This window comes from Lampris incognitus, chromosome 18 (genome assembly GCF_029633865.1).
Source record: "Lampris incognitus isolate fLamInc1 chromosome 18, fLamInc1.hap2, whole genome shotgun sequence".
Classification (NCBI taxonomy): domain Eukaryota; kingdom Metazoa; phylum Chordata; class Actinopteri; order Lampriformes; family Lampridae; genus Lampris; species Lampris incognitus.
The window spans coordinates 37,299,933-37,372,021 of NC_079228.1; the positions used below are offsets into that span (position 1 = coordinate 37,299,933).

The following is a 72,089-nucleotide window of genomic DNA, read 5'->3' on the forward strand; positions in this document are numbered from 1 at the left end:
CCTGGCTAAAGTGTTGCGCTAATTAGAATCAGCTGGTTTAGTGCATGGGTGGAGCAAATACATGGCTTGGACTTTTACTTTCTGGACCGGGTTTTTACACCTCTGTTCGGGGGGTTACCCAGGTTCTACACTGGCCTCTGAGCGGCGGTGGAAAACCCGGCTTCAGAAAGTAGAAGCACTAACCGCGTATTTGCTCCACCCATAGACGAAACTAGCCGATTTCACTAATTAGTTCTCCTACCTGGCTAAAGTGTTGTGCTAATTAGAATCAGCTGGTTTAGTGCATGGGTGGAGCAAATACATGGCTTGGACTTTTACTTTCTGGACCTGGTTTTTACACCTCTGTTCGGGGGGTTACCCAGGTTCTACACTGGCCTCTGAGCGGCGGTGGAAAAACCGGCTTCAGAAAGTAGAAGTACTAACCGCGTATTTGCTCCACCCATAGACTAAACTAGCCGATTTCCCTAATTAGTTCTCCTACCTGGCTAAAGTGTTGTGCTAATTAGAATCGGCTGGTTTAGTGCATGGGTGGAGCAAATACATGGCTTGGACTTTTACTTTCTGGACCTGGTTTTTACACCTCTGTTCGGGGGTTACCCAGGTTCTACACTGGCCTCTGAGCGGAGGTGGAAAACCCGGCTTCAGAAAGTAGAAGTACTAACCGCGTATTTGCTCCACCCATAGACTAAACTAGCCGATTTCACTAATTAGCTCTCCTACCTGGCTAAAGTGTTGTGCTAATTAGAATCGGCTGGTTTAGTGCATGGGTGGAGCAAATACATGGCTTGGACTTTTACTTTCTGGACCTGGTTTTTACACCTCTGTTCGGGGGGTTACCCAGGTTCTACACTGGCCTCTGAGCGGCGGTGGAAAACCCGGCTTCAGAAAGTAGAGGTACTAACCGCGTATTTGCTCCACCCATAGACTAAACTAGCCGATTTCACTAATTAGTTCTCCTAAGTGTTGTGCTAATTAGAATCAGCTGGTTCAGAGCATGGGTGGAGCAAATACACGGTTAGTACTTCTACCTCCCGAAGCGGAGTTTTTCACCTCCGCCTGTGAGGCAAAGTCCAGGGCTAAAACATCCCACGGGTGTGTAAGAACAAATCTGCACACAGTAACGACTGACACACGAGGCCCCCGGTGTCCCGGCGGTTCTCAACCGGGGTCCTCGGGGACCCCGATTGAGAACCGCCGGAGCCGTTCGGCCCTCGAGCAACGCGGGTTTCGCCGCTTGTATGCCAAACCAGGGGAAGGAAAGTACTTGAGGCTAAACCGTTGTGTACAACTTCCACTCTGGGAGGATTTGGTGTTGTGCTACGTCACCAGGTGACCGAGGTGTGTCTCATCCGAAGGAGTCGGCCTGTGGAACTGGCGCCTTTGAAATTGAATGGACCCAAACCCCCTGCAAACAGAAAAAATGCTCACCCATGTAGAGAAATGATAGCATGGCGTTACACTGGACTCACTCCCCCGCGCTAGTTTGTCACTGGAAAACATAAAAAAAGTAGAAACATCGAAGCAGAATTTACTCCAGCACTGAATTTGTCTTTTTCTCATTTAAAACAAAAACAAAAAAAAAAAATATGTGAAAAACAGAATGGCACTGATTTTATTAGTCTATTCACAAAAAAAAAAAAAAAAAAAACTTCAGTTTTAAAAACCTTTTCTTCCGAGAGGATCCACAACGTGGACTAGCAGAGTGGAGGCGGGGCTGCCGCTGTTGAAAAGTTAGCCTTTAGATGCGAGGTCTGACCCCTTTACAAACTGTCCTTATACAAACTAACAAGATTAACCGTAAAATATCACCTTTTTTTTTTCTCTATTTTTTTTTTGTTTTTTTGTCCGATAATAAAAAGAACACCAGAGGGCCAAAAATAAAAGCCCCGTTATTTTCACAAAATAAAAGCCTGGTCATTTTTTTCACCAAACAATCGCAGAGCTGAACGTGACTCTGGTGCGCTCTACCTTTGCCGATGGTGTTTGGCGCAAAGTGTTTGTCGTCGTTATGGGGTGTGTGTGTGTGTGTGTTATGGGGTGTGTGTGTGTTATGGGGTGTGTGTGTGTGTGTGTTATGGGGTGTGTGTGTGTGTGTGTGTGTGTGTGTGTGTGCGAGACAGAATTAACTCAGAAGTCGCTGTAAGTGTAAATGTGTGTGTGTGTGTGTGTGTGTGTGTGTCTATCTATGTGTGTGTGTGTGTGGTTGACAATCTCCTGCACACACAAGTAGAAGAGCCACTGGCAGGCTGATTATGAGCGTCGCTTGTTTTGTCTGGCTGCTTTTGTCCTCCTGCAGCCTCCCTACTGCATCAGCACGTCAGCACATGTGCATGCGTTGTCTCTTATCATACATTTGATGTGTATAGATGTGTGTGTGGGGGGGGTTGTGATGCGTTCATGCATGTGCCGATGTGTGTGTTTCTGTGTGTGTGTGTGTGTGTGTGTGTTTGTGTATACATATATGCACACAGTGACCTAAATAGCCGCTGCTGATGGCGGTGATGGCAGCGCTCAGCCACATGTGAGGACCGCTGTAAGGATGAAGCTTCGCCGGCCTGCATGCCGCGGCTCGGTCGGGGGGCTTTCAGAGAGTGTGTGTGTGTGTGTGTGTGTGTGTGTGTGTTTGTGTTTGTGTGTGTGTGTGTGTGTGTTCGTCGTGTCCCGTTGGTCCCCCGGAGTTCGACAGCCCCGAAAACAATCCCGACACTCCCGCCTCGTCCTCCCGTCTTGGCTTTCCACATGGCGGCGGTTCTCAACTCCCTCCCGCGTCGGGGACCCTGATATCACTCTGCCGTGAAGGAAACGACGCCAAAAACGCACCTTAAAAAAAAAAAAAAAAAATCTTATAGTTTTACCCCCAAAGTTGTCCTCTTTTTTTGCTCGTGACCCCCGTCCGAGTTTCCCCACGGCCCACCTCCGGGTCCAACTCGCCCTTTTAAGAAAACCGGACATATCCTGTCATGTCCTCGCCGCGGCGGGGCGGGGCGGGGCGGGGGGGGGGGGAAGACGCGTCGTTTCTGTGGACGAAGAGGTTGGAATCAGTCATCACATCGCCAAACTGCCCGAGAGCACATCTGACGCCCATTTTCACTCCTTTACTCGTGTTTTCACCCCTTGATCTTTGACCCTGCTCTACTTTTCTTTTCATACTCTCTATTCTCTCCTTTGCGGCTGGTGCCGTGGTTGAAGCGGGGGACATACACTACCGTTCAAAAGTTTGGGATCACCCAAACAATTTTGTGTTTTCCATGAAAAGTCACACTTATTCACCACCATATGTTGTGAAATGAATAGAAAATAGAGTCAAGACATTGACAAGGTTAGAAATAATGATTTGTATTTGAAATAAGATTTTTTTTACATCAAACTTTGCTTTCGTCAAAGAATCCTCCATTTGCAGCAATTACAGCATTGCAGACCTTTGGCATTCTAGCTGTTAATTTGTTGAGGTAATCTGGAGAAATTGCACCCCACGCTTCCAGAAGCAGCTCCCACAAGTTGGATTGGTTGGATGGGCACTTCTTTGAGCAGATTGAGTTTCTGGAGCATCACATTTGTGGGGTCAATTAAACGCTCAAAATGGCCAGAAAAAGAGAACTTTCATCTGAAACTCGACAGTCTATTCTTGTTCTTAGAAATGAAGGCTATTCCATGCGAGAAATTGCTAAGAAATTGAAGATTTCCTACACCGGTGTGTACTACTCCCTTCAGAGGACAGCACAAACAGGCTCTAACAGGTACTATTTAATGAAGATGCCAGTTGGGGACCTGTGAGGCGTCTGTTTCTCAAACTAGAGACTCTAATGTACTTATCTTCTTGCTCAGTTGTGCAACGCGGCCTCCCACTTCTTTTTCTACTCTGGTTAGAGCCTGTTTGTGCTGTCCTCTGAAGGGAGTAGTACACACCGGTGTAGGAAATCTTCAATTTCTTAGCAATTTCTCGCATGGAATAGCCTTCATTTCTAAGAACAAGAATAGACTGTCGAGTTTCAGATGAAAGTTCTCTTTTTCTGGCCATTTTGAGCGTTTAATTGACCCCACAAATGTGATGCTCCAGAAACTCAATCTGCTCAAAGAAGTGCCCATCCAACCAATCCAACTTGTGGGAGCTGCTTCTGGAAGCGTGGGGTGCAATTTCTCCAGATTACCTCAACAAATTAACAGCTAGAATGCCAAAGGTCTGCAATGCTGTAATTGCTGCAAATGGAGGATTCTTTGACGAAAGCAAAGTTTGATGTAAAAAAAATCTTATTTCAAATACAAATCATTATTTCTAACCTTGTCAATGTCTTGACTCTATTTTCTATTCATTTCACAACATATGGTGGTGAATAAGTGTGACTTTTCATGGAAAACACAAAATTGTTTGGGTGATCCCAAACTTTTGAACGGTAGTGTAAATAAAGTTTGTCTCCTCGTGTAAAAAGCAGCAGACGTTCAGAGAGCCGCTCGAGGCAGGTGGACGGTTAATTAAAGACCCCACGAAGTGACAAATGTATTTTCGCTCTTCTTCCCTCCTTTACATCTACTCAACGCTGTTCTAGAACCTCAAGTAAGAGTTATATTGTTGTTAATCAGAACGTTTTTTCTCTTCCTAACAAACACAACATGTTTTAGTGACGTCACTCTGGACCTGTTTCCTACGCTAACACAATTCTATGTCCATGTTCTTCTCAAGAGGCCCGGCTGGAGGGCGTCTGGGTGGCCTGGGGGTATTCTGTTGCCTAGCAACACGGGGATCGCCGGTTCAAATCCCCGTATTACCTCTGGGCATCCCTACAGGCACAACTGGCCGTGTCTGCAGGCGGGGAGCCGGATGTGGGTATGTGTCCTGATCGATGCATTAGCGCCCCCTCTGGTCGGTCGGGGCGCCGGTTGGTTTAGTTTAAATCGTGTAAGTATTTAGATAAGAAATACTAGAAATACTGGATCAAACCGGTCACCCCCCCCCCCCCGTAATAAGGGAATTAGTTTGCATGCTAACATCTCCCTCCCGGTCCTCCCTCCTAACTATTAACAACCAGTTTAGCGGGTTATAAAAGTCTCTACTGAACCACACCTACCTACTCACGTCTGCTCCTCCCCCTCAGGCTCCGATTGGCTGACTCCTTGCAGCTCTTCTTTTTCTTCTTCTACCACTCCACCGTCCTTCCGCTCCTCTTCCTCGTCCCTCTCCTGTTCCTCCTCCTCTTCGTTGTGGTCATCATCTGTGGCCTCCTCCCCTTGCTCCTTCACCTCCATCTCTCCCTCACTGTCGGCAGGCACCTCCTCCTCGCCCTCCTCGTCCTCCTCTTCCTCTCCCACCTCCCCCTCCTCCTCCTCCTCGCTGAAGGGCTCCTTGCCCTCATCCGCTCTCCGGGCCGTCTCAGCAAACCAGTCCCTGACCTGCTGGTAGCTCATGCTGGACTTGCTCACCAGCTCGTCCAGGTCCTTCTCCTGCAAGGCCCTGTGTTTGAGGTAGTGCTCCTTTAGAAAGGCCTTGCCCGTCTTGACCTTCAGAAGAAAAAGAAGGGAAAGAAGTACAAGAGAATGAGAAAAGAGACCGATAGAGGACTTCTCTGACAAGAACACGTAAGGGGCCATTCACATGTTGCGTCTCAAAATGTGTGGAAAACGCCAGCCGGGCCGCTTTCATTCTTTTACCCAAGGTGCTTGGGAGATCGTGCTACCGTCGCGCCTGACGTTGCTAAGCAACCAAAAGCTGCGTGCTGCGATGACGCAAGTGATCGCGACACAGAATGCGCCAATTGCTCCAAATTATAAGCAGTTTGTGGCAGTCCGTTGATTTGGCCATTTCATGTGGAAAAGTTGTGGTAATTTAACAGGAAGTCTCACCGACTAAAGTAACTTAACGAAGAAATAAGTCAAAACAAAAGATTTAATGTATTTCCAGCACCATAAATCCCTCGCAGTAGCTCTACTGTGGTTGGCGCTAGATCCAGCGGGGTGTGGGCACGGAAGCAGACGTGATTGGTTGTTGGTCAGGGTTAGGGTTTAAACTCTTTTTGAATTTCCATTGTTAGCAAGCGTTAACGTTAGCTAGCGTTACAGTACCATGTGGCAACGTTAAGGTCAGTTGTAAGCTAGCTAGCTAAATGTTTCAGTGCGCATCGTTTGTTTCAAGTCAGTGCGCTTCGAGGTTCCGCGCTGTCTTATTGGCCGACGCAACAGCCAATCACGGCTACTTCCGTGCCTGCACCCCGTTGGCTCTAGCGTCAACCCTTTACTGCTAGAGTTGTCCTCGGACGGAAAGGGGTGAAGCAAGTCCTTTGGGAGCCAATTGGTTCGTTCTTGTCACATGACCTGCGGTGCGCTTGCCGCATTCAAAAAAAGTGGAAATTTTTCCACCTCGGTGCGCCGCGCAAACGGCCGAAAAACTAGCGCAGGGCAGCGAACGCGCGCCGTGATGGCGTCGCTTCCAGTTTTGAGCGCGCTTGTCACGCGTCTTCATTGGAAACAATAAAACTGTGCATGCAAAAGATGCAACATTTGAACCAGTGGCGCCTGGTGCTAAAACATTTTGGGGGGGGGGGGGGCGCACTTTACCTTGGCGCAGCACACCTGACAGTTGCTTTAATGTCCACACAGTCACAGTTATTAAGAAGGACAATGTAGCCTATAGATTTTGTCAGGATTCGTAGACGGTGGATGATTGACAGCCGAGACGAGGCATCGTGGTGGGTGTGAACATGATTGACAGCCACGAGAACTGTCCAATCACAGTCCGTCAACCCTCCCGAGTCCGTGTCACCTCCTCCAAATGACGCACATCGCATGTTGAGGCGAAACACTTCAAATGCAGACAGAGTTCGTGGTGATAAGAGACAGACAGGATGGGAAGAGCTTAAAGAAGGACTGTTAATGAGCAACGCAGCTGAGAGATGAGCCACATCCCAGCCATCAGACACACGGCAAACTCCATTTCAGCATGATCAAGACCGGACTAGGATCAAATCCTGACACCGTCAACCGGTTCCCTACCATCTCTCAAACAGTCCATCCCCCTCTCAGCCTTCCTATTGTCTGGATGTACAACAACACATCTTTGTAACTTGGGTGGAGCGTGGTTGCCACAATGTGAGACATTCTGTGGTGGGTTGGGAAAGAGTCAAAGATTCAGACCTTGATGGCAGTGACGCCCCCCTGTGGGGAGCGTTTGCAGGGGTACGGTCGGCGCGTCCTCCTGGACCAGCCCCGGAAGCGCTTCCTCGACTTCCGCTGGTTCTTGGCTGCTCCGCCGTTCAATGCCTCGTCCACCTTCAATCAATCAATCAAATTCTTATTTGTGTTGCACGTTTTCCATCATAAAAGCCAGTCAAGGTGTTTAAAATTAAAAATACACATTTTACTGCTGTCATAACAACTGCCACGCCTGCTGTGCTCACACTGATATAACCTTCTGGGTAACACTTTCTATGAAGCTTGCATCTATAACGCCCTATAAGCATCTATAACACCCAATAAGTGTAGCTATAAGTCATTGTAAGAGTCATTATAACCATGTATATGCCCTCACAACACCTCATAACCACCTTTATAATACATTATGTCGATTTAAAACGGATTATGCATTATAAATATGTCATCATTAGCCTGTTTATCTGTCAAATCTCATAATACATCATAGCCAACTTGTTTTGCTGAAGTTTTGTAGAGGCGCATAATGAGACTTCAGTGCTATTTCACAGTCTTCACACATAGCTGTTAGTCATTGTAATACACAATATAGGAGAGTATGGGCATTATAGATGCAATAGATGCTTATAGGGCGTTATAGACACAAGCTTCATAGAAAGTGTTACCACTTTCTGTTGTATTAGCATTTTTGTTCTTTTTAAAGATAGTTACAAAGATTTAAAGATTTGCCCACTTTTTCTCCCCAATTGTATCTGGCCAATTACCCCACTCTTCCGAGCCGCCCTGGTCGCTGCTCCACCCCCTCTACTGATCCGGGGAGGGCTGCAGACTTCCACATGCCTCCTCCGACAAATGTGGAGTCACCAGCCGCTTCTTTTTACCTGACAGTGAGGAGTTTCACCAGGGGGATGTAGCGTGCGGGAGGATCACACTATTCCCCCCGACCCGACTACCCCCCCCCCCCCAACAGGCGGCCTGACCGACCAGAGGAGGCGCTAGTGCAGAGACCAGGACACAAACCCACATCCGGCTTCCCACCCACAGACATGGCCAATTGTGTCTATAGGAACGCCCAACCAAGCCAGAGGTAACACAGGGATTTGAACCAGCGATCCTCGTGTTGGTAGGCAACGGAATAGACCGCTACACTACCCGGACGACCTTAAAAAGGCATTTTTGATCCATTAAAAGAGATATGTTATCAATTGCAGCAAATTTACCTTACTCCAATTTAGTTTCATTACCACCAAAACAGACTTAACATAATTTAGGAAGTGATATACACCTAGTGGTAAACGGAGGTTAATACAGTCTCCCAACATATTTACAGTGATTTAAAAAAAAATGCAAAGGCTAAAATATTTTCAGGGGAAAGGTATTTTTCGGTGTAATGTCCAGCAGTCCTGTGACTTGGATCAATCTGACGGCGGAAGAACCAACAGATTGTAGAAATTTGAATCTAGCACATTTGAGTGCACAGGACGTAGGTCATTCCTGATGGGATGAGAAACTGCCCTGCTCGTATAAAATTGGACATTGCTGTGTTGCATGTGGTGTGATTGGATAAAACCAAGTTGCAACAGAAACCCAGGTGGAGCGGGTGTTACCGCCATGGGAATACAAATAATTCAAATGCAAGATTTTATTCTGTGGCTCTTAACCTACATGCTAACACCAAAAAACTGCTGGCCACTTTGACATCTGTGACATTTTTGTTATGAGCGCAGCACAAAATTGCCATAGCAGTGGAGAAACTTTCAAGTCCTATATTAATTAATAATTTATTTTGTGTCACCGCATCACTTTCCCGTAAATAAAATAAACCCCCACTGTCTACCAACAACTGATGTGAGTAAGGACGAGCCGGTCAAGCTAAGAGTAAGCTAACCCCACCTTTCCACTCTGGTAGAGGTAGTACCACTTCAGGTTGCTGTTCTTGCAGGCGTAGCGCGTGTCCCCGAACCAGTTGACGATGTAAGTCCGTGGAAGGCCGCTTTCCTTCGCCATCTTGTCATATTCCTCCGGTGTTGGCCACTGTGTGCGGACGAAGGCCTTCTTTAGGATGTGGAGCTGCTCTGGGGTCTTCTTCATCATCTTCTTGGCTGAGGGGGGAGTGGTCTGACGCTCAGGAGTGCCCAAGGAAGAGGAAGAAAAGGGGGAGGAGAAGCTGGTTGTAGTGACCGATTTGGCTTTGTCTGTGTCCCCATCTGCTGATTTGACCTCTCCATCTCTGGGCTCTGTGGCAGGGGGCATTTTCCGTCTCTCGGTGAACCAAGCGTCCACCTCACGGCGCGTCAGCTTGGTCTCCGCCCGTAGCCGGCTGAGCTCCTCATCCGAAGGGGTGTCCAATTTTTGAAAACTGGCCTCCAGGATGAGCAGCTGCTCCGGAGTCTTCTCCTTGAACTTCTGGGGCGTGAAGTCTGGAAAGGCGTGGCGGAACTTGACCCGCGGGTCGCTGGAGGAGGAAGAGGAAGAGCCTGGGGCATTGGCCGTGGTCGGGGAGGAGTCGCTGGCATCGTCACTCGAATCGATGACAATGGTGGTGTTGTTGTTACCATTACTGCTAGTGTTAGCACTGGCGCTGCTGCTCTTAGCGCCGCCCCTTCCTCCGCCTACCCCAACTTCTGTTCCTGTCACTGTGGCAACAGCTGCCGAGACCTCGCACAGCGTGGCCCCGTGGTGGTCCTTAGAGTTCCTCTGGTTATAGCGCGTGTCACTGAACCACTTCTTGATGGCCCGCTTGGTGAGGTTGGTGACCCGCATCAGCCGCGAGATCTCTGCCTCTGTGGCGAACTGCCTCCGGCTGTAGCTCGCCTTCAGCTCTGCCAGCTGCTCCTTGGACTTCTTGGGTTTGGCCCCAAGTGGATCTGGGGTGAGTGGCATGTTAGACGCCGACGAGGTGGAAACCTGGGCTTTTGATTCGGACCCGGCCGGTTCTGCTGCCTTTGCTTGGTTACCGGGGACGCCGGCGACTGTCAGGGTGATGGGGGAGGCTACTGGGACAGCGTTCCCGTTACCCGCGACCTGGGTGAGGACAAGGCCCGGCTGGCCAACGATCTGGCAGGTCTGGAAGATAGACTGGAGACCGTTGGTTGCCGTGGCAATGTTGGCAGGGATGACAGTGATGGTCTGGGGCACAGCCTGCACGGTGCCATTAAACTTCTTCCTCCTGGCCTCCTCCACCTGGAGAAGAGAAAAAGAGAAAGGGGGGCATCAGAAACTGGGTTGGTGCCAGCTAACTGGTTTAACACATGGAACTGTGTGTGTGTGTGTGTGTGTGGAGGCTAAAGAACTAAAACAGGGGTGTCCGGGTAGTGTAGCAGTCTATTCTGTTGCCTACCAACACGGGGATCGCTGGTTCGAATCCCCGTGTTGCCTCCGGCTTGGTCAGGCGTCCCTACAGACACAATTGGCCGTGTCTGCGGGAAGCAGAATGTGGGTACGTGTCCTGGTCACTGCATTAGCGCCTCCTCTGGTCAGTTGGGGCACCTGTTCGGGGGGGAGGGGGGAATAGCGTGATACTCCAATGTTCTACATCTCCCAGGTGAAACTCCTCACTGTCAGGTGAAAAGAAGCGGCTGGCGACTCCACATGTATCGGGAGGAGGCATGTGGTAGTCTGCAGCCCTCCCTGGATCGGCAGAGGGGGTGGAGCAGTGACTGTGCCAGCTTGGAAGAATGGGGTAATTGGGGAAAGGGGGGGGGGGGCACTAAAACAGGACTTGGTCAAATCCTAGTATGTGGCTGGACCGTGTGTGCGGGCAATGTTCAACGTTGTGGCCAGGGATGGTCAGTGGTGGTGTCTGTAATGTCAATTCCTGGACATTAAATGTTCGTCTGCAACTCCCTGAAGTGGTCTCAGTCATATTAGTTGTTAAAGTGTACTGAAGTAGAACATCACATCACATGGTTAAGGTTATAGATAGAAAAGGTTATAGATGCAGTAGGAAGAACAGTACTTCCCGCTCATATCTTGGGATGTCTGACTTGAAAGAGAACTTAATTTAACTGTGAGTGCACCAATTCTTATCTGCTGACTCGACCTCCTCGTTCGTCCGTTTCTATCCGCGAACGTCTCTCGTTTTTCCAAGACTTCCTCTGCATTGACGGGAGAAGTCACAAAGAATGGACTGCGGCCACTGACAGCGCTATGAATTGCGCATCACTGTCAACAGCTATCTGCCCTGTCTCAAGGTCCGAGTCAAAAAAGATGTCGCGCAAATGATGTCAAGGCGCGAACACACCCATAAAGGTTTGCGTCTGATTGCAATTTATCCATGTGGCAAAGTATAAATGGTGGCTTTGCGCCAAAGAACATAGTGGCCAGGTTCAATGTCATCCTTTACGTCGTCAAGTTTAGCAAGAATTGTTAGACCTGACAACTTGTACCTGAAAAGGATTCTGGTCTCGGTTATATCTTCGTTCTTTCTACGTCTTTTGGCCGCTCCCATTAGGGGGCGCCACAGTGGATCATCCGTTTCCAGCTCTTCCTCGCCTCTGCATCTTCCTCTGTCACGCCAACCACCTGGATGTCCTCCCTGACCAAAATCCATAAACCTCCTCTTTGGCCTTCCTCTTGCCCAGCAGCTCCATCTTCAGCATCCTTCGCCCAATACACCCAGCATCTCTCCTCCACACATGTCCAAACCGTCTCTATCTCACCTCTCTTTCTGTCGCCAAACCGTCCAACCTGGGCTGTCCCTCTAATATACTCGTTCCTTATCTTGTCCATCTTCGTCACTCCCAACCGAAAATTTTAGCATCTTCGACTCTGCCACCTCCAGCTCCGCCTCCTCTTTTCGTCAGTGCCACCATCTCCAAACCATACAACATAGCCGGTCTCACAACCATCTTGTAAACCTTCCCTTTCACTCTTGCCGGTACCCTTCTGTCACAAATCACTCCTGACACTCTTCTCCACGCTGCCTGCACTCTTCTTCACCTCTCTTCCGCACTTCCTGCTACTTTGAACAACTGACCCCAAGTATTTAAACTCATCCACCTTCCCCACCTCTGCTCCTTGCATCCTCATCATTCCGCCGTCCTTCCTCTCGTTCACACATTCATGTATTCCGTCTTGCTCCTACTGACTTTCATTCCTCCTCTCTCCAGTGCATACCTCCACCTCTCTTCAGCCTGCTCCCTACTCTCACTACCGATCACAATGTCATCCGTGAACATCATAGTCCATGAAGACTCCTGCCTGATCTCGTCCATCAACCTGTCTGTCATCACTGCAATCAAGAAAGGGCTCAGAGGGCGTCCAGGTGGCTTGGCAGTCTATTCCGTTGCCTACCAACACGGGGATCACCAGTTCGATCCCCATGTTACGTCTGGCTTGGTCGGGCATCCCTAAAGACTCAATTGGCCGTGTCTGCGGGTGGAAAAGCAGATGTGAGTATGTGTCCTGGTCGCTGCCCTAGCGCCTCCTCTGGTCGGTCGGGGTGCCTGTTCAGGGGGGAGGGGGAACTGAAGGGAATAGTGTGATCTTCCCATGCACTACGCCCCCCTGGCAAAACTCCTCACTGTCAGGTGAAAAGAAGTGGCTGGCGAGTCCACATGTAACGGAGGAGGCATACGGTAGTCTGCAGCCCTCTCCGGATCGGCAGAGGGGGTGGAGCAGAGACTGGGACGGCTCGAAAGAGTGGGGTAATTGGCTGGATACAGTTGGGGAGGAAAAAGGGGGGAAAATCTCCCCCCCCCCCCGAAAAAGGGCTCAGAGCCGATCCTTGATGTAATCCCACCTCCTCCTCGAATCCATCCGTCATTCCTACCGCACACCTCACCACTGTCACACCGCCCTCATACATATCCTGCACCACCCCTACATACTTCTCTGCCACTCCCGACGTCCTCATACAATACCACACCTCTCTCGGCACCCTGTCGTATGCTTTCTCTAAATCCACAAAGACACAATGTACCTCCTTCTGGCCTCCTCTATACTTCTCTCAAAGCAAAACATCACATCTGTGGTGCTCTTTCCTGGCATGAAACCATACTGCTGCTCGCTAATCATCACCTCGCTTCTTAACCTAGCTTCTATCACTCTTTCCCATATCTTCATGCTGTGGGTGATTTTTATACCTCTGTAGTTGTTACAGCTCTGCACATCACTCTTATTCTTGAAAATCAGTACCAGAATACTTCTCCACCCCTCAGGCATCCTCTCACTTTCCAAGATTGTGTTAAACAATCTAGTTAAAAACTCCACTGCCATCTCTCCTAAGCATCTCCATGCCTCCACAGGTGTGTCATCTGGACCAACTGCCTTTCCACTCTTCATCCTCTTCATAGCTGCCCTCACTTCCTCCTTGCTAAACTTTTTATATCTGGTTGTTTTGGCGTAGAGTGCTCTGTAGCGCCTACCAAAAGGGAGGAGTTGGAACAGGTTGTGACAAGGGTGTGATGGGTCTGCAGTCATGTTGCCTGCCCATTTCCTGCCTCTGGAGACGTATTAGTCCTGAATGGAGGGCAGGCTGGCACCAATTATTTTCTCTGCAGACTTAACTGTCCGTTGTAGTCTGTTCCTGTCGTGTTAGGTGGCCGATCCAAATCAGACAGTGATGGATGTGCAGAGGACAGACTGGCAGTGTAAAACTGAATCAGCAGTTCCTGAGGCAGGTTGAACTTCCTGAGCTGGCGAAGAAAGTACATCCTCTGCTGGGCCTTTTTGATGATTGTGTCTATGTTAGATGCCCACCTTAGGTGCTGAGAAATTGTGTAACCCAGAAATCTGTAAGCTTTCGTGCTGTGGCTGATCAACTTTATACCTCTGTAGTCGCTACAGTTCTGCACGTCACCGTTATTCTTGAAAATCGGTACTTCTTCTCCACTCCTCAGGCATCCTCTCACTTTCCAAGATTGCGTTAAACCATTTCGTTAAAAAATCCACTACCATCTCTTCCACTCTTCATCCTCTGCATAGCTGCCCTCACTTCATCCTTGCTAACCCACCGCAATTCCTGATTCACTATCCTCACATCATCCAACCTTCACTATCCCCACATCATCCAACCTTCTCTCTCTCTCATTTTCTTCATTCATCAGCCCCTCAAAGTACTCCTTCCATCTTCTCAACACATTCTCCTCGCTTGTCAGCACATTTCCATCTCTATCCGTCATCCCTCTAACCTCCTGCACATCTTTCCCAGCTCAGACCCTCTGTCTAGCCAATCGGTACAAGTCCTTTTCTCCTTCCTTAGCATCTAACCTCTCATACAACTCGCCATACGCCTTTGCCATCTCTGTCTTCACCTTACGCCACATCTCCTTTTACTACCGTCTACTTTCTTCATCTCTCTGACTATCCCGCATCTTCTTCGCCAACCTCTTCCTTCGTATACTTTCTGCACTTCCTCACTCCACCACCAAGTCTCCTTGTCTTCCTTCCTCTCTCCAGTGGTACACCAAGTACCTTTCTAGCTGTCTCCCTCACCATTTCTGCAGTAGTTACCCAGCAGTCCAGCAACTCTTCGCTACCACCCATTGCTTGTCTGAGCCCCTCCCTGAACGCCACATGACAGTCACAACCAAGCCACTGGGGATGCACAAGCCGGTGCATTCTTAGTGCTGGTCCCAAGCCCCGGATAAATGGGAAGGGTTGCATTGGGAAGGGCATCCGGCGTAAAACCTTTGCAAAATCAAATACGCAGATCATAAATCAAATTTCGGTTTCAGTTAGAGAAAATAGTGATCTTTTCCTGCAAAATATCCTCATGCGCACACCCGCATGATGATGCCTTCGCCTGGCTACAATCACTGCTGCCATGATCACTGGAAAGTCTGGGTGGGATACCCCTTATAAATGTGCTTCAGTTACTGCCAACTCTCTGAAGATGCTAGTAATTTTCACTCTGTGTGTGGCTTTTAGCACTGGTGTTTGTGAATTAGACTTTTTTTTGCAATGCGGCTTCTTTGCATAGAAAGGGGCCAATTTTGGAGAAAAAAAAACTTATATTTATTGGAATTTTGCATTTTACAAATCACAGAATCAACATATGAAATAAATCCAGTATTATCCTCATCCCTCCCCCTGCTCCCTACACTGTCTCCACCCCCCCCACAACATCCCCTGAAATGACTTCAAGTACGAATAAATATATGACAGACATACAGCGACTTCATTTACATAAACACAGAAAAAGGGGGGGGGGCTACACTAATTTTTATCTTTTTAAACTGGCTCTTAATTAGACTACTACAGTTCTGCTCCAATCAAGAAAGAATTGGGTTATGAACTATCCCAGTCTATTATTTGGGTTAGGTTATCATAGTAGATAAGAAAAGGCCTCCACACTCTTTTCAAATTTATCTGCATTCCCCTTCAATGTAAATTTGATTTTTTCAAGCTTCAGGTAAAACAATCTCTTTAAGCCATCTTATATGGGGATGGTGGCACCACTCTCTTCCAATCGAGGGGGATGAGATGTCGAGCTAACAGACTAGTAAAGGCAACCGCATTGCACATTTCAGTCAACCACACTGCATCCTCTGGCCTCAGTTCAAACAGGGCGACAGTAGGCTGAAGTACAATATTATACATGTCACTTATGGATTCAAAGACCTTTTCCCAAAAAGTCTAAAGGCTTGAACATAACCAAAACATGTGCAACCAATTTACAGTGGTAGTCTTACAATGATCACAGGTGGGATCAATGTTTGGGTATATCCTTGCCAGTTTCTCAATAGTGAGATAAGATGATGAACTATCTCGAATTGCATTAGACCGTGTCTAGCACAAGGAGAAGAGGAGTGTACTAGGTCGAGAACTGAAGCCCACTGGTCCTCTGCAAAAGACAAGCCTAGGTCTTGCTCCCAAATTGTCCTTAGGTTGTTTTAGAGATTGTGGGTTAGCAGTGTTAATTACATCATATTTCCAGGAGATGGCACCGTTGAGACTTGTATTGAATCCTAAAAGAGCATCTAACGGGGTACTTAAGGGTTGCTCTGGGAAAGGGTGGTAGCCTTTTTGTACAACGGACCTAATCTGAAGGCACCGGGGGAAAAAAAGGGAGCGTGGCAGGACATACTCTTCTGACAATTGTTCAAATGATGCAACTACCCCGTTTATATCTATCCATCCATTATCCAAACTGCTTATCCTGCTCAGGGTTTCGGGGATGCTGGAGCCTATCCCAGCAGTCACTGGGTGACAGGTGGGGAGACACCCTGGACAGGCTGCCAGGCCATCACACAGGGCACACACACACACACACAAACACACACACACACACACACACACACACACATTCACATCTAGGGACAATTTAGTATGTCCGATTAACCTGACCTACATGTCTTTGGACTGTGGGAGGAAACCGGAGCACCCGGAGGAAACCCACGCAGACACGGGGAGAACATGCAAACTCCACACAGAGGACGACCCGGGACGACCCCCAAGGTTGGACTACCCCGGGGCTCGAACCCAGGACCTTCTTGCTGTGAGGCAACTGCACTAACTACTGCGCCGCCACCCCCCCCCCCCATTTATATATAAATCTTGAACAACTCTAATGCCGTTCTAATGCCGTCTGACATAGAGGAAGTGAAAAGATGATCTGCAGAAATAGGAGCCTGAAGTGAAGCGTTTTGCAACCCAAAATGTTTGCAAAACTGTGCCCAGATCTTTAATGTATGGCAACTACAGGGTTTTCAAAACAGCCAGCGTTACGTGGGAAACGGGATTAAGCACAGGACTTTCCATTTAAAAGATCCCAATTTTACCCAAACTGGAGCTTCTGCGCCATCCCTGACCCATATTATAATGTTTTTGCGATTGCTAGCCCAATAATAGTGAAGAAAGTGAGGCATGGCCATACCTCCTAACTTTTTCAGCCTTTGTGGAAATGGTGGGGTTTTGCCGTCCCATATAAATCCACTGAGGACTTGGTCCAGTGATTAAAAAATGTTTTTTAGGAATAAAAATCAAATACTTTGGAACAAATAGAGAAATCTAGGAAAAATATTCATCTTAATTAGGTTAATCTGGCCTGCTAGGGACAGAGGTATGGGACACCAGCGGTGTATGTCCTGCTTGCACTGCTCAATTAGAGGTGTGAAATTTCATTTAAATAGCATATGAAAGGAGCAAGGTACCACAGCCCCAAGATATTTAAACTGGGATGTCACTCTTTTGAATGGAAATGCTGTAGCCAGGATATGGAGGGCCACTGGGTTTACAGGACAAAGTCCACTTTTTTGTAAGTTCAACTTGTAACCCTGAGAACCTTCTAAATTGTTCCAACATAGACAGGGCATGTGGTAGTGAAGATGATGGGTTTGCAATGTATAAAAGGAGGTCATCAGCATAAAGCGATAATTTATGCGCGGCATCTTCTCGGGTTATCCCTTCTAAGAGTAGGGTATTCATAAGGCAACCCTGTGTGGTGGATCTATGTAACGGGAAATATCTTGAATGTAAGTCACTTGTATGGACAGACGCTAAGACGGATGTGTATAATAGTTTAACCCATGACATATAGTCATTACCAAATCCAAAATTCTCATAGTCGTAAATAAATGTTCCTACGCCACCCGATCAAAAGCCTTCCTGGTGTCTAAGGCTATCACAAACTCAGGAACATTCGACCGAGTGTGAGTGTAGATAATATCAAAGAGCCCACAAATATTAAAGTAGGAATGCTTGTCTCTAATAAACCTGGTTTGGGCAGGCAGTACGAGATCAGGAAGAACATTCTCAAGTCACCTAGCAAGGGACTTAGCAAGGACTTTATAAGCCACATTTAGAAGAGAAATTGGCCTATACGATTCACACAGCAGAGGGTCTTTGCCCTTGCCCTTGTCCTTGCCCATGCAGGGGACAAATACAGGCCGGATTCAGGGTTTTGGGGAGATTCCCATTTGAAAATGATTCAATAAACATAGACAATAATAACGGAGATAACTCCTTTGCAAATTTCTTAAATTCTACTGGGAATCCATCTGGTTCTGGGCATTTACCAAATTGCATACTTTTGATGACTTCTGAGACCTCTTCCAACATCAAGGGGCAATCAAGATCACCTTTCTGAGAGTCACTAAGGGTTGGTAAAATTAAATGCTCAAAAAAAGACCGATTTAGAAACATCATCATATTCAGATGCATATAAATTAGCATAGATCGCCGCAAAGGCATCATTAATCCCTTCGTGGTTTGTGGTCACAGAGTCTGAGGCGGTCTTAATTTGGGATATTTGGCGCGAAGCTGCCATTTGGCAGGCTTGGTGAGAAAGAAACCTGCCTGCTTTGTCACCGAATATGTAAAATGTTCCACGGTTGAGGTAGAGGCCAAATCAAATTCTGTCTGCAGATGAATTCGCCTTTCATATAATTCTGGGGAAGGAGTCAAAGCCTATTGGCTCTCTAGTTGCGAAATTTCAGCTGTGAGCCCTTTTAATTTGGCCACCTTTTTCTCTTTTTTTTTTTTTGTACTTGATGCATAGCCAATAATTTGTCCACGTAAGTATGCTTTTAGCGCCTCCCATCTGATGCTAAGAGATATTTCTGGAGACGTATTGCTCTCTATAAAAAGTGATATTTGTGTTTGGATGTATTTCACAAAAGTACCATCAGAAAGAAGGAGAGGGCTCAGGTGCCATGTTTTGTACGGGGCGGGTACATCAGGGAAGTCTAATTCAAAGGACAAAGGGCTGTGGTCAGAAATCACTGCGTTATGATAGGTGGGAGGACTAGAGGAAGGTATAAGTTTTGCAACTAAAATAAAGTAGTCAATTCTAGAGAAAGTATGGTGAACAGGCCTAAAGAAGGAAAAAGCCCAACCTGTAGGGAAATGTATACACCATGGCTCTACCATTCTATATTGTTCAATGAAATTATTAATAGCTGTATCCATTTTAGTTAAGGGTGCAGGTTTGGATGAAGACCTATCGAGTTTGGGGCAGAGGACAAAGTTGACATCATCCTCAATAACCAGGTGATGATTACTAATATCAGGAATAGAAGAAAAAAAAGGAATGAAAGTCAGTAGGAGCAAGACGGAATACCTATGCGTGAATGAGAGGGAGGACAGCGGAATGGTGAGGAAGCAAGGAGTGGAGGTGACAAAGGTATATGACTTTAAATACTTGGGGTCAACTGTCCAAAGTAACGGGGAGTGCAGAAGAGAGGTGAAGAAGAGAGTGCAGGCCGGGTGGAGTGGGTGGAGAAGAGTGTCAGGCGTGATTTGTGACAGAAGGGTACCAACAAGAGTTAAAGGGAAGGTTTATAAGATGGTTGTGAGATCAGCTATGTTATATGGTTTGGAGACAGTGGCACTGATGAGAAGACAGGAGGCGGAGCTGGAGGTGGCAGAGTTGAAGATGATAAGATTTTCACAGGGAGTGATGAAGAAGGACAGGATTAGGAACGAGTATATTAGAGGGACCGCTCAGGTTGGACGGTTTTGAGACAATGCAAGAGAGGCAAGATTGAGATGGCTTGGAGATGTGTGGAGGAGAGATGCTGGGTGTATTGGGAGAAGGCTGCTGAATATGGTGCTGCCATTTTTTCACCAAGGTCGGAAAAAATGAGTAAAAAGCTGAAAATTGCTGGACGCAATCCTTTAACCATCCTCGACAACATAAAGTTCCCTTGTATCCTCCTCGAGCTTTTCCTGTTATGACGTCGTGATGTCATGAGTGTCACTGATGTCAAAAAAGCATTTGAGCTAAGAAATACAGTCCACACGAGTTCATCATTTACTTCTTTGCAGTGCCATCTTCACTGTTTGAAATAAGAGATTGCCTCAAAATGAAACCTTAAATCATGATGTCAAATAGACGTAAGGACATCATGATGCCATGTTGTAAATATGTCCTAATTGAGCTTCACGTTGTTTTTTTCTTAATCTTTCACAGTGTCGGGACGTTTGTTTTCCCCCATGTTTTTCAGGGTATGTCAAGAAGTGAAGATTCAGAAGAGTAAACACTGTCGTCATGGATGAGGGCGGCATTTACATTCTGTGTGATAAAGAACTCTTAACAGAGGAGGCAGTTACTGTGACTAGAGGACTGGATACCATTCGACAAAGCGGCGTGCAGCGAGGTTGACTGGCCTTTCATCCATTGATGTGCACAAAATATGTCGTAAAAACTATACACGTCAATCTAGTATTGTGTCCGTGCTTCGTCCTTCTCCAAAAAAAACCCCCAAAACAAAACCCTCAGATCATCACTGCCACCATTTCACTTAAAACAACACTGCTAGTTTTGTGGTGATGACTGTGACGTATCAGTGGAAACAAAAAAGCCTTCGGGCAGGCGGAAAAGTATACACAAAGTGCGACCGACATCCTGTAAAGACACTATTGCCAAAGCAGCAGATGAACGCGATGATGAATGGGGACACAGTACTTTCGCGTGTTGATTCTGTGATCGAATTGGTGGCTGCTGAAGCCAAGTACCACGGCAAACGTTACGCAAATTTCTTCAAATTGTCATCAGAACGTAAGCCGGGCCGTCCACAAGACAACACTCTGGCCGAGGCACACGAAAAACTGCTCTCACGCCTGAGTGAAATGATGAACGCCAATCCTCAATTGATGAGTTACTTCAAAAACTTGCAGAATATCTTCCACAATCTGCAGAACTGTGTTCTGAGAAGACATCGTGTGGCCGTTCAGTCAAAAATAATCAAATAAAATATACTCGTGTATACTAAAATACATCTCCGATAAGGCCATTTCTCACGTAAATATAACGTATGATGTCATAACGGTGAAAGCTCAAGGAGGGTACATGGGGGCTTTTAGTATGTTATCAAGGCTACTGAGAGGAGTGCATACACCAATTTTCAGCTTTTTACTAATTTTTTCCGACCTTTTGCCCATTTTGACTGGACTAAAAGAGGAGGTTTATGGATGCGGTGAGGGAAGCCATGCAGGTGGCTGGTGTGACAGAGGAAGATGCAGAAGAGGAAGAAATGGAAACGGATGATCTGCTGTGGCGACCCCTAATGGGAGCAGCCAAAAGTAGTCGTAGTAATAGAAGAAAAAAAGGAATTAATAAAAGCACAGTCACCATAGTTGGGAGCGTATACACTGGCAAGGACAACCTGCTTATTGAAAAGCTGGCCTGTGACAATAATAAATCTGCCATTTGAGTCTGCAAGTATTGTGTCACTTTCAAAGGATATACTTTCGTGTAACAGAATAGCCGTAGAATTTTTTTTTGACTTTGATTTTGAGATACTTTATTAATCCCTGTAGGGAAATTCTTCTCTGCAATTTAACCCATCCTAGCTGTGTAGCTAGGAGCAGTGGGCAGCGGCCATGCAGCACCCGGGGACCAACTCCAGTTCGTCTTGCCATGCCTCGGGCAAGGCCACAGACAGGAGGAGTATAAACCCTAACTTGCATGTCTTTTTTTTAATATGACAGTCTACCCACCAACAGCCCTGGACCTCATACTCTATTTCTATTTGAAATGCACTTGAGTTTGATCCCTATCCAAAAAAAAAAACTTCTACTCTGGTAAAGAAACTGAAAGAAAAGGCTCTGAGACATACTGTATAGTTATGAAGTGGTATCAGACTGGTATAGGCTGATCTTGCTAAAAAAACAACAACAATAATATTAGGCGTGTTGTATTGGCTCAAAAAATCCCAAATCGGAGCATCTCCAATAAAATCCCACCGTTCCCCCCTAGAAGCAAACCTGGAATGAAATACTTTCCCTACCCAGCTCCCCTGAATTCTTAAAACAATTCTGCCCTACGTAAGTGTGTCTGTTGAAGGAAGGCTACTCCTGCCCCCAGTTGATCCAAATGTGCCAGCAACATATTCCTCCTCACAGACTGATTTAGAGATTTCACATTCCAAGAAATCAAATTGACCTTTCTACCACTATTCCTAACCACGCTCATGATTTCCTAGGTTGCACTGTAAAATACAAAGCATTATTATACTAGGGTACAGAATACTATGAAGTACAAGGAAAGTGTTACAGTAAAAAGGAGGAGTGTAATTGGCAGCGATAAAATGACAAAAGGGGAACTTGGAAGAAAGGAAATACAAACAATACAGAAAGAAACAAAAAAACAAAAACAACAAAAAAAACAACAAAAAAACAAAAACAAGCGATCGAGAGGGTTCGAGAGGATTCCACCTCCAGCAGAATCTTGGTCTTAAGAAAAGCAGCCGCCTCTATCGGACTTGCAGATGCGTGCTTTGCCCCATTGAAATCGAGCCGCAGTTTTTCTGGATGTAGAAGGAGTATTTCACTCCTGCCTCCCGAAGTCGTTTCTTCACCGGGAGGAATGCGGCTCTCTCCCGTAATAAATCAGCACTAAGGTCGGGGTAGAAACTGATCTTCTTTCCTCGATAAGTTAGCCGTCCTCTCTCCCGTGACATCCACAGGATCTCCTCCTTCGCTTGGTAATAACGCATACGAACCACCACAGCCCGTGGGGGACCCGTCGACAGCGGCGGTCTCAGGGTCCGGGTGAGCAAGGTCCACCACAGGCGATCGAGTAAAGCTGTCCTCCCTGAAAAACATCGGTGAGGAACTTTTCCATTTCAATTTTCTCCTCTAGTCCAGCCACCCTAATGCCGTTCCTCCTTGAGAAGCTTTCCAGAGTGTCCGGCCTGGACGGTAGATTGGCGTTCTCGGCCTTCAGAGCCGTATGTGACATTTCAAGCTCTGTGACTCTCCCGTCCACATCTGTCTGAGGTTTCAACGTCCCCGATGTTTTCGCCATGTGCAGAGACAGTAGTTTGGAGGACTGATAAAGAAGAATGCAACTCTGCTAATATTTCCTCCTTCACTACCGCCACGTCTGCTTTGACATCCTCTTCTCTCAATTCCTTCGGGATCTGTGCCAGATCTAAGCTAGCCGTGTCCGCCGTTAGCGCACTTGTGCACGGTTTAGGTGGTGAGGTCTGCTCGGGCTTGTTGGTGTTTTTAACTCCGCCGCTTTTGGTAGACATTATTACAGGTCAAACAATGATCATGACCATAATAATACTGTTAGTTATACAACGGCACAGGTTTAAGAAAAAAAATAAAAAGGCGCGTTTTAAAGGAATAAATTATACAGAAGACAAGGAGAGCCTTGCAAAGACGTCCTCACTCTGCCATGACCCGGAAGTCCAGAAAGGGGCCAATTTTGCTCCGAATGTATCCGTCCATCCACCCATCCATTATCCGAACCGCTTATCCTGCTCTCAGGTCGGGGGGATGGTGGAGCCTATTCCAGCAGTCGTTGGGCGGCAGGTGGGGAGACACCCTGGACAGGCCACCAGGCCATCACACAGGGACCACACACACACACACTTTCATACCTGTGGACAATTTAGTACGGCCGATTCACCTGACCTACATGTCTTTGGATACGGGGAGAACATGCAAACTCCACACACAGGACGACCTGGGACGACCCCCAAGGTTGGACGACCCCGGAGCTCGAACCCAGGACCTTCTTGCTGTGAGGCGACCATGCTAACCACTGCGCCACCGTGCCACCCCCCCCCCCGAATGTATCCATATTACCTAATTTAAATACATGCAAATAGCACCGGAGCACTGAGATGCTATTGACTTAGCAGTGTAGTGTAGGGGTGTATGTCCCCCTTTGCGGGTGCGTTGAAAATTCTATTTGTCTTATTTGCGCAGGTTTAGAGGCCGCAAAAGCCGCACAACCCTTTTCTAAATGCCCAGTGAGTGTTTTGTCAGGGTGATCGTTATTTGGCGAGCTTCAACTGCGTGCTCTCCCTCATGCCTCTTGGCATTCGGCAAACCAATCGTGTAACTTCGGTGACATTGTTGGACACCTGATCCAGCGGACCAATAGCGTCGAACATGATCTCTCACTCAGTCAGTCAGTCAGGGACATTCATTTCTGTAGGGCTGGCCCGCTGGCCGGTTCCACCAAAAAGGATAAAAGTATACCTTTATTAAATAATCAAAGTAAGTATGACTACAATTTTGTATTCTGATCATTTAGAAACTTAAACTGAAGAGTTTCAAGTCTCCGTGTTTGCAATAGGAATACCAACTTACATCATTAGGGAGGAACCACTTCAGATATGTTTCCCCAAAAATCAGCAATCTGAGTTGGAGGGGAAGGCAAGTGCAGTCTCATAACGTCACATTCCAAATGAATCCCTGGGTCTTTCAGGGTGGAAATCATTACAATACGACTGACTGTAAGATTGAAACTAGTAAGTAGGCACAGAAAAGACAACATGACCAAATTTAAAGATCTAAATATTGGACGGTACTAGTTAGATACAACAAAAGTCAAAACTTATCGGGAGTTTATATATTTCTTTTGTTAATAAAGTAAAAAAAATAAAATCCAAGTTATCTTAGTCCTACTTAGCACTCGGCAAATTACAGTAAGCTGTGTTGACATAGCAACAAAGTATTGAGTCTTGAGTCTTTGTTAGGGTGCTGATGTGCGCTCGACTCATGTTAATGGGTTTTCCCACAACACAACGCTCCACGGCAGAGGCAACGTGAAATTCAGCTGAGGAGAAAAGATGGCGGCGGGCGAAAGCGGCACCCACCTCTTCAGGCGTCCAGCTGACTCCGTGTTTCAGCCGCTGGGCAGAAAACCAGACTTTAATCTGCTCCTCGCTGAACTTGGTCTGCGACGAGAGGCCCATGATCTCTGAGACGGAGGGATAGGGGAACCTGCGACACGGTCCAACATTAGAAAAGTGCTTTTAAAGGGACTCTGTGTGTGTGTGTGTGTGTGTGTGTGTGTGTGTGAACCTAGTTGAATCCTGATCACTGGTGTTCTGAGATGTGAGGAACAACAACAAATCCCAGCAAGTGAAGTGAAATTCAAACGGAAAGGCGGCGGCTATGCGGAGCACTTGTTTACACGCTAGTGTTCATATACTTCACTGTATAGTTTACAAAAGACCGAGTGTGAGACGACTATTTCGGACTACTGGATGTCAAACAACATCAAAACCATTATATATATGTATTCAAACTGTGATGGCATCCCCGGTTTAATTCCCATTACTGTTAGGTGGGAATGGCAGGGAGAAACACTGCCGGGGTGCTGGGAAAAACACACCAAAAACACCGAACACGGCTGCAATCTCTCTGGAGGAAGAGAAATCTGTCATTTGATGAGACAGAAAGTGATAGTTCCTCTCCCGCAGGGCTTTACGGTAAGACAACAGTAAAAAGAAAGCAAAACATTACTAAACATTAGAAAATAATAATGATAACAGAATTAAACGGACAATATGCCTCTATCAGCTTATCGGTATTGGCCAATAATCGCTTCAAAATGTGTTATTGGTGGGGCGTCTGGGTAGCATAGCGGTCTATTCCATTGCCTACCAACACGGGGATCGCCGGTTCGAATCCCCGTGCTGCCTCCGGCTTGGTCGGGCGCCCCTACAGACACAATTGTCTGTGTCTGCGGGTGGGAAGTCGGATGTGGTTATGTGTCCTGGTCGGGGCGCCTGTTCAGGGGGGAGGGGGAACTGGGGGGAATAGCGTGATCCTCCCACGCGCTACGTCCCCCAGGGGAAACTCCTCACTGTCAGGTGAAAAGCAGCGGCTGGCGACTCCGCATGTATCGGAGGAGGCATGTGGTAGTCTGCAGCCCTCCCCGGATCAGCAGAGGGGGTGGATGGAGTAGCGATCAGGAAGGCTCAGAAGAGCGGGGTAATTGGCCGGATACAATTGTGGAGAAAATGGGGGGACAAAATCCAAACAAAGAAAAACAAAAGTGCCATCAGTATCGAGTCAGACGCCAAAATAACACCCGTGATGTCATACCGATATGATGACGCATTTACGTGCCAGTGGTAATGACAGGCGTTGATGGAAAGACCAGTGATGCCACAACCTGCAAAGAAATGTCTGCAGTGTGGTCTATGTCTGTTTCAATGTAACTATGCTATTTCGAATGGATAAATGTAATATGTCACTTTCTGTGCATTTCTATAAACCTTTTGTGATGAGTGAAGGCAGCAGGTATCACAATAAAATGAATCGGCGGGGATGACCATGTAAAATCAACTAATATCAGCAAAAATTTCAATTTTGTGCATCCTTGAATGAAAAGACTTTAAATGACCGAGTACATTTGGGGTTGTTTGGTGTTTCTCTACGTAAAACGTGCACATGGCGTTCTACAACACTTCTACAAAGCTCAGCTGTGTACCTGTTGTAGGCGCTGACCAGCAGGACATTGTTATCCATGGCGGTGTTGTAGGTCGGGATGCTGCTGACAGGGATGAGGAGCTGGGTTTGGGTCTGCGAACCACTCTGCTGGTTCTGAAGGGCCGACAGGACCTGGGCCAGCGTCCCCGGGGGGAGCACGGTGGCACCACCCGAGTTGGCAGCCGTCTTGATCTGCAGCACGTTGGGGCTGTTGACCACGATGCTCTGCTGGACGGGCTGCACCTGTATGGATGTCGGTGTGGAAACGGCCATGAGCCGTGGTGGGGGGGCATTGATGGCGGCCATTGGGGCGGGTGAGAGCGTGGGTGGCTCCTTGTCATCGTCCTCGTAGTCCTCATCGCTCTCCACTTTGATGATGTCATCAGTGTCTATGGCAATCATCTTGCTTGCAATGGAGGTGAACTTCTTGGGCTCTGTCCTGCACCTGGCCCTCATGATTGGCGTCTTGCTGAGAGCAATGCCCCGGCAGGAGGTTTCCTCGGCCTCCTCCTCCTCCTCCATTTTGACGAAGCTGCCGTCAAAGGTCAGGTCGTTGACTGTCTGCTGGAAGATGGTCTGGTTGTTGCGCTTGACCATCGTCCGTGTGAAGTTATCCTCGCCCGGGTGGTGGCGTGCGTTGTGCTCCAGCAGGGCATCGTATCTGAACGGGGGAGGAAAGAGAATGGCTCAAGAAAATATCAAAGAAGGTTGAATCACTTCATCTGGAAACATTTACTGACAAGATACGTTTCATCACTCAGTACATTACTTTTAACAACTTTTAAAGTTTACCTGTACTACTTTCTGGATTTGATCGGATCATTGATTGTTACACAGACTTGGTCGCACTGGAGTCGCCGACTCCGTAGTGCTTTCGCTGTATGTAGCGAAAACTGTATGGACTCAGCCCTCTGCTGTGGCCGTAATCAGCGATTTTATACTCCGTCGTTCAGCCTTTTGTTTGATTTCTGGAAATACAGCCATGTTCCCATTTTCAGTCTTCAGGCCTTGGGAAAAATGCCTCCTCTCTCTTCGCCCTCCACTGAATGCATCACTGTGCCATGCTCAGCCAGAAAATCACAGGGCTTGAAAAAAGAATCTCTTTGCTCTACCAAATACAAGAGGATGAAAAAGTTATTGACACTTTGACTGCTGCTTCCCAAGCCGATGTCCCCGAACTGCCTGACGATCAGAACCAGGGTCATGAAATGCGCTGCGAAGCAGCTTTCGGACATAATGAGCCCCACACCGATGACTATGCAGACACTATTCCCTGGTCCGGCCTGAACCCGCGTGAGACCGACACCACAGCGGCTCTGGATATGTGCTATTGGCTAAACCAGGAAGCAAGACCTAAGACCTGTTCTACCCTCGCAGTGTAAAATCCTGAGCTCTGGACAGACACTGTCCAGGGTAACAGAAGAGTCAGACACAACAAGCACAGTTCCACCAATGTCTCAACAGAGGTTTGGCTGGAGAACAGGTTTATTATACTGGATGAGCTGCTTGTCAGTGAGCACAATGGTAATGCCACAGTTAGCCATGGCTTGCTTTCTACTTGACACCTAACCACCAGTCGTCCTGGGCTGAAGGGGACAATGTTCCCCTTATTGAGGCTAGCCCCCCTGATTTTGCATATTTTCACATTCACAGGCCCTCTGGTAGAGGGGGTGGCCTAGCTATTTTTATAGGTTAGGTCTTAAGTGCCATCCTGTTACTTTTGGTAATTTTATCTCATTTGAGGTTTTATGTTTTTTAATCACCGTCCCTCCCCCCTTTACACTGCATCTTAATTTATTGGCCCCCTAATTCAGTTCATTTTACCTCTGAGTTTTCTGACCTTTTATCTCTTGTCATGCCAAAATATGACAGGGTGCTTATTCTTGGCAATTTTAATATTCATGTGTGTTGTCCTTCCCATTCTCTCACCTGACATTTTTTGGTTCTTATGGATTGTTTTAACCTCATTCAATCTATTAAAGGGGCCACACATTCCAAAGACCACATCGTAGACCTTGTACTCTCATATGGTTTGTCTCTCAAATGTCTCAATCTGGTGGATATGCCTGTATCTGACCATAAAGCTGTCATTTTCCAAGTCCCACTACAGCTCGCTACTCCTAGTCACTATCCTAAAACATGTTCTCGCTTTCTCAATGCTGGCTCTGCAGTTAAATTCTGTGATGCTTTTAATTCATCATCCTTTAATCCCTCCTCAATCCAGACACACTATTAAATTCATTCAATGATCAGTGCCTACCCATCCTCGACCCAACTGCACTGTTTAAAGCTGGGAAACAAAAATCAAATAAACCTCCCTTGGCTGAATGATTACACTTGTGCCCTTAGAAGACTCTGCAGAAAAACAGAACGACAATGGAAGGTCAACAAATCCGAATTAGCACATAACACCCTTAAAAAACAAAAGTTAATCTACCAGAAGGCAGTTTAAGGATGCGAGATCAGCACATTTCTCTGAACTAATCAAGAAATAACCACAATCCCCAAATTCTCTTCAGGGTAACTGATTCTGTTATTAATGGTCCCTCCACCTCTCTTTTTGAACCTGATGTTGAGTTGCCTGAAAAATTTCTCACTCATTTCATAAATAAGGTGGAGAATATTAGGTCCAAAATCCAGCCAGGCTTGCATTTGTTCCATTCCCCATGTTAATTCTGCCTCTTTCAACCATTTACAATTTCAGTGTTAGAGAGTACAGTCTCCAATATGAACTCCTCCTCCTGCATCCTAGACATCATTCCCACTAAGCTGCTCAAGGAGGTATTTTCTATTATCAGCCCCATTATTCTGCAAATTATTAATAATTCTCTGGCCTTTGGTTCTTTTCCAGACAGTTTTAAGCATGCCATCATTCACCCATTGCTGAAGAAACCTAATTTAGATCCCCTGTCCCTAAGTAACTACAGGCCAATCTCCAAATTGTTCTTTCAATCTAAGGTTCTGGAGAGAGTAATTTCTTCTCAGCTGATTTCTTTTATGAACACTGATATTGTTATTAATAGTTTCCAGTCTGGTTTTAGAGCACTTCATAGTACTGACACAGCTCCAGTTAAGGTTACTAATGACCTACTGCTGACTGCAGAAAGAGGTGAGTGCTCGATTTTAGTTCTTTTAGACTTAAGTGCTTCCTTTGACACGGTCGATCACAACATCCTCTTACATCGCTTAGAGACTAGGGTTGGCATCAAGGGCTCGGCTCTTAGCTCACCTCACCCACAGAACTTTTTCTGTTGTTCTGGGTAACTCTACCTCCTCTGTGGCTCAGTTGAGTTGTGGTGTCCCTTAAGGCTGAGTTCTTGGCTCCTTTCTCTTTTCTATGTACATGCTGCCCCTTGGTCAGGTCATTCAAAATCACGATGTGCTCTACCATTTTTATGCTGACGACACTCAGTTGTACGTGCCACTAAAACCCACAGATCCTAGTGCTCTAGCAAATCTCACAAATTGCCTCTCTGACATTAAATCCTGGATGTCTGAAATCTTTTTCAAATTTAATGATACGTCTGAGGTCATTTTGTTCGGTCCCGAAATTCCATCAGCCCTTTTGCTACCAATCTTGGTGGTTTGTCAGGTACTCTTAAGCAGGCTGCTAGGAATCTTGGGATAATATTCGATGCTAACCCCAGTTTTGATAATCAAATCAAACATGTTGTTCATTGTTCAGTCCTGCTTTTTCCAGCTCAAGCCAATCTCCAAAATTAGGTCATTTTTATCAATTGCTGATCTGCAAAAAGTTGTACATACTTTTATCCATTCTCAGCTTGACTATTGTAATGCACTTTATTCTGGTATCAGCAAGGGCTCCCTCCACCGTCTGCAGCTGGTACAAAATGCTGCTGCTTGGCTCATTACCGGGTCAAGGAGGCATGATCATATTACTCCTGTGCTTGCCTCCCTACACTGGTTCCCTGTTATATTTCGAATTGATTTTAAATTTTTACTGCTCACTTTTAAGGCTTTAAATGGTCTTGCTCCTTCATACATTTGTGATTTATTGACTTAGTATATCCCCCCTCGACCACTAAGATTCACGTGACCTCGATTGCTCGGTCGTGCCGATTTGCCCCTATACAACGTCGGGAAAATCAGACTCTACCTGTCTGAGCATGCAGCACAATTCCTGGTACAGGCTCTTGTAATATCGCGCATTGACTACTGCAACTCCTTACTGGCAGGTCTCCCTGGATGCCCTTTCAAACCTCTGCAAATGATTCAGAATGCGGCAGCACATCTGGTCTTCATCCAACCCAAAACAGCATGTCACTTCGCTGTTCATATCCCTCCACTGGCTCCCAGTTGCTGCCCGCATCAAATTCAAAACCTTAATGCTCGCTTATAAAACAGCAACTAAAACGGCTCCCGCCTACCTGAACTCCCTCATTCAAGTCTACACTCAGTCTCACTCACTACACTCTGCCAATGAAAGGCACCTGGCACTTTCGCCACAACGGGGCCCTAAGTCACTAGCCAGACTCTTCTCTTCTGTACTTCCCCGGTGGTGGAATGAGTTACCAAACTCCATTCGATCCACTGAGTCCCTCTCCATCTTTAAGAAGAAGCTAAACACCCAGCTCTTTCACGAACACCTCCACACCTGATGGTATTAATAAAAAAATAATAAAAATAAACATTTTAAAAAAAATAGCTTCTATGCACCCTATTCTTTGCCTTTGTGCACTGCATGTTGACACCTATGTCCTATTGGACTTGAACCTAGTTTTTTGGCACTTATGTTGTCGCCTCCTGAATAGATTCTTGCTTGTGTTGCATTAACTCTCAGATGTACGTCGCTTTGGATAAAAGCGTCTGCTAAATGAAATTGTAACACTGTAACACTGCAACTCCCTACATCAAAAGGCATCGTCTCATGTGGATATGAGAGAATTTTCTCTCTTCAGAGTTCCTCATTGCTAGCTGTCAAAACATCTTGGGAGCAGGATATAAGCGAAGAAATTAACACTGACCTATGGGATGATATTCTTCTCTGGGTCCACTCTTCATCTAAATTTAGCACAAAAAGTAAGGAAATGTGTGTTTGGTAGGTTATTTCTTTGTTGTAACAATGCTTCTTGGCAATAAATCTTATATCAGGCAGCTGATTGTCAGCACCTGGGGTACCAGACACTCAAAATAAAGAGTCAATAGCAACAGCAAAATAAGCTGTTTGGCATTGGCAGAGAAGATTTGGCAAATTTTTCATGGGCGTAACCCACATACTCAGCTCTGCTGCTCATCCCACAAATGCATGTTCCTTACACATGTGGCCCCATTTAAAAGGGAGATAAACAGGCTTTCCAACGCTATAAGATTTATTGCCAAGAAGCATTGTTACAACAAAGAAATAATCTACCAAACACACATTTCCTTACTTTTTGTGCTAAGTATATATGTGCCAAACATGGTGTAATCCAATGTAAAATTATACACCGCACTCACTGGACAAAGCTCAAGACTTTCTCAAATTTACCCTGATAGTAACCCTGTCTTTCACAGGTGTCACCAAGCTCCTGCTTCACTGATTCATAGGTTTTGGTCTTGCCCATCTCTTCATAACTATTGGTCCAATATTTCTGAAACGTTATTGGGGTACCTCAGGTGCACTTTGATCCAATTGCATTAAGTAATACAATTGCATTGGGGTAATACCAGATTACAGTGGTCCTGCCAAAAATTAAAGCAGACCTTGTGGCCTTCTTGACCCAATTGGTTAAAAGACTGACATTACTTAATTGGAAGTCATACTCTCCTCCATCCCATGAGGCTTGGATCGGAGACGTTCTTCATTTTAGTAAATTAGAAAAGAGCAAATACACACTACACGGGTCTACGGCTAAATTTTTCAAAATATGGCAACCCCTCTTTGACCATATAGAGACATTGCAGTTCCAGAGTGTACCTCAGTGAAGCTGGCTGTTGATTATTTTCCTTGTAATTTTGCTCCTTTGATTACTCAAGACTAACGTGTAGCTCTGACAGTACATATGCTTCAATTTACCACGAAGACTTGTTTTGTTCTGTTTTTGTTAAGCTTTGCGGGGGGGGGGGGTATATTTTTTTCTTTTACTACACAATTTTTTTTTTACATATGTATGTTTCTAACTACTGTTTTGCCATATACATAATGTTTATATGCCATTACTTTTTTGTGTATGTTTGAAAAAATGTTGAAACAATTGTAGAAACTATTGTTTACCATGTTAACGAACACTAATAAAAATAGTTTTGAAAAGAAAAAAAAAGAAGATGATATTTTTCGGGCCAGTCAGCTAGCCTGACAATTACTGCTCAGATTTATTCAGGAAAGCATTAAAGAAATTAAGTCACATACAAGCAGCATTTACCCTATCCAAGCCATTCCATCCGCTAACTGCATCACTCACCAACTAATCCCCCATCAGAGAACTGTGAGGATGAATATTTTAGCTTTCAGTGTACTGAAAACACATATGTGCAACAAAAGTTCATGTCACTTGACCATAGAATTACAGGTTTTCAAAAGAACAATCAGTAATTCTCTGATTATTCATCATTTTGTCTGTGAAATGTGAATTTGTCTCATAATAAAGCCATGCTGGAGATTTGCAGCACTGTTTGGTATTTTGGTGGCTGTCATAACACGGTGACTACATGACATGTTTCAAATTCTGAGTTCATTTTCCCTAAATAGTGATTTAAACCAACACAACTGACCGTTCCAATGAGGTGAAAGGTGACTCATCTCAGGACTACTCATATCTTTATACCACATTTGTATTAAGAACATAACTACCACAGTGAAACTGACTATAGCTTGGTGTTATGGAGGGCTGTGGAAAGTTTCCCGGTAGCGTTGTTATGACGACAAAATGAACCAAAGTAAGCAGACAGGCAAATTTTTTGACATACGTCGATAGTATACACCTCACCACCCCCACCATCTAATGGAAAATCTTTTGGGGAGTTTAACTGCAAGTGTGCAGGCATGCACATCAGTGTCAATGCATCACATGTACTCACAAACATACGTATGTTTCAGCATAAACCTAACTCCCAGTAAAACCAGCACTCTACTTCATCCTTCAGCACCTGGACTCTGTAGGAACCTACCCCAGGATCCTGTTTGTGGATTTAAGCTCTGCCTTCAACATCATCATCCCAGATCTGCTGCAGGACAAGCTCTCTCAGCTGCACATGCCTGTCTCCACCTGCAGGTGGCTCACCGATTTCCTTTCTGACAGGAAGCAGCATGTGAAACTGAGCAATCACGTCTTTGACTCCCGGACTATCAGCACAGCACCGGTTCCCCTCAAGGCTGTGTCCTTTCCCCTTTACTCTTCTTCCTGTATACGAACAGCTGCACCTCCAGTCACCAGTCAGTCAAGCTCCTGAAGTCTGCTGATAACCCCACCCTTATTGGGCTCATCTCTGGTAGGTATGAGTCCGCCTACAGGTGGCAGATTGACCATCTGGTGTCCTTGTGCGGCCAAAACAACTTGGGAGCTCAACGCTCTAAAGACAGCTGAGATGGTTGTGGACTTTCATAAAGTACCCAGCCCCACCCACTCCCATCACCCTGTGTGGCTCCCCAGTCGACACTGTGGAATCCTACCAGTTCCTGGGCACCATCATCGCCCAGGAACTCCAGTGGGAGCCGAACATCAGCTCCCTAACCGAGAGGGCACAGCAGGGGATGTACTTGCTGTGGCAGCTGAAAAAGTTCAACCTGCCAAAGCCAATGATCGTGCACTTTTGCACTGCCATCACTGAGTCCATCCTCACCTCCTCCATCACTATCTGGTACACCCTGCTGCCACTGTCAAGGTCTGCAGCTTACATTTCGCTCTGCTGAATAGGTGATTGGCTGCAACCTGCCATCCCTCAATGACCTGTATGCCTCCAGGACACTGAGCTGAGCAAGAAAGCTCATGGCCAACCCTTCCCACCTAGGCCATGGTCTTTTCAAAACACTCCCCTCTGCCAAGAGGCTAAGGTCTATAACATCCAGAACCTCGCGCCACAAAAACAGCTTCTTCCCTACAGCCGCAAGCCTTTCTAACAAGCCCCCAGACACCCACAGATCCTGACACTGCCGCCCACCCACCCTCCACCCCCCTTTTATCTGCCCTACTGTGCTCTCTGCATATGGACACCTTGCATAAAACCCGCACTACCCTTTACATAACTCTTATTCTGTAAATAACTTCTTAAAATTATCGTCTAACTTTTTGTAAGTACAGCTCCTGCACCCAGTGCCAGGCATCAGGGGCTGCCATGTGGTCTCATGTTCAATTCTGAACTACCGCTAGGCAATATATCGATACAATATCGATATAGCGATACGAGACTAGATATCGTCTGGGATTTTGGATACCGTAATGATATGGCACAAGTGAAGTCTTTTCCTCATTAAGGCTACATTAAAAGACTACATTACAGTAAAGTCATGTAACTTTCTGAACTTAGCAGACTTCTAGCCGTTCTATTATTTATTTGCCTTTGCCCTCTTAGTTATTATATAGGCATTACTGGTGATAATCTATCAAAAATCTGACCGTGGAAATGTTTTGTGAAAGCACCAATGGTCTTGTCCGTCATATCGTCACAATATCGATATCGAGGTATTTGGTCCAAAAATATTGTGATATTTGATTTTGTTCACATCGCCCAGCCCTACTCTGAACCGGCGTCGATTGCGCCTTATTGCACCTTCCTTTTAATTCAATTTCCTCTTATATATATTATTTTGAACTTTTATCTTTACTATTTACCTTTAATGTCTCCCCTCTTGCACCAATATACAAAGGCAAATTCCTTGTACGTTCCTGTACTTGGCAATAAATATGATTTAAATTCTGAATTTTTGGCCCACACGGACACCCTTAGTTCATACCTCTTGGTGTGGAAGTCACACTCCATGCAGACGTAGGAGGAGTTGAGAACTATGTCTGGATGCTCCGTGTCCACGTGCACGGTGAACAAGTTGAGCTCAGACGTCTGGAAGCTGCAGTATTTACACTCGTAGCCGCCTTCCGCCGAGTTTGAGTCCATGTAGTGATTGGAAACCTGCTTGCCATCCGCCTCCTCGTCCCTCTCCTCGAAGAAGCTGGAAATTTCCAACGCGGAGCCTACGCCCGCTCCGTTGCCGGAAACCTCCTCGGCGTTGTCCGCCATGTCCTCCATCTCCTGGTCGGAGTCGACGGTCTCCTGGGGAGGCACCATGCAAGGCGTGGTGGACTTCCTCCTACTTGCCATCGTGTGTGGGTATGTGTGTGTGTGTGTGTATCTCTGGGTAGGGTTGTTCTTAGTCGGCGTTTGCTTGGCGGATAATGATGTTTAAATCTCGCTGTGGCTCCATACAGCAGGAGAGGCTCGTGTGTTAATAGAGCTGCGTTTAATCGTCAGTCCCTGCAGAGAAGAAGAAACAAGAGAAGAGCAGAACATATTTATCGAATTTGGTTTATACTGAAGTTCTACTCAGGTTTTCTTAGCAGTCCGACATGCATCCTGCAAGTGCAATAATTAACATAGAGTCCCACAATATTACCTAGTCGTTGATCATCAGTTTTTACTTTCTTTTTTTTTGCAGTTTGTAGAAAAACATCAATCATTCCTAACTCCTTACTAACAAGCTAGATATTAAGATATCTTGTTTCTTAGATTTCTTAGGGATGTGGATATTTTTCATAAATGCCCGTGTACGGTTTAAATAAAAATGATAATTTATCACGGTATCGCGGTTGGTAGGAGCAGCACCAGTATGAGTAATGGTAGTTTTAGTTCCTTACTGACACAGACACTTGATATTTTGGCGTGTCTGTCTTCGCAATTTTTCCATACAAAAAAAAAAAAAAAATCCTCTTTAGGGCGTCCGGGTGGCGCAGCGTCTATTCCGTTGCCTACCGACACGGGGATCGCCGGTTCGAATCCCCGTGTTACCTCCGGCTTGGTCGGGGCCTCCCTACAGACACAATTGGCCGTGTCTGCGAGTAGGAAGCGGGATGTGTGTCCTGGTCGCTGCACTAGCGCCTCCTCTGGTCGGTCGGGCGACCTGTTCGGGGAGGAGGGGGAACTGGGGGGGGGATAGCGTGATCCTCCCACGTGCTCCATCCCCCTGGAGAAAAGAAGCGGCTGGTGACTCCGCATGTATGGGAGGAGGCATGTGGCAGTCCCGGATCGGAGCAGGGGGTGGGGCAGCGAACGGGACAGCTTGGAAAACAGGGTAATTTGCCAAGTATAACTGGGGAGAAAAAAAAGGGGGGGGGACCCTCTCTAATTTTACATGTATGTCCATTATCGGATGGAAAAATTCTGATTGGCACTGGTAAAGAAAAGATTTCAAAGAAAAAAAATTACGAAACAGCAAAGGCCTGGACCTTCTTTTAGGCCTCGGTGAGTCCGTCCTGGATTTACGTTGCGTTACTAAGCAGAACTAGAAAAACAAAAAAGTCCCATTGATGAGTTTACAGTAAGTCAATTTGTTGCCCGGTAACAACTAACACATCAATTATTCTGTCTAGGAACACAGATGTGGGGCAACGCCGACCTCAATCACTTTCATAGGTACGATAGTTCTGGGGTTCAGACGGCCAAGCCTTAATTACTTCAAAACCCTCTTTCTCTGATTTAACCCGCTTATAACTATATATCTAGTAAGAAGTACTATGGTGCACATGTATGGGTCAGGTCTTCACAGGTATTGTGTCCTGAAGCTAGTCAGGTCACAGCCCACTAGACGTCCCACTGTCTGTGTACCACGTGTACATGTATGTACTGTGGTACTATGTTAGTACTGTTAGAGGTACTGTTGTCTGTGTACCATGTGTATCAGTATATACTGTGGTACTATGTTAGTACTGTTAGAGGTACTGTTGTCTGTGTACCATGTGTATCAGTATGTACTGTGGTACTATGTTCGTACTGTTAGAGGTACTGTTGTCTGTGTACCATGTGTATCAGTATGTACTGTGGTACTATGTTAGTACTGTTAAGAGGTACTGTTGTCTGTGTACCATGTGTATCAGTATGTACTGTGGTACTATGTTAGTACTGTTAGAGGTACTGTTGTCTGTGTACCATGTGTACAAGTATGTACTGTGGTACTATGTTTGTACTGTTAGAGGTACTGTTGTCTGTGTACCATGTGTATCAGTATGTACTGTGGTACTATGTTAGTACTGTTAGAGGTACTGTTGTCTGTGTACCATGTGTACACGCATGTACTGTGGTACTATGTTAGTACTGTTAGAGGTACTGTTGTCTGTGTACCATGTGTATCAGTATGTACTGTGGTACTATGTTAGTACTGTTAGAGGTACTGTTGTCTGTGTACCAGTATTAAAACTCTGGCAACTTAATAGAATATCTACAATAAGAAACTGTCATGTTTATATTACCAAGTCATTTACAAAACTCAGCTATTGTTATATAATCACTGATGGGAAAAGGGGGGCATGCAGTGGTGCAAGACAATATTAGGTTAATAGTAGATGGATTTTGGTATATAATTATACAACATGCTCATGAAACTGAACCCTGTGCTTTGTCTGAAGTTTAAGACTGATAAAAGTTGGCTATTTGAAACTTAATGATGCGACGACTCGGCTATGGCAGCGCTTCAGCTTTATGGCACCAAGGAGCCGCTTGGTAATGTCCCTGCCAATCCTATCAAAAGTCATACGCCAGCAATGTTATCACAAAACACCCCACAAAGACCATTTCGGGGGGTCTTGTCGGATGAAAACCGAATCCATTTTGTATCTAATCTGTGGCTGCAGTAACTTGACGGCATTCCCTTCCTACTGTAGTACACTGGCGATGCACGCGTCCATCTGAAGGGAAGCTGGCATGGAGGTCAGACTCAAATCTGTCATCTGTCCCCATCATCAAATGAACTGGTGTTTTGATTTATTTTTTTTTACCTTGATATGCTTTATTGATTCCCGTAGGGAAATTCCTCTCTGCATTCAACCCATCCTAGCTGTGTAGCTAGGAGCAGCGGGCAGCCGCCGTGCAGCGCCCGGGGACCGGCTCCAGTTTGTCTTGCCACGCCTCGGTCAGGGGCACAGACAGGAGTATTAACCCTAACATGCATGTCGTTTTTGATGGTGGGGGAAACCGGAGCACCCAACAAAACCCACATGGGGAGAAGATGCAAACTCCACACAGAGGACGACCTGGGATGACCCCCAAGGTTGGACAACCCCGGGATTCGAACCCAGGACCTTCTTGCTGTGGGGCGACAGTGCTAACCACTGTGCCACCGATGGCCCGGTGGCACAGTGGTTAGCACTGTCGCCCCACTGGACCTTCTTGCTGTGAGGCGACAGTGCTAACCACTGTGCCACCGATGGCCCGGTGGCACAGTGGTTAGCACTGTCGCCTCACTGGACCTTCTTGCTGTGAGGCGACAGTGCTAACCACTGTGCCGTCTCACTGGACCTTCTTGCTGTGAGGCGACAGTGCTAACCACTGTGCCGTCTCACTGGACCTTCTTGCTGTGAGGTGACAGTGCTAACCACTGTGCCGTCTCACTGGACCTTCTTGCTGTGAGGTGACAGTGCTAACCACTGTGCCGTCTCACTGGACCTTCTTGCTGTGAGGTGACAGTGCTAACCACTGTGCCGTCTCACTGGACCTTCCTGCTGTGAGGTGACAGTGCTAACCACTGTGCCGTCTCACTGGACCTTCTTGCTGTGAGGTGACAGTGCTAACCACTGTGCCGTCTCACTGGACCTTCTTGCTGTGAGGCGACAGTGCTAACCACTGTGCCGTCTCACTGGACCTTCTTGCTGTGAGGTGACAGTGCTAACCACTGTGCCGTCTCACTGGACCTTCTTGCTGTGAGGTGACAGTGCTAACCACTGTGCCGTCTCACTGGACCTTCTTGCTGTGAGACGACAGTGCTAACCACTGTGCCACAGATGGCCCGGTGGCACAGTGGTTAGCACTGTCGTCTCACTGGACCTTCTTGCTGTGAGACGACAGTGCTAACCACTGTGCCACAGATGGCCCGGTGGCACAGTGGTTAGCACTGTCGCCTCACTGGACCTTCTTGCTGTGAGGCGACAGTGCTAACCACTGTGCCACAGATGGCCCAGTGGCACAGTGGTTAGCACTGTCGCCTCACTGGACCTTCTTGCTGTGAGACGACATGCTAACCACTGTGCCACCGATGGCCCGGTGGCACAGTGGTTAGCACTGTCGTCTCACTGGACCTTCTTGCTGTGAGGCGACAGTACTAACCACTGTGCCACCGATGGCCCGGTGGCACAGTGGTTAGCACTGTCGTCTCACTGGACCTTCTTGCTGTGAGGCGACAGTGCTAACCACTGTGCCACCGATGGCCCGGTGGCACAGTGGTTAGCACTGTCGCCTCACTGGACCTTCTTGCTGTGAGACGACATGCTAACCACTGTGCCACCGATGGCCCGGTGGCACAGTGGTTAGCACTGTCGTCTCACTGGACCTTCTTGCTGTGAGGCGACAGTACTAACCACTGTGCCACCGATGGCCCGGTGGCACAGTGGTTAGCACTGTCGTCTCACTGGACCTTCTTGCTGTGAGGCGACAGTGCTAACCACTGTGCCGTCTCACTGGACCTTCTTGCTGTGAGGCGAAAGTGCTAACCACTGTGCCGTCTCACTGGACCTTCTTGCTGTGAGACGACAGTGCTAACCACTGTGCCACCGATGGCCCGGTGGCACAGTGGTTAGCCTTGCGGAGCCTACTGGAGAATGACTGAGACTCGAGGCAGATTGCGCTATGGAGAATTAGCTAATAGCGAGTTCAAGTAACAGAGAGAGCCAGCGGGTCAGACACCCTGTTTAACTGCTTTTACACGGGACACCTCAACCTCGGGTTGGCTGGTGCTGGTGCAAGGGAATAAATCTGGGCTCTGTTGAGCTATCAAACAGCAACACTGTCTCTTCGCCATCCTTCCTCCGTCCACCTAGCTAGCTAACCTACACTGTAACCTTTTTTGTATTTTCTCTCCAATTGTATCCGGCCAATTACTCCACTCTTCCGAACCGGCCCCGTCGTTGCCCCGCCCCCCCCGGCCGATCCGGGGAGGGCTGCAACTACTACATGTCTCCTCCCACACATGTGGAGTCGCCAGCCGCTTCTTTTCACCTGACAGTGAGAAGTTTCGCCAGGGGGATGCAGCGTGTGGGAGGATCACGCTATTCCCCTCAGTTCCCCCTCGAACAGGCGCCCCAACCGACCAGAGGAGGCGCTAGTACAGCGACCAGGACACATACCCACCCGCAGACGCGGCAAATTGTGTCTGTAGGGATGCCTGTCCAAGCCGGAGGTAAGGCAGGGATTCGAACCGGCGATCCCCGTGTTGGCAGGCAATGGAATAGACCGCTACGCCACCCGGACGCCGGAGTCACACTGGGCGCAACCCAATTTAGGGAATTCGGGAGGCAGCCGGGAATTCGCCGCAGCCGGGAACCGAACACGGATGTCCCGCACCACGGGCGACCACGCTAACCAGTCAACTAACGGGTCGGACACCCGTTAGCCAAGGGCTAGCGAGTCTAGTCTACCCCCCCTCCCCTCCCCTCCTTCGGGAAGCGCGTCCCCGCGCTTCAGCATCACAACTCCCTCACGCCTCTGGGCGCAGGCGCATCAGACGCAGGTGTAGACACAGGTGTATCAACAGGCCCTGGGCCGACCTCCACCGCCACCTCCACCTCCACCGAGCACATCGCATCCAACTTCCACCAAGTGTGGGCAACGACTCCAGCCAGATAACCGCTCCCCAAGCACGTACGTGGAGACGTTTCGGGCACGCCGGCTTGACAGCTTACTTCCGGCACCGCGCACAGGTGAGACAGGTGCTGCCGCCGACGAGGCGAACTCAAGAGTGACTCGAAAGTCCCGCACGTGGCGAGGGCAAGGAGAAAAAAATCAAATATGGCAACAATTGCACGTCCCGACAACGACGCATCGTCGCTCGGGGGGGGGGGGGCTGACACGCCGGAGAGTCCCGCGCCAGCGCGAACAGCCCCGTCGCAAGTTACGAGGCGGCTGTCAACCCGGCGCTTCTTTAGGCGTTTACTCCCCCCCCCCCCGCCCCGGACAGGGACAGCGGAGGCAGACAGGAAACGACGGGGGGGGGGGAGCGCAGGGGGGGGGGGGAAGACGCTCTGCAAACTGTTCCGAGCGGAATCGGAACCCAGGTCCCACCGACCGGGCCCTAGCCCGGCTACATGCTAAGCGCGACTCCCCCCCCCCTCCCTCCCTCCCCCCTCCCCCCGGGGTAGTTCCGTACCTTCTGAAGCGGCCGCGGTGCAGACGCATGTTGAAATAAAGCTGCAGGCCGGGCGGCTGCCGGGGCTCCCTTTTCCTTTTTTTCTTTTTTCTTTTTTGTGCAGCGCCTCTTTGCGGTCCGTCGATGCGCAAGTCTTCCGCTTTCACCCTCCCCAAACACGCCGAGACTGGCGCAACGTTTCCATCCGCTTCGCGGGCGCGAGGCCGAACCGGCGTGGACGAGCTCACTGCCGCCCGGTCCCCCGTGTCTGGGCCCGGCCGGGATCACGCCGCATGGTCCGCTCTCCGCCTCCGTCGCCGCTCAAACTACCGTCGGGGCGAACGGCGCAGATGGTTCCTCGGGTCCGACCGTCATTTTCTACAGCATCACTAAGAGAGTGAAACAGGGACAACATCCGGTCAGCGGTTTTTCAAAGTTAAAGGCGAACCAGCGGATGGGGGGGGATGGGGGGGGCAAAGCGAAACGGTACGCAAAGTCAGTATTTGGCACTCGGTGTTTTGTGGTTTTATTCTTCTTTTTTATATATTTGATTAAAAATAATCGTTAAGTTTAACATATTTCCAGCACCTCAGGTAACATGCTCAGCTAGATGCCCCCCTTTGCACTTTCTGGTAACGGTCTTCTTCTTTTATTCTAGAGCCGGATGTCCGGATGGAACCTGGACATCACGGGGATGCGAGACGAGACCGCGCTGAGGGCCCGTGTGCTTCCGGTAATCTGGTGATACCGTTTAAATGTTGTTAATTTCCCGGTTTTAAAGGCTGAACTACAGTAAAGGGAGACCCACTGAGACGCATCTGTAGTTTGTGATATTGGGCTATACAAATCAAAATGGCTAACACTTTAGTATGGGGAACGTAGTCACCATTAATTAGGTGCTTATTAGCATGCAAATTGGCAACATGTTGGCTCTTAATTGGTCATTATTAAGTACTCATTAATGCCTTATTCTGCATGGCCTTATTATACAACCAGTAAGCCATTAACTATGAGTTTTCCCTCTATAACCTCAGAAGTATTGCTTATTAGTAGTACCATCTCAATATGCTTTGCTTAGTACGGCCTTTATGGTAGTACCACAAGAAGAGTTATTCTGCCTTACTAACACTTAATGAATATGCTCTGTTCTTACATAACAACACACACAACTACAAGTGTTCATAGTGTTAAATTACTCTACATTAAGTTTGTGTTACTTAGAATATGTTCCCCATACTAAAGTGACATCTTGATCATTACTAATTCACTAGTAATTAAGTTGTTGTTACTTAGAATATGTTCCCCATACTAAAGTGACATCTTGATCATTACTAATTCACTAGTAATTAAGTTTTTGTTACATAGAATATGTTCCCCATACTAAAGTGACATCTTGATCATTACTAGTTCACTAGTAATTAAGTGTTTTTACTTAGAATATGTTCCCCATACTAAAGTGACATCTTGATCATTACTAATTCACTAGTAATTAAGTTTATTTACTTAGAATATGTTCCCCATACTAAAGTGACATCTTGATCATTACAAATTCACTAGTAATTAAGTTTATTTACTTAGAATATGTTCCCCATACTAAAGTGACATCTTGATCGTTACTAATTCACTAGTAATTAAGTTTTTGTTACTTAGAATATGTTCCCCATACTAAAGTGACATCTTGATCATTACTAATTCACTAGTAATTAAGTTTTTTTACTTAGAATATGTTCCCCATACTAAAGTGACATCTTGATCATTACTAATTCACTAGTAATTAAGTTTTTGTTACTTAGAATATGTTCCCCATACTAAAGTGACATCTTGATCATTACTAATTCACTAGTAATTAAGTTTTTGTTACTTAGAATATGTTCCCCATACTAAAGTGACATCTTGATCATTACTAATTCACTAGTAATTAAGTTTTTGTTACTTAGAATATGTTCCCCATACTAACGTGTTACCTAAAAATGACCTGACCCTTTTCAGAGCTCGTCTTCATGCACGCTCAAATAATCCGGGGTAAGAAAAATCGAAGGAGGGACATCATTTGAAACCGCGAGTCCTTCTCGCAAAGTCGCATTGTTGTTATTGAGACGTTTGGTCAAACTATGGGGATATTTGGTTTTGTCAGTATCGCACTAAATTACAGTGTTTCTCAACCCAGTCCTTGAGGACCCCCTATCCTGCATATTGTCTTTGCAACCCTGAATAGGTACCTGTTTGTAGTTATTCAACCAATCAGCAATGGATTTTGTCAGACGTTGCACACCTTGCATAATTAAGTGCTGCGAGATGATTGGTCGAGTAAGTACAAGCGGGACTACCTATGCAGGGGTACAATGAGAACCTGCAGGATAGGGGGTCCTTGAGGACTGGGTTGAGAAACACTGTATATTTTATTAAAGTGTTGACCGAAAGGTGTCGTCCGAGTTGTTCAGTTGTGCATTGTCATCAGTTAGTCGCGTGCATGAAAGGGTCAACCAGAAGGTCACGTGTGCACAGCTCATTAAATACCCCTCACTAAAGTCGCCGATATTTGCATAATTAACTGTATAATTTGTGCAATTAACTGACTCAACACTATGAAAGCGTCTTCTTCGTCACGTTACTGCACCGTGTGTTGATTAAAACTCGTCAAAACTCTTTAATTCGCGTTCAAGCCACGTTTCTTTCTCTCCGAGATCGGACGATGCGGCGAGGACCCAACGCCAAAAGCCACGAGACGGGAGGCTTTTATTTTGACACCGAACTCTGTTTTATCCTCTGTCCGCTGTAACACCACTTGACACGTTTTTTTTTTTTCTATTTCCTCCAGCGTCGGCGCAGAACGTCGTGTGCGTCATTAGGACGCGACTCCCCCCCCCCACCCCTTCCCGTTTCTGCGTCAACACCGATCCGGGGTCGGTTTCGACGCGTCTTTGTTTTTGCAGAACTGGCACGACGACGAGGTAATGCCGGCGGGCCAGCTCTTCAACAAGGAGGCTCCTCAACAAGGAGGCTCCTCAACAAGGAGGCTCCTCTAACCGACATGTCAGGAGTTCGACCTTAACGTTAACCTTGCTGTCCCGCGCAAAGACGACGCTGCGGCGTCTGACGCCGTTTCTGCCCGAGTTACGCGTCCTCTGCGGATTTAGACGACTCTCCGTTGTTGGACGCCGCTGACGCTCCAGCTGGCAAAAACCTGTTCTGCTGCATCTCAGCTACTCCCGCATTGTCGGTGTGTGTGTGTGTGTGTGTGTGTGTGTGTGTGTGTGTGTGTGTGTGTGTGTGTGTGTGTGTGTGTGTGTGTGTGTGTGTGTGTGTGTGTGGTGTTAGTGTGGATAGCGGGACCGAAAACTAAAGCACTTATGATCCTAATTCTTTCTGGAGGTGGTAGGTATTGTCTCAGAGAATAAGGGGAAAATCACAGAAAATTAATATTAGGCATAATTATGCATAAATATGCAAAATATGAATTTTTCTAAAAATGGCTAAAAAAAACACTTTTCTCGGCGTTTCAGGTGATTCTGAGCATCTATAATTTTTTTTCCCACCTATATAAAAAAAAATTCTGGGACAAATGTTTTGGCATTATGCCAAATATATGCATTTTTGCAAAAATGCACTTATGATCCTACTTTTTTTTGGAGGTGGTAGGTATTGTTCCAGAGAGGACCAGAAAAATAGCAGAAAATTCAAATATAATTATAATTATGCATAATTATGCAAAATATGCATTTTCAAAAAATGGCTAAAAACCACTTTTCTCGGCATTTCACATGATTCTGAGCATCTTTGATTTTTTTCACCTATATAAAAAAAAATTTCTGGGACTCAAAAGTTTTGGCGTTATGCAAAATAAATGCATTTTTGCAAAAATGCACTTATGATCCTAATTTTTTTTGGAGGTGGTAGGTATTGTTCCAGAGAGGACCAGAAAAATCGCAGAAAATTAAAATATGATTATGACAATTATGCATAATTGTGCAAAATATGCATTTTCTAAAAATGGCTAAAAACCACTTTTCTCGGCGTTTCAGATGATTCTGAGTATATTTGATTTTTTTCACCTACATAAAAAAAAAATTCTGGGACAGAAATGTTTTGGCATTATGCAAAATAAATGCATTTTTGCAAAAATGCACTTATGATCCTCGTTTTTTTTGGAGGTGGTAGGTATTGTTCCAGAGAGGACCAGAAAAATCGCAGAACATTCAAATATAATTATAATAATTATGCATAATTATGCAAAATAGGCATTTTCTAAAAATGGCTAAAAGCCACTTTTCTCGGCGTTTCAGATGATTCTGAGCATTTGGGGGGAGGGGATTGGAGTGGGGGGGGTTTAGGGGCAGGGGGAAGGCGGTTAGCTGGCAGGAGGAAGAGGAGGGAGATTTAGACGGGTGGAGAACCGAACCGCTACATTGTAGCCGGGTTCTTCTAGTAAACATAATAACGGCGCTATTCGTGCTGTGTTCCAGCAAGATGGGGTCTCTGTACCGTATGTCATTTTCCATGGGAGTAGATTTATTACTAACATCTGTTGGGAAAAGGTTTGGATGCTACCACATGCATCTTTGACAAATAACAAAATAAAAGAGGTTTCCTTTAAATTGCCACACAGGTTTTACCCCACGACTCAGCCAGTACCTGAGAGGATTTGTAAAAACAACGAACCCCAGTTATTCTTCGTGCAAAGCTCAGATTCAGACAGTCACACATTTTATTTTGGGACCCCCTTTTCCAGAAAACCTCGGAAGGAACTAAATGCTTTTCTTATATCTAAAGTCCGCAATCATTTTTCTCTTAAATGGGAATATGTATTGTTTGGTTTCCATGACGCAAATAGTGAAAGTAACAGTAAGTTTTACTCAATAAATCTTTTATTTTTGCAAAATTTCACATCCATAAAAGTAAATTTTTACACAGTAGACCATTCTTTCCTGCTTTAATTATAGAAATAGAGAAATATATATCTATACCATTTCCAGAAGCACAAACAGAAAAAAGCAGTTAAAACACATTCTGCTTGCTTACATTATAACATCTTCACTTAATGTGCACTTTAAATGTACCCCCTTGGCAAAAGCGCTTTATTTCTGTTCAGCATTATTATTATCATTATTATTGTTAATACTAGTTTATTCATTCGCTTTATTTACTTTTGTTATGACCATCGAATGTGAAGGTGTTGTAAGGTTGTTTGTAAGTGATTGGTCTGATGGCATATATGTACAGTGTTCCTGTATCGTTTGTACTCTTTTCAATAAAAAACAAAAAACAAAAACCACATCTTTGGAAATTCAAGTGTATGGGATAGGACAGAATAGAAGAGCATCACTATTTTTCCCGAAGGAACTTCATATGTAGTTGTCAGTTTGAAGAAGATAAACAAAATATAATAAATAACCATTATACATTATACTAATAAATCATAACATTATACCCAAATTATATTCATGCTGACTGATCATACTCCGCTTATAGTTTTATATTGTACTGCTGCACTACTAAATTATGCTAATTTACTGAGACTATTATAAATCTCTTTTTTCTGTCATTCAGCATCCTGACACGCGAAGACCTCTCTCTGTCTTCGCCTTGATGTAAGAGTCTCCAAGTGAGGATTTAAGGGATGTTTTGCAATAGAGCAGCACAGAATATATCAGGATAGAACAAAACACAATAGAACAGCCAAACAAAGTTCATTCCTCGAGAGTTGGCCTGTGAGGAGGCTTTAATCCGAGCTGTATCGCCAAATGGTAAACGGACTGCATTTATATAGCACTTTTCTGGTCTGCCGACCACTCAAAGTGCTTTACACCGTCTGCCTCACATTCACCCACTCACACACCGATGGTGGAGGCTGCCATGCAAGGCGCCAACCTGCTCATCAGGAGCAGTTAGGGCTTCGGCGTCTTACTCAAGGACACTTTGACACGCTCTCTGGATGAGCCAGGGATCGAACCAGCAACCTTCCGATTACTAGACGATCCACTCTACCTCCTGAGTGAGCCATGCCGACCCCGAAAGTGCTGAACTGTCTCCTCCACCTTTACCTTTGCCGTGTTTGAACTGAGCAATGCAATTGTTCATAGACACTGAAAGAATGCTACAGGTGTGCAGGCTACGGTATATGAACACACCCTCTGGACAGGGTGAGAAAGAAAGAGACGGATGGAGATAGAGAGCCAGGTTTTCCTGCTCCCTGCAGAGCAAAGGCTGTGCCGTCACTGCACCCTCAGTGAGCCTGACACAGAGCTACACTTCCTCACCACATGTGGAAATATAAACATCTTAGAGAAGCACATCTTAAACTATTCCAGCTAATAACAAAAGGTTTTCTTAACCTAACAGATGAAGAAAAACTACCGGTCCTACTAGGGGAAGACCCAAAGAGCAGTAAGTTAGCAGCAGTCTATGTTGCAGCCTGCCGTAAAGTGAGGGACAGTGAGTGTAAGTTAGCAGCAGTCTGTGTTGCTGCCTGCCATAAAGTGAGGCACAGTGAGTGTAAGTTAGCAGCAGTCTAATGCAGCCTGCCATAAAGTGAGGGACAGTGAGTGTAAGTTAGCAGCAGTCTATGTTGCTGCCTGCCATAAAGTGAGGGACAGTGAGTGTAAGTTAGCAGCAGTCTATTGCTGCCGGCCATAAAGTGAGGGACAGTGAGTGTAAGTTAGCAGCAGTCTATGTTGCTACCTGCCGTAAAGTGAGGCACAGTGAGTGTAAGTTAGCTGCAGTCTATGTTGCTGCCTGCCATAAAGTGAGGCACAGTGAGTGTAAGTTAGCAGCAGTCTAATGCAGCCTGCCATAAAGTGAGGCACAGTGAGTGTAAGTTAGCAGCAGTTTATGTTGCTGCCTGCCATAAAGTGAGGGACAGTGAGTGTAAGTTAGCAGCAGTCTAATGCAGCCTGCCATAAAGTGAGGGACAGTGAGTGTAAGTTAGCAGCAGTCTATGTTGCTGCCTGCCGTAAAGTGAGGCACAGTGAGTGTAAGTTAGCAGCAGTCTATGTTGCTGCCAGCCATAAAGTGAAGCACAGTGAGTGTAAGTTAGCAGCAGTCTATGTTGCTGCCGGCCATAAAGTGAGGCACAGTGAGTGTAAGTTAGCAGCAGTCTAATGCAGCCTGCCATAAAGTGAGGCACAGTGAGTGTAAGTTAGCAGCAGTCTATGTTGCTGCCGGCCATAAAGTGAGGCACAGTGAGTGTAAGTTAGCAGCAGTCTAATGCAGCCTGCCATAAAGTGAGGGACAGTGAGTGTAAGTTAGCAGCAGTCTATGTTGCTGCCGGCCATAAAGTGAGGCACAGTGAGTTTAAGTTAGCAGCAGTCTATGTTGCTGCCTGCCGTAAAGTGAGGCACAGTGAGTGTAAGTTAGCAGCAGTCTATGTTGCTGCCGGCCATAAAGTGGGGCACAGTGAGTGTAAGTTAGCAGCAGTCTAATGCAGCCTGCCATAAAGTGAGGGACAGTGAGTGTAAGTTAGCAGCAGTCTATGTTGCTGCCTGCCGTAAAGTGAGGCACAGTGAGTGTAAGTTAGCAGCAGTCAATGTTGCAGCCTGCCATAAAGTGAGGGACAGTGAGTGTAAGTTAGCAGCAGTCTATGTTGCTGCCGGCCATAAAGTGAGGCACAGTGAGTGTAAGTTAGCAGCAGTCTAATGCAGCCTGCCATAAAGTGAGGCACAGTGAGTTTAAGTTAGCAGCAGTCTAATGCTGCCTGCCATAAAGTGAGGCACAGTGAGTGTAAGTTAGCAGCAGTCTATGTTGCTGCCGGCCATAAAGTGAGGCACAGTGAGTGTAAGTTAGCAGCAGTCTAATGCAGCCTGCCATAAAGTGAGGGACAGTGAGTGTAAGTTAGCAGCAGTCTATGTTGCTGCCTGCCGTAAAGTGAGGCACAGTGAGTGTAAGTTAGCAGCAGTCTATGTTGCTGCCGGCCATAAAGTGAGGGACAGCGAGTGTAAGCTAGCAGCAGTCTAATGCAGCCTGCCATAAAGTGAGGGACAGTGAGTGTAAGTTAGCAGCAGTCTATGTTGCTGCCTGCCATAAAGTGGGGCACAGTGAGTGTAAGTTAGCGGCAGTCTAATGCAGCCTGCCATAAAGTGAGGGACAGTGAGTGTAAGTCAGCAGCAGTCTAATGCAGCCTGCCGTAAAGTGAGGCACAGTGAGTGTAAGTTAGCAGCAGTCTAATGCAGCCTGCCGTAAAGTGAGGCACAGTGAGTGTAGGTTAGCAGCAGTCTATGTTGCTGCCGGCCATAAAGTGAGGGACAGTGAGTGTAAGTTAGCAGCAGTCTAATGCAGCCTGCCATAAAGTGAGGGACAGTGAGTGTAAGTTAGCAGCAGTCTATGTTGATGCCTGCCATAAAGTGGGGCACAGTGAGTGTAAGCTAGCAGCAGTCTAATGCAGCCTGCCATAAAGTGAGGGACAGTGAGTGTAAGTTAGCAGCAGTCTATGTTGCTGCTTGCCGTAAAGTGAGGCACAGTGAGTGTAAGTTAGCAGCAGTCTATGTTGATGCCTGCCACAAAGTGAGTAAGAGAGCGAGACAGAGAGAAAACTTTTTGAAACTTTTGCATAACGGCAACGGTACATCTGCTGGTGTACCCGCTATCCATGGCTACTAACACTCCTCTCTCATCCGCTACTTCCGGGCTTAACGTGAACCAAGAACGTCTCACATATACGACACTTTAACCTAGAGCGCCCCCTTGTGACCAGAATAAACATTAAAACTAACACCAGAAACATTACAAAGCATGGATATTACAGAAGTGTGATGGGAATGGGGTGAAAATCCATTCCCGTGTCACCCTCCACTGTCCGCACCATGGGGGGGTGGGGGTGGGGGGTGCCGTCGGGTGACGTGGGCCGGGTGTATTCGGCTACGTGGGGGTGTGCTCGATGCGTGCGGCCGGGGGCGGGGCATCTACCCGTCAGCGGCGTGGTAGGCCTCGCCCCTAAATCGGGCATAGATGGAAACCGGGCGCCATATTGCCTACCAACTGGTAGGCAGCCCCGTGCGCGCGCTATTCAAAATCGCGCACTTCATGATCTGTAATTATGTATTTTGCATCACTCATTATCAGTAGTCATGAGTACCAGAAATTACGTCTTTCCTGTCATTCAATGCCAGTACGCACCAGAAATTACAGCGCCTCTCAAAAGTATTTATGCAGTGGTACGCAAGTCTTAAAAATGCTAACGCAGCCTCAGAAAAGCTCAAAACCCTTTCTGAAGAGTGTCCAAATGTTGTCCACATTCTTTAATCTAACAAATTCATGTCCCTGTAAGTCGGAGGTCACAGATCAAGTGCGGTAATAGAAATCAGGAGGACGATTGAAGAACTCCATATAACAGGGCACGCTATGAGCCTTGTTATGTCATGTGACCAGCTTAACTGACCGAGTCGCCTCACATCTGACTACTGTTAAATAAGATTTTAACATGACTACTGTGTCCGTTGGTCACATGGCAAAATGAGGCTCACAGCTTACCCCTGTTTTGTGGGTGTAATGTACCATGAATGGGTCACGGTTAATTTCTATTACTAGACTTTGACCCCAACTTAGAGGAAGCAAGAATTTATTAGATTAGAAATGTAGACAACATATTGAGGCTATTGAGGAGGGGGTTTGGCCTTTAAGGCCACACCACTGCGTAAATAATTTTGAAAGGCACTTTATGTATTTTACACCATTCAGTGCCAGTACTCATGAAATTATGGATTTACCATCATTTCAATCCCAGTTTCAGAGAACCGGATTTAAAAAAATGTTTTTTTATCATTGCGTACCAGTAGTCAGAGTAGGTGGTTTAACACCAGATCAGGAGCAGAGGCTGTGGTAATAACGTGTTTCACTTTTGCAGTCCATGATGAAGGTGATGAGATGAGGAAGAAACCCACCAGCGGTCATAACACAGCCGCAGGCACTGAGCAGGGGCCTCTGCTGCATACATGTGGATTTCAACCCAAATACTTTACTCCAGAGACTTTAGTTTTTATCCGCTGCACTACTGGTGTGGTGGGTAAATTGGTGATCAGTACCAGTATTACATATTTTGCAACGTTCAGTAGGCTAGTAGTGAATGATAATGAGCAATAATATCAGGGACACGTGAGAAATATTAGGCCTACCTGTTTCGAGGTTTAGCCAGCGCAGTGTCAGTTCTGTATCGGGGCTCTCGTCTAGTTTATCTCAACACGACCCACACACTGCCTCGGCTCAGGCTCAGGCCTGTCACTCAGTCCATCCCACATGACTATCTGACACTTTACATTTGCCTTGATTTCTGTCAACGGTTATACATGGCTTGGATGTGCTATACAACGGATTTCCACACAGCAGTACCTTACAGACTCTGGGATTGCTCTAGGGAGGTTAGTTCATCGAAAAATCGTAAACACTGAAAGGAACTCACCGAGTACGAGTAGGAATAAGCTGAGGGGGACCAGCCCAGCCTGCAAATCTTCATGGTCCAAACTGCCCTCCTTTGTGCATCCTGTGGAAATCGATGCATCATACGGCCTTGTCCCGGCCAAATGGAACAGCCCCAAGCCGCACAGCACACCGTTTCTCCTTCAACTGCTATAGACTGTCACAAAGCTCAGAGGATGGCCAGACTCTCTCCATACACGGCGCTGCCTGTGCTCCTGACCCCCCTTTGGTCTTGGGGTTCCTCTGGGTGTGTGGTAGTTTGGGCTCCTGGTGTTCTCTTGGTCGTGAGGCGTCTGCATGAGTTTGGGGCCCGTGGGTGGCTGCAGAATCTGTCTGCTGCCCGGATGCACTACAATGAGCCGCGGATCTCAGACAGCAGAACTGATTGGGATTCATCCCTGTGCAGTAACAGGCGGACATTTAAGACACATACTGCTAGCATCTGCCTCACACTGCCTGGAACACTCTGGATTACATCCTTCTTAGTCCCCCCCCCCACCTTTTTTTCTTCGTCTTCTCCTTTTTCGTAATAACTGCTATCCTAAACTAATATTGATAGGCTCCATTTAATAGCCTTGTCCAACATGTGTCAGCGTCTATTTCTATGTCTAATCATATATGTTGTCATTTTGCATTTCTGAGCGTCTTTGTTTCCCTTGTGGCGATTGTCCCCCTCTTGAAGAACCGATGCTGATTGGTTGTTTAGCTGATCAAACGTGCGGAAGAGGGGGATCGGTGGGATCTAGAAATGTACAACGGAAACCCTGTGCTCTTGAGCCAACAGATCACCCAAAGGACGGAGATATTATACGCGGTTCTTAATCATTAATAAAGAGTTCCTTGATTGATTGATTGATTGATTGATTGATTGATTGCTGGTGGAGGACCTGAAATCCACTTGCAGATGAACTCTTGTCTAGGACACCTTAGCACGCAAGACCTTTCAGAACTAAATCTTCGAATTTGTCTCTTCTTTTTTATTTTAGGAGAGAGCGTTTTGCGTTTCTGATGAGTCATTTCTCTTCTTCCCTTTACATCCAGGTACCAGACTACCTGACGGTGACAAGGCCCATGGACCTCTCCACAGTTCTGTCCAACATCGACCGGCACGGAGACATCACGTCACGTTTGTTTCCGGCATCGACCTCATCTGGTAGAAGGTCCTGGAGCATAACACCGAGCAAACTAGGGAATCTAGCTGTGAGTGAACTAAGCACAGGAATTAGCGAAACGCCTGTGTCCCGAGCTCAGAGGAAACTCTCGTGAAAGAGGGTCAGAAAACAGAACGTGTGCTCGTGGAATCTTCAGGTTTAGACAGCAGGGGGAGTTGAGAGCTGTCCCGGGAGCTCTGGTTATACATCACATAGACTTACAGTGGAGTAAGTTTCACTTGAACATGGGGGGGGGGGACGACACATTTAGTGGGGGGTCAGGGGGTCGTCCCCCTGGAAATTTTGAGCATCACACATTTCATTTCCTGCACTCTGGTGAATTTGTATGCACCAATTTGCTCTTTTTCTACATCAATTTATTGTGGAAATGTCTTATTTATGTAAAAGAAAAACAACTTTCAGATAGGCTAGTGTAAACAGTAGCAGTACACCCCGTATCGAATCCCGCACCGGGCAAGTACATAACCGGTTACACTAGCCTATCGGATATCTTCTGTTACTTTCCTCTTGCTCATGTTGACTCTGTGAATGACAGTAGTAGATGCATTTGAACTAAAACAATACCCTTGGCACAAATTGGGTTGTAGATGTACCTATTATGTTATCTCATGTGCCCGAAATGATCAGTTCAAGTTCATTTAATCTAACATAAACGTCTAGGGGCTACTGTTAGCAAGCGCTAGCTAGCTAGCTAGTTCGTCAGAGGGTCTGAACTGATAACCCCAAACACAAGTTATAAACTAGACAAAGCGATAATTCATCCGGGAATACGTAAGAAAATCTAACTCAGAAACCCCAAAGGTAAGAAAGGGTGGTGTACTGGGCTAGACAAGAAAGGGTGGTGTACTGGGCTAGACAAGCAAGCTGGCTAGCTACGTTACTTACACTTGCTTACACCATCCTTCATGCTCCGGTCTCCTGGTTGTCAGGAGCAACCGCAAGACAGCAACGAGGTCGGCAATCCCAGCGGCAAGGTTAAAATGGTATGTGTTGAATGTTTTATTATAATATAATGTACGCCCTTACTTATTGTGTTCATAGTAATGGATATAACTCCTGTGCCCAGTAGAGGGCAATAATATTATTTGTCCACCAGAGGGCAATGTTTACACTAGGCAGTGCATCAGGATGTGATGTCACTGCCACTTCTTCTGTTGGTAGCCTACCAGTTCCGGTAGACTTGTTGATTCAAGATCATGCGACAACATGGTCGCATGATGAGCCTGATGGAAAATAATTATGCCAAAGGCTAAAGATACTAATAGTGTCAAGTTGTATCAATCTCCACCGCTACGCCGATACATCTGACAGGTTATGGGCCCAGTCATGCCAGTTTAGAGCAAGGAAAGGTAACAGAAAAACGAACTTTTGTCTGTTAGCCAAGTGAAGCTACTAGCTAGGCTAAAAGGGCTTCTGAAGACGGCGCCGAGAGACTCCCGCTGAAAATGCAGTGAAAAGCGCGCAACGAGAGTTTCTACAAGCCGCAGTTCAACGTTTGGAGATTGAACTTGGAAAAGAAAGTGATAATGGCGGCTGCAGCAGGAACGGTCTCCTTGTTACAGCAGCAGTTAATGAGGCCCGTGTTCGACGGAGCAGAGGATAAGTACGATCTGTGGGAGACAAGATTTCTTAGCCGGTTACACATTCTGAAATTAAAAGACACTATTTTACAAGCACCAGCCGACGGTGCCGATGCTAACGCTATAGCTACAGATGTAGCAAGAAATGCAGACTGTTATGCACAATTAGTAAATTCACTTGATGATAAGAGTCTGTCATTAATAAGACACGATGCTGCTGAAGATGGCCGCAAAGCTCTAAAAATATTAAGAGAGCACTATACAGGTAAAAGCAAGCCAAGGATTCTGAATCTGTACACATCCTTGACCACTATAAGTATGGAAGGAACTGAGACTGTTACAGATTACATAATAAGGGCAGAGAATATTATAACAGCTCTCCGCGATGCAGGAGAGAATATAAGTGATGGGCTACTTGTAGCCACCATCTTGAATGGACTGCCTGACTCATTCAGACCACTGGCTGTCCATGTAACACAAAATGAGGACAATGTCACATTCCAAGACTTTAAGAGAAGATTGAGGGTGTATGAAGAGTCCGAAAAGATGAGGACGTCTGGATCTGCGGACAATGTGATGAAGACTAACACTAAGCAAAGCAAACAAGGCACCAAGACACAAAGAAAAGATGGGGAAGCCACTCTGACGTGTTACCGATGTGGTGTTAAAGGACATGTCAGGACCAAGTGCACCCAGAAAGTGTGGTTCAGTCACTGCAGGAGCAACTCGCACGCTGACTCAGTGTGCAGGAAGAAGGGAAAAGGAGACGGAGCCCGAAAGGTTGCAGAGGACGAAGAGGAGGAGAGCAGGAACGACAGGGACTTCCTCTTCATGACGACGAGCAACGACAGGCCACCAGCCAATGTGAAAAAGAAAGGGATCATGGTGGACGCTGGGGCGACATCTCACATTGTGACTGATATTGCCATGTTCGAGAGCTTCGATAACACTTTCCAGCCCGACGCCCATTCAATCGAGCTGGCAGATGGAACTAAGTGCACGGGGACAGCGCAACGCAGAGGGACGGCGCTGATCTCTCTACTAGACAGCGATGGACGAGAACAAACCGCACAGCTACAGGACGCATTGTATATGCCGACGTACCCGCACGACATCTTTTCAGTGGCAAGAGCAACCAATGCAGGGGCGACAGTGACTTTTAAGAGAGGGGACAGTCACATGCTCACCAAGAAGGGTACCAGGTTTGATTTCCATGAAAGTGGTAATTTGTTCTACCTACCCACTGTTGTGAAAAATGTTGATACTTGCAGTGTGTGCCATGACATGCAAACATGGCATGAGATTTTAGGGCATTGCAACTACGAGGATGTAAGCAAACTAATGGGTGTGGTAAGAGGTATGGAAATACGAGGTAGTGCTGTTAGACCAGCACAGATGTGTGAGATATGTACTAAAGGAAAGTTCACACAAACACGGAATAGAGAGGCAGATAAAAAGGCTACAGAGCCTCTTCAGCTAGTCCATACGGATCTTGCTGGTCCCATGAGAACCCCAAGTCTAGAAGGTCACAAGTATGCACAGTCTTTTACAGACGATTATTCGGGTGCGATGACCGTATATTTTCTCAAATCCAAAAGTGATGCTTTACAGGCCACAGAGAGGTACTTAGCAGACTCCGCCCCCTTTGGAAAGGTCAAAATAATTCGCTCAGATAATGGGAGCGAATTCACCAGTAAAGAGTTCAGAGCACTGCTAACCAAAAATGGCATAAAACATGAAACATCCGCACCCTATTCACCTCACCAGAACGGTACAGCGGAGAGAGGTTGGCGAACCCTCTTTGAGATGGGTAGGTGTATGCTGCTAGACAGCAAGTTACCAGATACACTGTGGAGTCATGCTGTGCAGACCGCAGCACACGTAAGAAATAGGTGCTATAGTAAACGCACCCAGCAAACACCATATGAGATGCTTACAGGCAAGAAACCAGACATGTCCAGACTTCAGAAATTCGGGTCTGTGTGTTTTACATACACACAAGAGAAAGGGAAGATGGACTCCAGATGTAAAGAGGGTGTTTTCGTGGGCTACGATAAGAATAGTCCTGCTTATCTTGTATATTTTCCTGACACACAGAAGGTATCACGACACAGGTTGGTGAAGTTCAACAATAGGACCCCTGAAGAGAAAGAAACACAGACACAGGGACCACACAGTGAATGTCAGGACAGGGAGGTAGAACCCATGGTCTATGACAATGAGATAAATGATGATGAAAATGCATCAGGTCAAAGTGTTGGTGGTGATGTTTCTGAGGTCGAGAGTGAACAGCCAAGCAGTGGGGGAGTTAGAAGGAACCCACCTAGAAATAGGAGAATGCCAGCGCATTTACGGGAATACGACACTGACACAACAGACACACTGGTAATTTGTGTAGATGCTTGTTACAGAGCTGTTTGTGACATACCACAAACTTTTCAGGAAGCTATCAGGTCAACAAAGTCAAAACAGTGGAAAAATGCTATGGATGACGAAATGCAGTCACTGAAAGAGAATGAGACTTTTAAAATCACCCAGTTGCCACCAGGCAAAAAGACAGTGGGGGGCAGGTGGGTGTATTCCCTAAAGAGTGACGCTAATGGGTCAGAAAAATGTAAGGCTAGATATGCAGCTAAGGGCTACAGCCAAAAGGAAGGTATTGACTACGAAGAAACCTTCTCGCCGACAGCTGACATGACTACTGTTAGAGTTGTCATGCAGAAAGCAGTGCAGGACGATTTAGTTTTACATCAGATGGATGTAAAAACTGCATACCTGCATGCAAAAATAGATAAAGAGATATACCTAGAACAACCAGAAGGTTATGAGGAGGTATCAAAAACCGGAGAACGACTAGTATGCAAACTACAGAAGTCCCTTTATGGACTTAAACAGTCCGGCAGGAACTGGTATGCTCTGTTACATGCATACCTCACAGAAAATGGTTTCAAACAAAATCCTGCTGATAACTGTCAATACACAAGGGAAAAGGAAAATGAAAAAGTAATCATTATTGTATGGGTTGATGATCTAATCATTGCCGCTAACAATGAGGATGTTGTGAAAACTGTAAAAATGATGCTCACCGCTAGGTTCAAAATGAAAGACCTGGGGAAACTCAATCATTTTCTAGGGATTGATTTTCACCAGTCAGGGAGCCAAGTCACTATGTCACAAGAGAGGTATGTGAATAAAATCCTCTCCAGGTTTGGGATGCAAGACTGTAAGTCTAGAGAGACCCCATGCGAGGCAAAACTAGAATACACAGAGGATGCAGAAAAAATGGAAGATCCAAGGTTGTATCGAGAGGCAGTTGGGAGTTTGATTTATTTGGCTACTTGCACTAGGCCAGATTTAAGTTTTGTGGTCAGCAAACTTTCCCAACATTTCTCTGATCCAACTGAGGAGCACTGGAACACAGTAAAGCACGTGTTCAGGTATCTCAAGGGTACAAGTCACCGTGGTTTATGTTTTAAAAGGGATTACAAAAGTCAGCTAGGGCTTATAATCCACAGTGATGCTGACTGGGCCTCAGAGGTCTCTGATAGACGTAGCACCACGGGATATTGTGTCAGCCTAAGTGAGAGAAGCTCTCTCATTTCTTGGAAGAGTAGGAAACAACCGACAGTTGCACTATCTACCTGCGAGGCAGAATACATGGCCTTAGCGTCAGCTATTCAGGAGTGTATGTATTTACATCAGCTACTCAAGGGTATGGATAAATACAAATATGCACAAACTAAGGTTTATGATGACAACCAAGGAGCAATTGCTTTAGCAAGAAATCCAGTTAATCGCCAAAGATGTAAACACATTGATATTAAATATCACTTCATACGAGAGACTGTTAGTAGTGGTAAGATATCTCTGGAATACTGTCCTACTGACAGCATGATCGCTGACTTGATGACCAAACCAGCCACAAAGCTACAACTTAAAAAGTTTGCTCAGCACTTGTTTGGTACTTGAACTGCTAAAACGCCATGTATGGTGTGACTCATTGTATTTTTGTTATTTTGGTAACTAATCCCCAAATAGCGGGAATATTTTTGGTTATTGTTTTCTACATTGCACTGTTATACCACAATAAGCTATGTGCGAGTGGGGGTGTTGAATGTTTTATTATAATATAATGTACGCCCTTACTTATTGTGTTCATAGTAATGGATATAACTCCTGTGCCCAGTAGAGGGCAATAATATTATTTGTCCACCAGAGGGCAATGTTTACACTAGGCAGTGCATCAGGATGTGATGTCACTGCCACTTCTTCTGTTGGTAGCCTACCAGTTCCGGTAGACTTGTTGATTCAAGATCATGCGACAACATGGTCGCATGATGAGCCTGATGGAAAATAATTATGCCAAAGGCTAAAGATACTAATAGTGTCAAGTTGTATCAATCTCCACCGCTACGCCGATACATCTGACAAGTATGGTCCAAGCATAGGGGTGTAGGAAATCGTTGGAAAACAAGTACGAATGACATTTTAAGTAGTTCGACTGTCTGTGTTGTTATTTTACCTTTTTTGGCGAGGGAGTTAACATTATCATTCATGATATATTTTTTTTGGGGGGGGGCAAATTCAACTCTTCTAAATATTGAGGGGGGACGTGTCCCCCCTGACCCCCCCCCATGTACTTGTCCAACTAGGTTATCTGTCAACCATATCGGAATCAGAAACAGTCGTTTCATGTCACGCACTTGCGAAACATCGTTTCCCCCCAGCCCACAGCAGTACAACACAAACACACACCCCAAAAACTACACGAACACATCAAAACTAAAAAAATACATAAATGAAATAAATTCACTGTCCATGAGAACGAACGCCAGCCAGGATGACTGCCGGAACGCGATATTATGAACCCTACATAGCCCTCGCCAAAATCCCGTACCCTGTCCCAAATCTCGCGAACGGACGCCGGATTTCCGCTGCGTTGCTAAGGAAACAATCAACTATCAACTCGGTGCGAAGCAAAGCTAACGTTAGCTACCTTCAATTTTGTAATTTTGTATTTTTCGCAATTTTGGACAGCTGGCTGCTTTTGGAATTTTGGACTGCTGGCTGTCAACAACAGAACGGAGGTAAGTAACGTTAGTTTGATTTAAGTGTTTGCCCTGAAAACGAAATTAAGCAGGAAGTCTAGATTATTTTTGGTTTTGATTAAAAATAATCAAAATATTAAGTTACATAACTTATGAATCGTCAAAAAGTGAACCATGGGGTTGAAATTATGATTGTGAGGGAAAGAATAGCCTTAAGTTGACTAACCTAACAATTTTAGGTTACAAGGTCTGCCTCTGCTCCTTGGATACGTTATTGGTATTATATTAAGGTTGATTGTGGATAACTTTGACAGGTTAAATTGTGGGTGTACAGCGTTTCCTTGATGAGCGCTAACCCCATAACAACATATTTTCGCGTTGCTACGGTGGCGCACACGTGACAAAGCCAGAAACGGGATTTTGGCGAGGCCTATGTAGGGTTCATAATATCGCTGCCGGAACTGCCGGTCTGCATGGCCTACCAGTTAGCTTAGCCTGCCCCGCATCCGCGTCCTGTCAGGCCGCCCTCGGTGTTTCCTCTTCGGGCACAGCTCCAGGGCAGGGCCGTGGTCCCTGGGCCCACAGGAGACAGCGGACCAAGTTCTCCCAGCCGAACCAGTACCATCTCTGCCAGCCATCAAATGAAGACAAACTTAAGACACAGACGCGGACAAAGACACTGCATCGACGGTTCTGGGTGAGGTTGCCGCAAATTAATTCGCGCCGCCATCTTCCCACACCGGTACTGGGCGAGGCTGCTGCAAACGTGAATTTGCGCCGCCATCTTCCCACACCGGAAGCGGAAGAATTTTATTTTTGTTTAAAAAACAATATATTTGTAAACTACTAATAAGACCCGTTGGGTCTGACCCTTTAGCCGAGCGGTTAGCGACGTCGCCTTGTGGTGCAGTACACGTGTCGAATCCCGCACCGGGCAACAAAATAACCGGTCACATATTGAATGTTAATGAGCAAAGCTCTTTTTTTATTTAAACACAGGGATATCTTACAATCATAAAACAATTACACATTGATGAGGCCAGTAAAATTCAGATCCATTTGTGAGCTTTCCGATCTGCGCTTGATTGGGAATATCCTTCCATATAACCCCTCTACTTAAAGTTCAGTGGAGTGTTGTATAGTTCAGGACAGTTTTGTCAGAGCACTCACAGCAAAAGTCGAAACTTGATTGAAATCTGGGTGCACATACATTTATGAACACAGACATGAATGGATTTGATGGCACTATGGTGTGAAAGCCCCTTTACATATAATACACAATTTAAAAGCTCATTTGAATGCTGCGGTAGAAGTTGCAGACCGATATTTTGAATTAAGTTAAAATACTTAGCGATTAGCGACAGAGCATAATATAGTATTTCTCACCGCACACTAGGCAACAGTAACCTGCCAACACATCTCCATTATTGACTTCAAAAAATAATCTATTTTAAAACATCCCCATTAACATCATGCGGAAGCTCAGTTTGAGATGACTCCCAGAAAGAACACAAAAAAGTGAAAAGGAGATTTTTGACAACCCGTTACATGAATTAACGAGTATCACATTTAGAAAACCAAAGATTAATTTACAGCATTTATAAACTTCATTGGCTTGAAAACATAAATGCAACTAATTTCTGTCTCATTGTAGCAAGTTTTACTTTCTAAACTTTTTTGTCTGTCTCATTGTAGCAAGTTTTACTTTCTAAACATTTTTTGAATATGGTCAAAATAAGTTTGATTATTGTAACTAATGATGTTTAACATAATAGATTCATAATGTTTACAATGTGATGGATTTTGCCTTGCAAAGCCCTCTGTGCTTTAAATGAAAATGGACTGAGCCGAAAACAAGCTTGACTTATTCCCATGGAGGTTATTATAGTAGCACTGGATACCGGATGTAAAAAACGGCGCCTGATCATTTCCGATGAGAATTGCTCGCCTGACGCATACGCTGAAAGTTTCCGGCTTCCGGGTTACTTCCGGGTACACGGGGTCCACTGAACATGAGCAGAAGTGTTACTCCCATCATGCGTCTAGGCTAGGAGAACGGCTCGTACACGGCCGTGCCGTCACGCAGAATTGTTTTTTTTTCTGGGCTTTGGAAATGTTTTAAAAAAAGATTAAAACCCCATGGCTTAAAAATGTACAATACAAAGAGTAATAATTGACCATGATTATAGCTGCAGGTGTCCTGTCAACAGTTTTACAGGCGCCTCTTTTACAATGGCGGTCTATGGGAAAATGCCGTTTGGGCCGCAGATTTTTCGCTGCTGCAATACCGCGAGTGACCACTGGGGAAAAACTTGGCTGCAAGGCTGAGCGGCGCCGCCGTATCCAGTTCTACTAATACTGAAACTCAACACCCACAGGGATGCTGTTTTCTGTTTTTTCTTGCCCTTTATGTATTATTATTATTATTATCATTATCTGTTTAAGTGGGAGAGCACTGCTGGCGTCATGGGTGGCTGCCACTTCCCCCCCTCATAGATGACTATCATCATTATTATTAATATTATTATTATTATTACATCCATGCTTATTCCATAGCACATTCTATCTTTGGCTCATAGGAGTGATGTCATCATGATGTCTGTTGTAGACAAGTTGTCCTAAGATGTCCCCTGGTTCCAGTTTTCGGAGCTGGAGGAATTGCTCCCAGCGGCGTCCACTACAGGAGAGGACACAGAAATAATCAACAATACAAAAGCTTTCAATCTGCGTGTCTATGAAGAAAATTATTGAACCGAGTTGTTTTTAGTCCCCCCCCCCCCCCCCACCGACTCCATTTTTTCTCAACACTAGAATGACCGGAATTTCTCTCCTACCTAAAACACTAAAACGACCATGGGCGGTCAAAATGACCGCCGGTTGTTAAGCTCCATATTCTGTCAAGATAAATACCCAGTTGAGATATTAATGCATTACATGTGTTAGTATGTCTGTTATGAAACTAACTGACACCAAAATTAAAATTTCTACAACTTTAATACTATTTTTCTAACAATTTAAAATGGCTGCTGCCCAACGACTGTAAATACTGCAGCGCCTCGGTGGTAGTCATGGTGCGTCTGTAACCAGGCATGTTGGCAATAGTCAAAACTCAAGTTTAGACTATTTCTCTGCACTGGAGGGCGCTAGTGTGTTTCTAGGACAGACCAATGAACTTCGAAGGAAATGACGCAACCAACACACGTCGTAAATAGTGACATGGCGCACACCATCCCGCGCAAATTACGAGCAGTCATTTTGAAGGCTCGTGGTCGTTTTAGGTAGATCTTATCATTACTTTAGTACAATTGATCTAAAACTCATTGTAATGCAAATATAGTATACAACTTTAGGACCATTCAGTGGGGGGCAGATCTGTATCTTTCCCCCCCCCCCACATACTTATTAAACTTTGAAAATCCAAAATGTTCAACATGACCCGTCTTGGTCGTTCTGGTGTTAAATGCCATTGTTGTTACTCCTGAGGCACACCTTCCTACCCATCCACCCATCCATTGTCTTAACCGCTTATCCTGCTCTCAGGGTCGCGGGCATGCTGGAGCCTATTCCAGCAGTCAATGGGTGGCAGGCGCGGAGACACCCTGGACAGGCCGCCAGGCCACCACAACGCCCACACACACACACCCATTCATTCCTAAGGACAATTTAGTGCTGCCAATTCACCTGACCTACATGTTCTTGGACTGTGGGAGGAAACCGGAGCCCCCGGAGGAACCCCACGCAGACACGGGGAGAACATGCAAACTCCACACAGAGGACGACCTGGGATGACCCACCAAGGTTGGACTACCCCGGGGCTCGAACCCAGGACTTTCTTGCTGTGAGGCGACCATGCTAACCACTGCGCCACCGCGCTGCCCCACTGAGCCACCGTGCCGCCTACCTTTCTCCCATTCCATAATATTTCACAGTACTCACCAGAGTGTCCATCGCCAGGAGACAGTAACCCTAACAAAGAAATGAGTCGTCGTTACATTAGTGTCTCAGAGCTCATGGAAAATAAGATCAATGGAGAACCTCAGCCATTGTGGTTCTCATCTCTGAAATGAACACTACATCGTTGTACATGCTTCACATGAACAATGTGTGACTGTAGCCTAATGCTGAGTAAGCAAAGTTAGCTAAATCAGACACCACCTCAACTGAGAGACTGTCTGGGAGAAACACTGGCCAGAGTTGTGAATGAATGGATGAGAATAGTAGATAGTCCAGGGTCAGAAATAATCCTACCACTTGTAGAACTGTGCGTTGTGTCTGTACCGCTGCTTCTCCCTAGAAATTAAATGAGGGGACATTATCAGGGCTTCGACTGGTATGAAAGAATGAATATAATATATTCACCTGTCCAGCTAACAAAGACATTGTCTTACAAATACAACTTTTCCATTAGTTTACACAATCACATTTCTAAATATGGAGTTGCAGTTACTTTTATGAGACACTGTGCAGATTAAGACATGAGTCTACACATTCCAGATCAGAAACATTCAACCTGATATGGCTCAGTGACTTAGGTTAATATGTTTATTATGAAACTCTTAAGACTTGTTCCACATACAAATGAACTCCATGATGTCCAACCAAACCACAAAATGCAGAACATATAGACAAACCCTTACCAGAGTCCTTGCTGAAAGACTCCTGGGACCCTACGAAGAGAAGAGAGAAGGGGTTGCTACACTGGAAAGTGGTTCTGTTGGATACTTTGCTTCAGGACACACAACGTCATGAAGCTATATTTCTATCAAACAGGGAAATAAATGTGCTGATGTGCTTGTTTTTTATATGTCAAGTGTGGAGGATACAGCTTGTAGAAAGTGTTTGACTGATGCCACATTGTTCACATGTTGGACATTAGATTTATCTAACTTGGAGTGAAACTCGACCAATGGTGTGGCTGTAAATAAATGGATGAAAAGTGGAAGTGGTGCAGGGACAGATATAACCTCACCCTTCATTTTCTCTCCATCGCTGACATCCGCTAAAAACAAGACAGGGAAAGATCTTCAGGCAGGGCTTTGACTTTTTTAAGTATCCGTCTATAATCTGACGATAAGGAGCTGTAAATGTTCTGTTTTTAATTGGTAATTACTTCACAGATTAATGGTTTTGTTGGCCACACTGGTCAGAAGTACTCTTGGAGTAATGCATTACATTTTCCATTTATCTCATTTAGAAATGTAACTCCTCATATGATCCCGTTCTGTATACATGGGTCAAAATCGATTAAGAAATAAACTTACCAGTCAGTGGCACACACTCATTTTCCCCATTATGGACTTCCACTAAACATGGGAAGAGAAAGACCTTCAGGTTTTTATCCGTTTTATTCATCCATCCATCCATCCATTTTGTTGTTAAGGTTTATTTATTTATCGCCCTATCATTCATTCATCTATCATCCCTCAGGGTTGCCTTAGGCCAAGGCCAAATCCTTAAGGCCAAGGCCAATTCGTTCTGCCTGTCAATAGTAAAACTATCTTTCTATTGATTCATTTGTCTATCCATGTATCTACCCATCCATCCATTCATATTCTAACAAAGTTAAGAGTTTAAGATCCTTACCCCTTGTACATGCTGGAGGTATAGTTTTCTCTGAAACATGACAAAGAATAATGAATTAAGACCATCTGTTTCCCTCAACTTCACCCTCTCAAACATCTTTTTCAAAAGTGAGTATATTAGCTTACTGATTACAGAGATAACCAGTCAAATTATGCACTGACGGTTAACTTTACTTACTGAAATATTCCATACAATAGTGTACTGACATACATCAAATGGACTTTTAATTCTCAATACATGGTGTACTGACACACAACACGGAAACTGGTAACACAGATGAGAGGTGGAAGGATCACACACTTTTTGGATTTTCATGGTATAGGAATTTAACACACCTATTTCAAATGAATGTTTATAAGCAGGGCTTAATTTGTTAAGTATCAACTGAATGAAAGGGACACGCAAAAGAGGTACGGTGTCCTCACAACCCTGACATTCCCGGAAAGAAAATAACGTCATTAAATGCTGAGCATTTCTGCTCAGTGGCATAAATTCTTCAAATGAAGAAGGACGTACAACTCATCGTCTGGCTACGGTGGGCAGCAAAGCCATTCATACCTTTTTCTGAATGGCTAAAGTGAAAGGTGGGGCAAGGGGATGTCCATCATAGAGGGAGCCAGATCAACAACAGGAAGTCTTGATAATCATCAGATTAGATAGGAATTTTATGCCGCTGGGCAGAAATGCATTGCAAAGCTTTTCGGTGGAGTTGAGCATGCATCCTCGGTCAGCACTGATGAGTTACAGCTTGGAAAAAGAAAATATAGCCGCTTGTCTTCTGGAAAACGGGAAAAGCTTCACAAGACATTGTAACACCACTGCTGCCCAGCGAGAGTAATGTGGCACAGCCAGGTCAGACTATTAGTCGCCAACTGGCCCAGAGGAGTTGACCTCCCAGACAAAACTGCAGACCCATATGGATTTGCTTATCGATTAAATCTAACAGTAGGTGACCAATAATAACTGCTGGACCCTGTGAAGCAGATACCAGGATGCAAACTCCAAAAATCAGAGCTGTGCTGGAACAGGCTCCAACAGGATCCGGCTCAAACGAAGCACTGCTTATGATAGTGAAGAAGATGAACAAACTGCACTGACAGGGTAAAACCGCCAGTGGAGCGGACATCTCCTCTTTCAAGATGTTCTTTCTTCATTAAAATGTTTCATTTTTGGGTCAAACTTTGAAATATCATACTGGATTTGGTAACAATTCCAATCTTTAACGTTGTAAAAACATTTGAAAATTAGGGAAAAAAAAGAAGGTAGACAGAATATTTGTATAACCAGGTTCAGTCAGTCTGAATATTGATGTAAGGCTTATATATATATTTTACTTACCAGGTTCGGGATTTTTCCTGAGCCTCCTCATAACAACAACACAAACACCAACACCAGCAGCAACAGCAACAAGAGCAAGAGCAAGAGCAACAGCAATCCCAGTGTTTTCTGTCACTCCTCCATCTAAAAGACAGAAAACAGCTCCTCCGTTATCAAACCCTGGCAAGTTTAAAGCCCCATTTAACCATTAGTTGTTACAATAACTGTCCAACAAACTGGAACCATCACACTTAAAGAGGGGGAACATGCTGAGAAAAAAGTGAGCTCCAGGAGGCGCCCTACAGCACGCGCACAATACGTCCTGGGTTCAACTCTGGCTCAGGACCTTTGCTGCATATCTTACCCACTTCCTCTAAACCTTACATTTCCTGTCCACCTCCACAGACCTGTCAAATAACATCAAGAGTAATAAGAGGTGGAACATAGTGTCCTCAGAGTGACCAACTACAAAGCAGAATGGTAGGAGTTGTTTGTGGCCTAATTATTTTCTGAAGGATCAAAGACAGAGAAAAGTGTCGATATTGTGCATTTGGCCAGGGGTTTGTCATTTTTACAAGAGTTTTTATACGAGGTTTTACAGAGATGGAGGGCACACTGCTCACGAACAAACTTCTCCTGAACCCCCTGGAAGCACTCTGCTTGGTTTGAACCATCCAAAAAGGAGGGCTAATAGTGACACAAGATATTTTTTGAAAAAATAGTGCAAAGCATTTGATCTGATGTCATTCGACAGCAGCATTTGATGATGTTCCTACCACAACACTTAGCTATTTAGAATTTATTTTCACTTAAAAAAAAAACCTATCATGTAACGTGGTCATTGTGTTTTTGATTTCATTTCATGTGCTTTGTTCATCACCAGCTCATTAAAATCTCATCACTTCACTCAGAAGGCCTTCGAAAAGATGCTTAACCTCCAACTTCTCCAGTAGAGCTGCCTAGGGGCCACCAGCAGAGGACTGTGGTTGTACTGGGCAGCTCTCAAGTGTATATATGTGTGAAAATATACAAAGAGAGGATGGCTGCCGAAGAGAATGCATGGCTAACAAACCCCACCACAACAAATCAAGGGTTGGGAAAAAAAAAACAACAACGTTGATAAGACTTTTTAAAACAATCCTCTCACCCCACTTCTTCACAATGTGCACGTTGGAAGCTTGGTGGATAACTTCACATTCGAAGACGCTGGAGTCGGTTTTTAAAATCTCCACTGACAACCTTATCTGGAAGGTTTCGTCTTCATTCGGTCTGACCCCCGTAGATTTCAATCCCTCCGAAGGGGTCAAAACATAATCATTCCTCTTGATTTGCACAATGACGTCTTCGGGGTAGAATCCTGTGGCCATGCAGTTCAAAACACGTTGGGTCTGGACTTTGGACTCTGTTGTGAACACGTAAACCTCCGGCGGAGCTGGATAAAGAACAAAGATCATTAAAATCCTGTTAGCCAATGGCACAGGACGTGTGCTGCATATAAATATCATATAAATATGAAAATACAAGTGAGGGAACGTGTGTTTATAGAAAAGACGGTGGACTGGCAGTCTTAACATTTAGACTGGACATTAATGTTATACAGGCCAAATAACCTCTACATCTTCTGACTTACACCGGACTTGCAAGACTGGATCTATTTCATACAAGTTTGGGATTAACAGATGGTTGGTAAACGGTCCAGTCTGTTGAGGCGTCTGTTAAATTTGCTTCCAGTCCGCCTGACATGACAGACTAAAATTGCTCCTGTAACGGTTCTTGTATCGAAGTAACAAACTGTAAAATCACTTTGGCCTATCTGATGGTAAGTTTGCTTATTTCAACAGACATCTGCGGTAACACAATAACTAAAGCAAAGACAGGGACTACTTAAAATAACAACCCAGTAATACCACTAACAATAATACTGAGGCTGAAGGACAAACATTACAGACTGGCAAAATAAACCCATTTGTGATCTGCCTTTCCAAACAGAGGTACAAGCAGACCGATTGTAAGATTTCAGGTGTACTAACAGGCCTGTTGGAGCGCCTTCTTCCCATACTTCAAGAACACCTCAAGCCACTTGACACACTCGGTCTCCAGGTAATTCTTGGTGTAGTCATTCAGAGGTTGGACTTCGTTCCACTTCGCCGTGGTCTGTTGGGCCTCTGGGATCCCTGTGAGCCAGCGCTTGTTCTCTCCATCAAAGGAGATGAAGTCATCACCGTTGTAGCTGTACGAGTCAATGCCTTTGCTAAACTTTGTTGAGTTGTCTGGCAACACTTCAACCTCACAGCCATGCTGCCACTGAAGAACACTAAGGCCTGCAGAGAGACAATCACAGCTTCAGAAGACAGAAAGACAGACAGCCAGACGTAAACACGCAGACTGAGGGGCAAGAGAGACAGGCAGACTGGCAAACAGTCAGGAGACAGTCAGAAAAAGTTAAAAGAAAAATCGACACAGACAGAAATAGAAAATCACAAAACAAGTCAGCGAGAAAAACAAACAGACAGACAGGCAAACAGATGGGCAGGCAGGCAGACAGAGTAAAGTACAAAAGAAAGGTCAGAGAGACCGTTTGTCTGTCTCTTAGGTCTTACCTGTGTTGTTGTGTCTCATGCGTTTCATGAGGATGCCGAGGTTGACCCCAAACCACTGCTCCTTTTTCAAGCGGGACTCAGTGCCTTTCTCCCAGTAGCTCGGCTCCATCCTCTCCTCCATCCACTTCTGCTTTGGGACCTTTTTTCGCTGCACGCTGTCATAGTAGTCAATCATCTTCTTGTCCAGAAATCCAATGCCCGTGAACTCGGGGATGCTCAATGGTTTGGCGGGCTTGGAGAAGGCCGTGTAGATGTAGGAGAGGGAGTGTGTCTCTGAAAAGAATACAACATAAATAAAAATGTAAAAAGAGTGGATTGGGGTGGTCTTCTATCACCACCTCACTTTTCCCGATTTTCCTACTCAAATAACATGAGCAAGTAAATCGAGATGAAAGATTGCCGAGATGTACACCAAACAGGGGACACGCTAAATGTTTTCAGACAACGAGGGAGACGAGCAGTGTTGATGTTTTGTCACGATGCCTCTGGACTACGGCCGACACAAACGTCTAATCGAATAATCTATCGATGATTCTGACGATGAACTGAATTGATTATAGGTGAAAAGGGTACTTGTGTGTTTTCCTTAATAGCGAGGATGTAATATAAGAATCACTCTGACACAGAGATTCTTTGTGTATAGGTGACCATACAGGAGCATCCTGGGTGGCTGCAGTTTCCCATGCTTGTCTGTGGAGTAGTGGTGACTCAGAATAGCTGTAACTCCAGCTCCAGTGTCTAATTTGAACTCTGTTGTCTCCCCGTTCAACTCAAGAGTTTCTGTCCGCTCATGTTCAACACTGTCAATCTCAATAACCACCTCACCCAGAAAGGTGACATCTTCTGCTCCATGGTCCACAGGTCTTCTGCGATATCACAGATACCATCGGCTGATCGACATTTCTGGGCAAAATGTCCTTTTCGATTGCGTTTACGGCATTCTGCATGCATCTTTGGCGGGGCAATCCTTCCACTGGCGCTTTATTGTGTTTCCACATCTACCACAACCTGTGGCTCTGTTTTTATTTCCTGGCTTGACTTGAGAGCTGTATTTTTGCCCTTTTGTGCCTCTTTGGGTCTGTCGCCTTGCACTTACTGCATCCAAGTTCTCTGACTGCCTCTCATTTGAGCTGCCCCGTAGTATCGGCGGCTCTTCTTTATTTCCTCACTGTGATGCACTCTGGCTATAGTTTTGACTAATGTGAGTTCAGGATCTAACGGCAATGACTCAGTTTTGCATCTCTTAAACCAACAACTATCCTGTCTCTGATCAGTTGTTCTCTTAGATCTCCAAATGCACAGTGCTCTGCTAGGCTATGGACAGCAGTAATAAATGCTTCAGCACTTTCCCCTGGCTCTTGATTGCGCCTGTTGAACCCTGCACACTCAAAAGTAATGTTCCTTTTGCTCACACAGTGTTTCTCAAAAGCTTGCTTCACATCTTCATCAGATTTTTTCTGATCATGACTTAAGGGCAAGACATTCAGTATGTCCTCAGCTTCGTCCCCTCGAGTGCGTCTGTTTATCCAGGCTTGTCGCTATTCTGAAGCACCCGAAACGCCGTATCCACTTTGGCCATTCGCTTGCATTACACTGGTCAACACAATGTTTCTTGCATGGGGTTTTTCCAACGGATTCTAGCTATCTTTTGGGTGCTGAATCCAAATCTGGCATTAGTTTTTGCCTATCACATCAGGTTTTTGAACAATGAAAAATCATTATTTTTGAGAAAACAGCAATTTTAAACTTGAAGTTAAAAAAACACTTGCATTAGACGATCGATAGATGCAAAAATGATTACAATTAATAAATAAACACTTCTACGTCCTCCTCTGTCACACCAGCCATCTGCATGTCCTCCCTCACCACATCCATAAACCTCCTCTTTGGCCTTCCTCTTCTCCTCTTCCCTGGCAGCTCCATATTCAGCATCCTTCTCCCAATATACTCAGCATCTCTCCTCCACACATGTCCAAGCCATCTCTGTCTTGCCTCTCTTGCTTTGTCTCCAAACCGTCCAACCTGAGCGGTCCCTCTAATATACTCCTTCCTAATCCTGTCCTTCTTCGTCACTCCCAATGAAAATCTTATCATCTTCATCTCTGCCACCTCCAGCTCCACCTCCTGTCTTTTCGTCAGTGCCACTGTCTCCAAACCATATAACATAGCTGGTCTCACAACCATCTTGTAAACCTTCCCTTTAACTCTTGCTGGTACCCTTCTGTCACACATCACTCCTGATACTCTTCTCCACCCACTCCACCCTGCCTGCACTCTCTTCTTCACCTCTCTCCTGCACTCCCCGTTACTTTGGACAGTTGGCCCCAAGTGTTTAAACTCATATGCCTTCGTCACCTCCACGCCTTGCATCCTCACCATCCCACTGTCCTCCCTCTCATTCACGCATAGGTATTCCGTCTTGCTCCTACTGACTTTCATTCCTCTTCTCTCCAGTGCATACCTCCACCTCTCCAGGCTCTCCTCAACCTGCCCCCTACTCTTGCTACAGATCACAATGTCATCCGCAAACATCATAGTCCATGGAGACTCCTGCCTGATCTTGTCCGTCAACCAGTCCATCACCATTGCAAACAAGAAATGGGTCAGAGCCGATCCTTGATGTAATCCCACCTCCACCTTGAACCCATCTGTCATTCCAACCACACACCTCACCACTGTCACACTTCCCTCATACATATCCTGCACCACTCCTACATACTTCTCTGCAACTCCCAACTTCCTCATACAATACCACACTTCCTCTCTCAGCACCCTGTCGTATGTTTTCTCTAAATCTACAAAGACACAATGTAACTCCTTCTGGCCTTCTCTATACTTGTCAATCAACATTCTCAAAGCAAACA

General features: G+C 45.7%; 2 protein-coding genes across 4 annotated transcripts in view; both read right to left on the bottom strand.

The window, feature by feature from the left end:
• Positions 1 to 1,596: 1,596 nt before the first annotated feature.
• LOC130128774 (zinc fingers and homeoboxes protein 1-like) lies at positions 1,597 to 41,961 on the bottom strand. Its single transcript, XM_056298495.1, has 8 exons — positions 41,543 to 41,961; positions 35,156 to 35,670; positions 26,267 to 26,926; positions 24,642 to 24,768; positions 9,031 to 10,320; positions 7,123 to 7,257; positions 5,064 to 5,493; positions 1,597 to 2,820 (listed from the first exon to the last, which is right to left on the bottom strand). The coding sequence occupies exons 2-7, from the start codon at positions 35,515 to 35,517 to the stop codon at positions 5,068 to 5,070; spliced, it is 3,000 nt and encodes a 999-aa protein (XP_056154470.1). The 5' UTR covers positions 35,518 to 35,670; positions 41,543 to 41,961; the 3' UTR covers positions 1,597 to 2,820; positions 5,064 to 5,067.
• Positions 41,962 to 60,682: 18,721 nt separating this feature from the next.
• The window catches only part of LOC130128210 (class I histocompatibility antigen, F10 alpha chain-like), a 16,782-nt gene continuing 5,375 nt past the window's right edge, over positions 60,683 to 72,089 (bottom strand). For 2 of the 3 annotated variants that reach the window (XM_056297833.1, XM_056297834.1), the window contains exons 2-12: positions 69,226 to 69,498; positions 68,656 to 68,946; positions 67,773 to 68,057; positions 66,647 to 66,769; positions 65,309 to 65,338; positions 64,987 to 65,028; positions 64,695 to 64,724; positions 64,363 to 64,392; positions 63,974 to 64,015; positions 63,662 to 63,691; positions 60,683 to 62,402 (exon numbers count right to left, since the gene is read on the bottom strand). In XM_056297833.1, the coding sequence (XP_056153808.1) occupies positions 62,344 to 62,402; positions 63,662 to 63,691; positions 63,974 to 64,015; positions 64,363 to 64,392; positions 64,695 to 64,724; positions 64,987 to 65,028; positions 65,309 to 65,338; positions 66,647 to 66,769; positions 67,773 to 68,057; positions 68,656 to 68,946; positions 69,226 to 69,498 (1,235 nt within the window). In that variant the 3' untranslated portion in view covers positions 60,683 to 62,343. The remainder of the gene's footprint in view (positions 62,403 to 63,661; positions 63,692 to 63,973; positions 64,016 to 64,362; positions 64,393 to 64,694; positions 64,725 to 64,986; positions 65,029 to 65,308; positions 65,339 to 66,646; positions 66,770 to 67,772; positions 68,058 to 68,655; positions 68,947 to 69,225; positions 69,499 to 72,089) is intronic. The other variant, XM_056297835.1, reaches the window with a different exon arrangement.

Excerpts from the sequence above, each read along its gene's own strand:
- LOC130128774 (XM_056298495.1), bottom strand. The coding sequence starts at position 35,517 with ATGGCAAGTAGGAGGAAGTCCACCACGCCTTGCATGGTGCCTCCCCAG. Across the intron at positions 7,258-9,030 it reads ACCTCTACCAGAGTGGAAAG|GTGGACGAGGCATTGAACGG; the intron begins GTGGGGTTAGCT and ends GATTGATTGAAG. Across the intron at positions 5,494-7,122 it reads GGGGCGTCACTGCCATCAAG|GTCAAGACGGGCAAGGCCTT; the intron begins GTCTGAATCTTT and ends TTTCTTCTGAAG.